The sequence below is a fragment of the Arachis stenosperma genome, chromosome 4, assembly GCF_014773155.1.
Source record: "Arachis stenosperma cultivar V10309 chromosome 4, arast.V10309.gnm1.PFL2, whole genome shotgun sequence".
NCBI classification, from domain to species: Eukaryota; Viridiplantae; Streptophyta; class Magnoliopsida; order Fabales; family Fabaceae; genus Arachis; species Arachis stenosperma.
Window position 1 is genome coordinate 42,316,549 of NC_080380.1, and position 72,089 is coordinate 42,388,637.

Here is a 72,089-nt window from a genome sequence, read left to right on the forward strand (position 1 = left end):
TCCTTGGTCGCCTCCAGCCCTTATTTCTCCCCCAAGCCTTGCTCGCCTCTATTAGGTACATGACTCTTTTTTTCAATTTTGAGTTTTGAGAACACATTTTGTCGATAATTTTCCAACTGCTGCATTGTAAAAATGCGGAAGGTTGTTCTTGTTTTGTTGTTTTATTTTTTTAATTTTATCTAATTGTTCAGTTTTGTTGTGTTCTTAGATTCTTTATTGTTATGAGTACTACGTCAACATAGTGAGTTTATGATCTGTATTTAAAGTGAATTAGTGAAATTTGATCAATTCTTATAATTTATTTTGGTGGAGTTTTGAAAAATTTTGATTTTGATGATTTGGCTGTGATATTTAATTTTGCAATTGAGTGAGTGTGCCAGTTATCAAGTTTGATACTTGTGTGCAGAATCAAAATGTAAGGCTTCTTGAAAAATTTGGTGGCATTGGTTGAGTTTCTTTAAATTTTTGTTACTTGAATTTGCTGTGTTAATTATCATATTAATAGTTTGGAATTTGAAAACTTTGTGGCATGATGCTAATGCATTCTTTGTACTATTTGCTATACTGAACTTTGATTTGTTACTTTGTTTTGTGTTGTGCTGACAAAAATTGTGCTAAAATTTTGATAATCCTGGTTAATCTTAAAAAATTTTATTACTCTTTATTAAAGATGTGCTAAAACCTTGTTAGATTGGTCAGTAAAGATTCAATATATGCTAATAGCTCATGAATTGGCCTCTTAAATCTCTTAAATCTCTTAGATCTTCTAGTTGCCATAAGAATTTTATGTTGTTTGAATTTGATTTGTTGATGTTCTTTCACTCTTTGGCCCTTGATTTATGTAATTAGCATTTAATATAATTTTGTAATTTTTGTTAATTTGTTGAATTTCTGCTGTGATATTGAACTGACTTGTTGAATATTTATTATTTTAAATCTTTTCCAAATAGAAACGGCATTGAGTCAAGTTAATGCAAGTGAAAATACGATTTCTGATAATGAATATAGTAATGCGGAAGCTTGTGAAATTCAAAAAGATTTTTCGATAAATGAAGAATAGGATGATTATTTAATAACTTATTTAGACTTTAGTTAATTAGTTGTTTGTTATAGTAGTTTAGCTGCTTTATTTACTACAATTTATTTTAATGTCGAATAAACTTGCCGGCTATAAATTTGTGTTTTGATTTGTGATTGAGCTGTGAATTTAAGTTTTGAGTTGTGACTTTTGATTTGTGAATTTGTGTCCTCAGAATCCTAAAAAAAATTTATTTTTAATATTTTACGAGTTATGTTTACGTTCTGTCTTACCTCCTAAGAAATTACTCAAACTTTGAATTTTGTTAGTTTAGAAATTATTAAATTTAAATATTTAAAATTATATAGTGAATTTACAAAGAAATTTAAAAAAAAATTAGAAGTTTAAGTTTACCGGTGGTAAATCCGCTGGTATCTATTAATTTAATTATTAAAAATAATTAACATATTACTATCGTATTTATCAGGAGAAAATCCGACAGTAACAACCTCCATAATTAAATTTATATCCGCCGCATTACCGGTGGATGAAAAAATCTGCCGGTAAATCCACCGCATTATCGTTGAATTTATTCTGCCACTAAATCCGAAAGTAAATCCGACAATATCCGCGACTTTTTTGTAGTGATATGCTGCATACTTGCTTCGTCAATGATCGGCATAATATCAAACTATATTAGACCACCAAATACTATAACGGATTCTAGTATAGAATATTGCTCACTCTCTTTAAAATATCATTCTCTATGCTTTGATAAAAACCATTCCGTAGCTCTACGAATGTCATGGTGCATGAAACCACAAACGAAAATGAATTCTCACATGCAAAGTTCACCCTCTCATGAATATTTCCTATAATTTCAATGTTGTGATACACCACTATATTTGCGGTACCTTCTATCACACTACCAACACACTCAAACAATTCTCTTCGCAATAAAATAGTATCGAATTTTGCCTTATATAGAAAGAGCACCCAACATGCAAGTCACATGTGCAACATGCTCCCTACGTATTGGCCAAAATGTCACTACATGTCTAACACATATCCCATATGCTGACTCAGTATGCGTCACTTACATGTTGCCCTTACCTTGACTGCAACATCCACCCATTTGCAATTATATTATATTTTTCTATTTCGAACAAAATACTAACATTTTTTTATATAGCAAAAAAAATCAGCCGTCTTTAGAAGAGCAACTAATTCACCTATATATACTAATCAAATCTGTAATCATGAAACGTTTGTCACCATTCATTAGGGGTGTGCATAGGTCGGGTGAAATTGAATTTGATGTGACCCAAACCCGACCTGAAAATATATACTAGGCCTATTTATTAGACCCGAACCCGGCTCTAGACCTGATGAAACCTATACACATTCGGGCCATGATTATACCGAGTGAAAATCGAACCGTTAACATTATATTACTTTGATATCTTCTTATAAGCTAGCATGTGAAAATATCCAAATTTTCAAGACTCCAACCATTATTTGACATGGTAAAATTCACTTAGAAAAATATAACAAGAACCAACTCTTCTCTAAAATTAAAGCATAACATAATCAATAATAATATTGTCTAATAACATCAAATATTTAAATCAATACAAATAACACAATATTATGCATTAGTCTAAAATCTTATACATTTTAAGCATAAAACATTAACTTATAGTCTTATAATAACTAATAATACAAAATATTAAGGTTTACAATATTTAAATTCTACATAAGAATAGCCATCATTGATTACTAATAACACAAAATATTAACTGTGTATAATGATTGAGCTACCGGACCGAATTCGGGTGACTCGAACCATAGTCCGGACCCGACCCAAAATAATAACCGGATTTATTTTTGAGACTTTTATCCGATTCTAAATCCAATGAAATCACACTAAAATAATCTCTAAAATATTCGAATTTTCGAGTCGGGGGCGGACCTGCACACCCCTACCGTACCATCCATTCCAAAGATAACCATCTTTCCGTGCAGTGAATTGTTATGACATATTTTTTAACAGTTATATGCTCAAATGTGACTAGATACAAAGTAATTAACTTGACTGATTCACTTTAGACGTTAATAAATTCATCTTTAGAATATGTTGTATTAAAAAACATGAATTATGTTTCGAAATTAATTTTAATATTTAAACTTTTTGGTGGACAATTAACTTTTTTTTTTCAATTTGATGGATTTTAATTGACAGTATAAATAAGTATCCATTTAGATTATCAATAACTTTAGATTACGAAAAATAATTATTTTTGTTGTTTATCTAATTTTTTTTTTACACAGATATGAAAATATAATTTTAGAGGAATTTTCCATTCATGTCAAATCGAACACTTTTTTAATTTTTGTTTTTCCTTTTTATTTATAAAACCTTGGAACATAATTTTTCAAGTTTTGAAATCGTTTCCTATTTACAGAAAAGAAATCAATTAATTTTCCCACTCTTTTGATCATATAACCATTCCAAATTTTTAACCACCACAGACAAAAATTTATTTTATTTTATATCTAGTAATTTAGATGTGTGTATTGATACCTCATCATTATTATTGTAGTGTACAACATACATTTCAGTATTTCACATCTCCCTTGAGTTTTAGCTATATGTATATATACTTATATTTTCCGCTTTCACATTCACTTTAGAACAAAAGAAGCAGCAACATGGAGCTTACTGGCATGATATCATGTTGCATTGATTACACTAGAATCCTCTCCACTAAGGTAATTAACTAATTAATTATACTCCTGTTATTCTCTCCGCCTGGCTCTTATCATCATGTGTGTTTATGAATCATAATCTTATAACCAACTAGAAGAGACTAGAATATGTAAGAAGGGTTAATGACATGGATGATGATATTGATTAAAGGATAATGTGAAGAAAGAAGAGAATTACATTCCTAGAAAGGTCAAGAATGGGGAAGTGAAGTTCTACAAGCTTAAGAGACTGGCTCCTCCAATTGTGGCTGCTCTTCTTGCCTTATCTCCTATCTCATCTCCCCAAGGTGACGTGTCAATCAATCCCACTGCCGCTCTTCTTATGCCTGGAATTACTGTAATGCCCCTGCTATATCTCTCTAAATTGCTGCTATATTGATAGATATTATTTTAAATAATTTTATTTAAATTTAAAAATTAAAAGATAATGAAAAAAATATATAATAATTTAATTATCTTTTATTTGTATTTACTTTTTTAATGATAAAATTTTTATATTAGTATTTTTAAGTGGAATAGTATTTTGAATTTGTTTTATTTAATAGTTTGTGGGTGGGTCTTGACGAAATGCCATGGACTATTCATTTTGTCACTTTTAATTCTGTATTATTAATTAAATATTATTTAAGTATTTTTTTATCAAATTTTGGAAAATTTTAAAATTATTTTTAATATTTAATTTGTTTTAATTTTGTTTCTAGTATTTTAAATAAATTTCAACATTGAAATTCATTTTTCAGTAATCATATGAAGTCAAACAGTGAGATTAAAAGTTGAGAGGTGAAAGTAGTTTAGTAACGTCAACGATGAAGAGTAGAGTAGTACGGTAGGGATGGAAAATAGTACACTAAAATTTGAATTTTTTAAATTTTAGATTATTTAATAGAATAAAGTATTATTTTTTTATTTTTTTATTTTTTGTCTTATTTATAAAATAAATAATAAAAAATTATATTTTATTTTATAAAATAAAATTTAAAATTTAAAAAATACAAATTTATATTGAAATGAAGAGTTGAAAAAGAAGTGTGACGATGATGATAATAATAAAGTTAAAGATGAGAGGGTTTAAAAATATATTTTTTAAGATAGTAAGTGAAAACATTACTTACTACTTAAATTGCCTATTATCTTCTATATATATATATATATTTTATATGAATGTGAGTGTGTGTTTGTATGTATGTGATAGATAAATTTTTGGTAAATTATTATTCAATCATCTTTTAAATAAAGAGTAAGTTATTTTTTATAATAAATTTAATAATTATTAGTTAAAATTAATTATATCATCAAAATGATTAATATTAATTTTTAATTTAATATAAGTTTCGATAACTAAATTAATTAATTACAATAAAACTATTTAAACTTTATAGTTATAAAATCATATAATTTTTATATCAATTTTATTAATAATTATAAAATTTATTATTATTCAATTAACATTTTATCAACTTTTTATTTTAAATTTGTAATTTGGTTTTTTTATTTTTTTTATTTGTTCTTTTTTATTTTTTACTTTTTTGTATTGTTAGATCTAATTAATATATATGTAGTAAAAAAATTATAAAATAAGATTTTTTTGTAATTCTTGTAATTTACAAAAAATATTTACTATATTTAATTAGTTTAATTAATTGTCAAAACTTGTGAACCAGCTTCATACTTTCAGATTTCACTCTCTTCTACTCACACTTCACACTCCTCTACATAACTAACTTGTTAACATATATAGAGTTAATTATTTAGACAGTTATTTTTCTGTTAGCAGTTGGATAATTAGTTAGTGGCATTCACACTATATATAACTAAACTTGTAACATCAACAATTTGAGATTTACTAATCAAGTTTTCAGTCTCTGCAATTCACATCAAGAATTCAGAGTTCAGAAGCTCTCTTCTCTTGTTCTTGAATGTTCGACATTCATCCCTTGTTACTCACAGCTCGAACCGATTTATCACACGGTGCGTGAGCATGGAGCAAGGTTGAAGAACTTGAACTGTTGGTGAAGAGTTAGTGAATCCATCTTTCATCGATCTCTAATTGATTTCTCTCTCCTTTTTCAATCACAGTAAATTTTGCTTTTCTTGATTCGATTTGATCATCCGTTCGATTTCTTGCACTCGAGAAATTCTTATCAAGAACTCTTTTCTCCTTCAATTTCTTTGTCTTGAAGAAGTCTCGATCAATGGCTAACCATCCTACAAATCCAATTCCCGAAGCAACAATTTCCGAAATCGATCTTCACACCCTAGCTAATCTTTTCAATCAAATAAATCATACTCAATCTCCAAGAACTCATGCCTCTTCTTCGATCGTAGATCCAATGAGTCCTTATTATCTACATCCTTGTGAGAGTCCTGGTTCACCGCTAATTTTCATGGTTTTAAGCTCAAACAACTATCATAGTTGGGAGAGGGCCATGCTATATGCACTAAGCTCAAAGAACAAGCTCAAGTTCGTGAATGGAAGCATCAGCAAACCATAGTCAACAGATCCTTTGTTTGATGTGTGGGAACGATGCAACGAATTCATCATCTTCTAGATCACTTTCTCACTTAGCTCAGATATAGCACAAAGCGTGATGTGGCACAATGTCGCCTCGGATCTGTAAAAAGATTTGAAACACGGGCATTTTTCAGGGTGATGTATTCATGGTAGCAGGATTAAGAAGAGATGTTCACTCTTAGGCAAGGTAATCTAAACATGACCGATTACTTCACAAGGCTGAAAAGAATTTGGGAAGAGCTAGAGAACTTTAGGCCTCTACTTGATTGCATACATTGCAAGAATGAAAACTGCGTTTGTGGAACTGTTATGAGAGGATACAGAGATGAGACCTACATAGTTTGTTTTCTCAGAGGCTTAAACGAACAATATGCAACAGTAAGGTCGCAAATAATGCTGATGCAACCTTTACCAAGCATTGAACAAGCCTTTTCACTGCTTTTGCAACAAGAAAGACAATTCCAGTGTAGTGAACCATTAATTGACAACAAGACCCTGATAAGTAGCGCTGCTCCATATCAACCCTCAACACAAGTAGAAAAGGGCCGAGGCAGGGGAGGAAAAACTACTGGTAGAGAAAGAGGACGAACAAAAGTTTGTACCTACTATGACAAAACTGGCCATCTAATCGATACATGTTATTAAAAGCATGGTTTACCTCCTCATCTCAAACAAGAAAGCAGTGCAATCAATAATGCTATCACTGATGATGAGAATTTTGCAAGAATCAGTGATGACCAGCTAGTAGAAGACAGTAGTACATAATTGGAATTCATAAGGGAACAGAAGCATGCTTTGCTAGCTCTCTTGAAGCAGCCATCTCTAGATACACACAAACCTCAAAATACCATAAACCAACTTGTCACATTTCCCTCTCATCAAGGTATTGCCTATGCCATGTCCATTTCAATTTTTAGACCCAGCTCCTAGGTCATTGACTTAGAAGCAACTGATCATGTAGCATACTGTTTAGAGCCTTTTCACTCATTACATAAAATAGAACCCATACTTGTTAGAATACCAAATGGAACCAACACTATAACTTCAACAGCTGGGACTATAATTTTCTCTAAAACCTTTTTTCTCACAAAGGTCTTGTACATTCCAAGTTTCAAGTTTAATCCCATATCAATTTCTAAAATGACTAACTTGCTCAAATGTGAATTTTTCTCTGATGAAAAATGTTGCAAGATCCAGGACTGTCTTTCATCAAAGATGATTGGTGTAGCTGAGTAAAGGAGGGAACTTTATGCATTTGAAGACCTAAAATCTATAAAGAACTTTCAACTAAAATCAGCAATTGCAGCAACATCTTTCATATCACAAACACAACATCTTAGCAATAGCAATAAGCTGCATGACAATAAGAATAGAAGTGCATCAAACTTGTGGCATCTTAGACTAGGGCACTTACCAAATGACAAAATTCTTGTATTGCAACAAAGCTACAACTTCATTAATAAATCTAATCTTTGTACTATTCATTGTGAGTTTTGTCATTATGCTAAGCAAAAGTGTTTTCCATTTCCAATAAACATGTCTATATTAGAAGAAATATTTGATCTAATACACATAGACATTTGGGGCCAATTAATATTAACTCTACTGCTGGACACAAATATTTTCTTACAATAATAGAAGACAAAAGTAGATTTTGTTGGCTATTTTTCATGAAACATAAATCAGAAGCTGCCACATTGCTAAACAATTTTGTTCAATTAGTTCAAACTCAGTTTAACAAAACTATTAAACAAGTTAGATCGGATAATGGAGCTGAGTTCAAACTTACTGAATTTTATGCAATAAAAGGTATTATACACCAAAATACATGTGTTGAAATCCCTCAACAAAATGGTATAGTTGAGAGAAAACACCAACACATTTTAACAGTGATTAGAGCAATTATGTTTCATGCAAACTTACTAAAGAAACTATGGCATTATGCAGTTGCTCATGCCATATATATCATCAATAGACTTCCCAGCAATGTTTTAAAAAATAAGTCCTTTTATGAAATTCTTCACAACAAACTACCTGACATACACAATTTCAAGATTTTTGGATGTTTAGCATATGCTGCAACCATTCATGCTAATAGAAAGAAGCTCGATCTGAGAGCTAAAAATGCATTTTCTTAGGCTACAAACAAGGAGTAAAAGGGTACATTTTATATGATTTAACTTCTAAAAAAAATTTTCAAGAAATGTAGTTTTTTATAAGAACACTTTCATGCATCACCTGCACAATTCTCAGACCCTTTCCTTTTTGATACCACATACACACAAAACACAAATAATTTGAATAACAACATTCCTTTCAATGCATCATCAACACAATCTGCATCTCAATATCACAACACCACAAATTTAGATATAGCACCACAAGGCCAAATGGTCAATTCACTACAAATTAGTGCATCAAACATACCATACAATCAACAAGATGTTGCTGCACCTCACATTCCTCAAAATGCTAGTCCGATTGTTGAAAGACCTCTCAGAGAAAGAAAATGTCCCTCCTATTTAAAGGATTGTTATTATTTTCTAACTACTAGCTTAACTACATCACCAACTTCATGTAGGTACCCTTTTTCTCATGTTCTATCCTATCATAGTCTATCAAAAAAAAAAGAAAATTCTCCATTGCCTTGATCACCAACACAGACCCCAAAACTTATGAAGAGGTTGTGATGTATCCCTGCTGGCAAAAGGTTATCAAAGCAGAACTTGCTGCTCTTGATGAAAACTGAACCTAGTCACTCACTACTTTACCAGCTAGCAAGCATGCAATTGGCTGCATGAGGATTCACCCAACTTTCAGGCCAAGACTATTTTGACACCTTTAGTCCAGTAGTAAAAATGAACACATTGAGGATTCTTTAAGCCATTACAGTCGCCAAAGACTGGTTCGTCCAGCAGTTGGATGTGAAAACAATATTTTTACATAGAGACCTTGAAGAGGAAGTCTACATTAAATCAACTCCTGTCTTGAACGTGTCTGATCCGAAGCTGGTATGCAAATTAGAGAAGTCACTCTACGGCTTAAAGCAAGCCAGCAGACAGTGAAACTCAAAATTAGCTTACACTTTGGTCAATTTTGGCTACACTCAATCAAAACATGGTTATAGTTTGTTCACAAAGGTTGCTGGTTCTGGATTCACAGCTGTGATAATCTATGTCGATGACGTGGTACTTGTTGAAAACTACATCAGAGAAATCATAGCTTTGAAGCAACATCTTCATGACCTCTTCAAAATTAAAGACATTGGAGAATTAAAGTTGTTTTTCGGCTTTGAATTTGCTCGAAGCAAGAGAGGAATAGCAATGTATCAAAAAAATATTGTCTAAACCTACTGGAAGAACATGGAAAAAATATAGATTACACTTCTCATCTCTCTAAAGAATCTGGAGACCCAATGCTAAATGCTAGTAAATACAGAAGACTGCTAGGAAGACTCTTATACCTAACCAATATAAGATCCGAAATTAGCTTTGCCATTGGAAAGCTAAGTCAGTTTCTTGAGTGCCCCACTAGTAAACACTTTCAAGCCACTCTAACAGTCCTGAAATATCTGAAATCATCTCCTGCCCAGGGTCTTTTATTCAAAACCGAATCAGATTTACAACTCACCAGCTTCTCAGATAGTAACTGGGCCACCTGCCTTGACACAATATCCGGCTATTATTTTTTTTGGGTACTACGCTAATTACTTGGAAGAGTAAGAAACTGGTTACCGGTGCTCGCTCTTCTGCAGAAGTCGAGTATAGAGCCTTGGCTGCCTCAACATGTGAAGCTCAACGGATCATCTTCATCCTTCAAGATCTCCAAATTCCAATCCTCAGACCAACAGCTATCTATTGTGATAGTCAATCTGCATTGCACATTGCGACTAATCCAATGTTCCACAAACGTACAAAACATATAGAAGCTGTCAGCTATATAGTACGCGATAAGGCTCAAGCACAAGTTATCAAGTTCCTTCCCATCTCCACATTACACCAAACTGCCGATATCTTCACTAAAGTCCTCTCCCCTACACCCCTCTCTTCTTCTCACTCTAAGCTTGGCTTATATGACCTTTATAAGCCCAACCTTGAGAGGAGGGGAGGTGTGAACTAGTTTCATGCCTTCAAATTTCATCCTCTTTTACTCACATTTCACACTGCTCTACATAACTAATTTGCTGACATATATAGAGTTAATTAAACAGTTATTTTTCTATTAGCAGTAGAATAGTTAGTTAGTGGCATTTACACTATATATAGCTAAACTTGTAACATCAACAATTTAAGATTCACTAATCAAGTCTTCAATCTCTACAATTTACGTCAAGAATTTAGAGTTTAAAAACTCTCTTCTCTTATTCTTGAATGTTCAGCATTCATCTCTTGTTGCTCATAGTTCGAATCGATTGATCACAAAACTCAAGTTAAATTAAGAATTATGTTAATCATAATAACATAATTTATTTTATTCAATAGTTATTAGACATGTCATAAAAGATAACTGATCCTTTATTTGAGAGAGAATTGAATTGAATTTACCTAAATTTTTTGGGTTTATATAAAATATATACAGCTTTTTGTGTTAATCCTGTAAAATTTATCTTTTGGTTTTAGTTTAATAAACTTTAAAATGTTTGCGTTTGATTTTACATTGTTAATTTATTCTGTTAAATATACTGACATAATAAATTAAAATATTGACTTAACAAAACGTGTTATATCAGTATTTAATCTATCAAGCCAACACTTAACACATCAAACCAGAGACAAATGAAAACTTATTATACTCTAAATAAAAAAGTTACTTAAATCAAGATTTCATGTTGATAATTTATTTTGTCAAATATTAATGTGACAAGTTAAATATTAACATAACAAATTGAAATATTAATATGATAAGACATAATCGTATTCCGTCAACATTTAACCCACCACGTCAGCACTTATCACATTAAACCGGAAACAAATGGAGACTTTTTAAATTTTAGACTATAACTATAAGTTTATTTAAGTCAACTTAAACATAAAATTTCTTAGCTAAAATATAAAATATTTATTATTTTTACTGATTTCACATTTATTATTATTATTAGATAAATATAATTTATAAAAAGATTAATTAACCCAGGTATTTATTAAGAGTAACTAATAAACTAGTTGATATATTTTTTTTACAGCTAGTATAATTATTAATAGTTATGTAAATGCTATTTTTAGATGCATTCTGATATAACTACTAACTGTATTGGTTGAAAAAAAAATATCAACTAATCTAATAACTACTTTTAATAGGATTACAAAAATATTTAATAACAAAATAATTAATAAATATTAAATAAGATAAATTCTGTGTATTTTTTTTCTAGTAGTATTAACGATAGTATTAATACAAATAAAAGAGAAAAGTTTACCATTGCAATAATTGGAGCTAGCTTGTCTGAGATTCTTTTGGTTGTACAGTTTCAAGTGCGCAAACCTTAGAAATTCAGAGAGGAGCCACATTGTTTCAACAATCTTGTATTGGATGCCATGATGCAGGTGGTAACGTAATACAACCAGTAAGCATAATCTTCTATCATATAATTAATTATGCATGACATCGCATCTTCTATGTCCTAGCTAAATTTTCTTCTTTTCATTTTCTTTTTCCCTTTCAGGGGGCAACTCTATTTACAAAGGATTTACAGAGGTAACCGCCACAACACAGCAACCTAAGTCCATGTAGAAAACTTGAGAATTTTGTTAAGTATGTTTGAAGTAATCCAAATATTAATGCTACCACAGGAATGGAGTTGATACAGAAGAAGCAATCTACCGTGTAACATATTATGGCAAAGGAAGAATGCCGGTAAGTTATCTCGGGTATGTAACATTTGAGTGATTCATTTTGTATTATTATATATTTATATTATCGTGTAGGGGTTTGGAAAAGAATGCAAGCCACGCGGGCAGTGCACATTTGGAGCTCGTTTGGAAGACCAAGATATCAAAGTATTGGCTCAGTTTGTTAAGTCACAGGCAGATCAAGGTTGGCCAACTATCCAAAAATAATCACTACATTTAGGCTTATTTTTGCCCTATGCAATGCTTACAAGATACATCAGAGGATTGGAGAATACTATATTGGATTTTGTTCGAGTCTAGTGTTTTTTTTTTTTTTCATTTTTTAATTACTGACATTTTTCTTTTAAGAATTTGATCTTCGATTTTCATATTTGAGTTTTGGTTTTATTTTTTTATTTTTTTTGACAAGACATTTCATTTTATTCAAGAAAAATCAAGATATAAGATAATAAGGCAAAGGTTAGGCCGCGGCCAAATAGGTGAAATAATATTTAGTAGATTGATTAATTCGAGTTTTTCCCCTTGTTTTTGTTGCATACAATATACGTTACGACTTAGCTGAGGCTCAAATCCAAGACCTTTATACCGGAAAGGGAGACAAATATCATCTGAGATAATTTATTTTTTTTCTCTTAAATGATTTGTCTTTTCGTTTTTGTTTTTTGGTATCAATGATCTGGTTTTATTAATTAACTTTTTCTTTTTCTTTGCATGGGCCTATTTCTTGGGTAAGTTGAATCACTATTAGGAGCGAAAAGTGCCATTTAATGACCCAAGAAAAAACAGAGTTGCCCATTATTGTACACACACAGTTTGCTCTATCTTCTTTGTAATATGTAATTTGAACATCATATCAGTTCCTAAGGTCCGCAAAAAACAAGAGGAATATATCAGTTCCTTAAAATAATTATACAAGTATCGAATTTTTTCGATCCATTTACATGCAACTTCCATTCTCTGTAAATATAACTAAATCCACCAAATTTTAAAGTTTTATAAGACATAAGAATATGTATATATATAAAATATAAAATATTTTTTAGATAAATCATAATGATATTTTAATATTTTATTGATATTAAAATATAAATTAATTTATTAATTATTTTAATGTCTTATTTTAATTATTTAAAATATTTTTTTAATAAATAAAAATATATACTATTATTAAATTTATTTTAATAATATATATTAAAAATAAAATTAGACACACTTATATGTGATAATATTTAGATATATCTAAATATGTTTAAAAAAATTTTTATTTTTTTATTAAGACATAATTTAATACAACAAATACATGTGTCAAACGAATATCGATAAATATCGTATCTAAAATATATCCGAACGCGAATACGACTAAAGTATTCGTGCTTCATAGACTAAATCATTTTTCTCTTCATAGTTCATACCATATAATGAATTCATACATACACTAATATCCATTAAGTAATGTATAAAAATATGGTACGATGAAATTAGTTTACATTTTTAGTGCATATTTATTATAACAATATTACATGATTAATAAAATATATTATTTTTAACTAATATTTGGCTCATTCTAAATACTAAAAATTATATTCTAAATTTTAAATTATAAATACTAAATTATAATAATATAAAAATAAAATATTAATTTAAAATATTAGCTAATATCACTGTTCTGAGAACCGGACCGGACCGGCCGGTTCAACCGGAAAAACCGGGAACCAGTCATCTGGCCGGTCCGGTTAAGCTATAAAACCGTCCTGCAAAAAACCGGACCAAAAACCGGTCGAATCGGTGGTTAACCGGTGAACCGATAGAACCGGACCGGTTTTTTATAATTTCGGTTCACTTCTCCAAATCAAAACGGCGCCGTTTACATCAAAAAAAAAAAAAAAAAAGAAAAATGAAAACCCAGCGCATAACACCTCCCACCCCACCCCTTTCTCTCTCTCACCCAGCGCATAACACCTCCCCCCACCCTACCCTCACCCAGCAGAAAACCCTAATCCTCTTTGAATTCGAAGAACCTCTCTTTGAATTCGAAGAACAGCCACCACCCATAATCCTCTCTTCTCCTTGAAGAATAGCCACTACCCACCATTCCACTTCAGAGCTAAAATTCATCGCCGCTTCTCTGCTAATCCAGGAAGCCTGCCCCCAAGCCTAGCCTCCACCACCACCTTGTGCCTCTATTGCCGCCGCGCCGTCCGTCGCACTGACCGCTGTTCGGTCTCAGACTCACCAGTCGCAAGCACGCTGTTTCTTCCTTGAGCGTCCGTCGTCTTCCTCTTCCCCTGGAGCTGCTGCATGCCTGCATACGAAGGAGGGACCTGAATCGAAACCGACGCCGGAGCTAGGGCCACTCACCGTTGCGGGTCACTCATCGTCGTGGGTCACTCACCGTCGCGGGTAAGTCGGTAAGTTCTGGGTTTCTAGCATTGTTTTCAACTTTTCATTTTTTTTTCTCTGGATTGTTTTCAACTTTTCATTTTTTTTTCTGGCCTTCTGTTCTTCAGACTTAAGTTCAGTTCCTCTGTTCGTCTTTTTTTTTTTAATTTTGTTTTGAATAAATTTGTTGTATGTTGAATAAATTTGTTGTTTGTTAAATTTGTTGTATGTTGAATTTGTCTGTTCAATTCTGCTATGTTCAATTTTTTGATTTTTTCAATTATGCTCTGTTGAATGTCTGAGGAATAAATTTGTTGTATGTTAAATTTGTATGTTCAATTCTGCTATGTTCAATTTTTTTATTTTTTTCAATTATGCTCTGTTGAATGCCTGAAGAATAAATTTGTTGTATGTTAAATTTGTTGTATGTTGAATTTGTATGTTCAATTCTGCTATGTTCAATTTTTTTTATTTTTTCAATTATGCTCTGTTGAATGCCTGAATGCTAAATGAATTGTATGAACTATGAACTATGAATTGATATTTGTTCTGGATTTTGGATTGGTGGCATTCTGAATTTAGATGGCACTCTGTCTTCGAGCCATCTCTCTCTTTTCAATTTGTTGTATGTTTAATTTTATAATGCTGAACAGAGTTGATATAATTTTAGATTTTGAATTGTAATTCTGAATTTTGCTATAATGGCTGAGGTTTTTATTTTGCTGTAATGGCTGAAACATGAAGTTGGGTTTTAAGGGGGCAGGGGATAGTTTGTTTTGTACATCTGAAATGTTGTAATTCTGAAATGTTGCTGTTGAGATTGGTCCATAGCTATTTCTAGTTAGTAATTTGGCATTAATTGAGTGAGTTTTGTCTAATTTAAGTAATTATTGATATTATTATTGATTGTTGGTGATTGTTGATTGAATATGGATATAGTATTTTATGCCATGATTTCTTTTAGTTATAAATTGTAATCTTTGAATTTGAATGTAGAATATTAATGATGAGATGAGATATAGTTTAGTTAGTAGGTGGGTTATGAAATTTTAAATTTTATTATTATATGAATGATTGAAAAAATTTAGAAGAAATTACCGAATATAGAATTCACATTGTGGAACTAAATATGATGTATTCTTAAATTTATGATTGTAGTATATTGTATTTTTAATACTTTTATTTTATATTTAACTAAACCGGTTCGACCACGGTTCGACCACGGTTGAACCATTAAACCATTAAACCAGTTACTCGACCGGTTTAATGACCGGTCCGGTTCTCGCAACCTTGGCTAATATTAATAAAAACATATTAGCTGTCTAACACTTTTCTATTTATTAAACTGATTTTATAATGGAGACCTAAACTAGATCTTTAATTTCTAAACTAAAACTAACCAAAAGTCAAAATATACACAGAGACAAAAAAACTGAATTTCACCAATTTATAAGTCTCATTCACTTCGCTGGTACACGCACCGAGGCAATGTCTCTTGACTTTTTAGCTTGAGAAGTGAAGCAACAAGCCAACAAGGAAAAGCAAGAGAAATAAAATGGTTAACAAGTACAATTCTCATTAAAAACGAGGTAAGATCATGCTTTGAACTAAATTAAACCATGCCCAACATTGTATTATTTAGTTCACGCACCATGTAGCTATATAGGATAGCTATGGCGGCTCCACAATCCTTTTTTAACTATTAACTAAGAAACAATTAAAACGAAAAGTTTATTTGAACTGACGATATTCTAAACAATGATTCTCGAGCCACATGCATGTTCTAATCTTGGGTGAACCCTGTTCTCTTCATGCCAAATTGGTGGAACCTAAAGAAATATTATTTTATTATTGGTCTAAATATAAAAGATTTGTTTGGATGAATTTTAAAAAAAAAGATTTTTTTATAATTATTTTATTTTAAAAAAATTTATAAAAAATAAAAATAATTTTATGTTAGATATTTTATATAAAATTTTTTTATTTATCAATTATATTTGGTATAATAATATAAAAATATTTTTTATTTATCTATTATATAAAATATATTTTTTTTAAAAAATCTTTTAAAAAAATATGTAAATCGTAATTTTTAAAATTTTTTTTTATTTTTTTTAATATTTTTACTTTTATTATTAAAAATTTATTAAATACGCGTTAAAAGATAAAAAAAATTATTAAAAAAATTTCTTTTTCTATCAACTTACCAACCCTCAAACAAATACAAAAGTCAAATATTTTGTGAAAATATTGAAATAAATAAACCTTTTTTCTTTTATTTTGTTTAAACAAATATATAATATATATATATATATATATATATATATATATATATATATATATTGTGGCTCCCTGGCATTTAAGGGAATATATTCCCCACTACACACCTTTTGCCGAAGCTGTTTCTTTGATAAACAGAAATACGGGTAGAAATAGATAGAATAGGATAGAATATAATTAAAGTGAAAATGTAAGTGCAGTCGACTTCACGTGAAGTTGATAGTCGAGAGTTGTTAGATGAAAATTTAATCAAATCAGTTAAATTATCTAATGACTCTCAGTTATAATTAAACTCCATCTTAATTTTATGTGCGGATTTAAAGTATTCAACCCAAATTTGATTTGTACACCAAATTTCTCAATCTAACTTCATTTAATCCGACTCGTGAAAAAAAATATTTTTATTTAAACCAATGTTCTGAAAATCGGTTCGAACCGGCCGGTCGAACCGTGAACCGGATACTAAAACGGTTCGGTCAACAAAAGAAACCGTAGAATTTGATAACCGGCTTTGAACTGACGAATCGGCCGGTTACCGGTCGGTCGAACCAAACCGGGACCCGGCCGGTTTTTTAAACTGACAGCAAAACGCCGTCGTTTTGCAATGTGGGAAGGCCGAAGCCCTAGTTCCCCTTTTCTCCTTCGTCTTCGACTCTTCGTGCTTCAGCCTTCACCACTCAATCTTCGTGTTTCTCAGTTTCTCCTTCACCCAAATTCCAGCGACGACCCAGCGACGACCCACCACGACCCACCGGCCACCACTGCGAGAGACAGAACGCCTGAACTGAAGCCCTCAACGCACTCACGTCCTTCGCCCTAATTCCAGCCTCAGCGTCCCACAGACCCACACCCACACTCCAACTCCGACAGAACAACACCGACGAGGCCACCCGGCCACGACCCACCACGACCCACCGGCCACCACTGTGAGAGACAGAACGCCCGAAGCCCTCAACGCAGTCACCTCCTTCGCGCCTTCAGCAGCGTCGCGACCTCAGCAGCTTCGCGGCCTCAGCAGCGTCGCGGCCTCAGCCTCCGTCGCGCCCTCAGCCACTTCGCCGTCAGCGTCTGCCTCATTTCCAGGTAAGTTTTATTTTTTAATTTAGCTATGATTTATGAACATGATTTTCTGATGAATTTTACTCTGAACTCTGAACATTGAACAAAGAATTTTGATGAAATTCTGAGTATCTGCAACTGATATAGTGAAATCAATTCTGTGAACTGACTGAACTAGTGAACTCTGATGAAGTCATGAAACTGTGATGAAATATGATTATGAAGTATGAACTGATTCTGTGATGAAATATGAATTGATTTTGTGAATTGATTTTGTGAATTGATTCTGGTTTTGACATTTTGTATACTCTGATTTTGAGAGATGATTCTGTGAATTGAATTCTGATTTTTTTGAACCTGAGATGTTGTTTGTAATCTTTGTATACTCTGATTCTGGTTTTGACGTTTTGTATACTCTGATTTTGAGAGTTGATTTTGTGAATTGAATTCTGAATTCTGGATTGATTCAATGTTCATTTGTTGTGATTATTGGGAGTTGAAATTATTGGGTTGGTTGGATTGATTCAATGTTCATTTTGATGCTGCTATGTTATGTTTGGTTGTTTGTTTGTTGACTTTTGAACTTTGAATTTGTATTTGAATGAGATTATAACATTTGGTTTATGTAGCACTTTTAATTTGAATGATATTTTCAAGTTTAGATTAGACTATAATTATATTTTTATGTGCTTATTTTTATTTTATTTATTATTTTATTATAAAACGGTTTTTACGGTTCAACCACGGTTGAACCGGTTGAACCTATGAACCAGTGAACCAGTATCTAGAACGGTTCGATGACCGGTTCGGTTTTCAGAACCTTGGTGAGATGTTTGATTGATAGCTGAAAATTTAAGTATAGTTAATTTTACGTGAAATTGATAGTTAAAATTTATTAAATAATTTAATTAATTTAATTGAATTTTTGTCTAATGTGACTTGAGTTTTCACCTTCATTAATAAGTACTTAAGTAGTGTAAGGGAAAAAAAAAATAAAAAGATAGAGAAGAATGTGAGAGTGCACACATGTCCAACATCAATTGGAAGGAAACAGAACCAACGGTTCCTGAAGCGGCTTCCTTATCCATCGCTGTGTGTTTGTTTGTGTTAGAGAACGATAATCAGCAGCCACAACATGGCTCTTCGAATTCCCTGTAACTGCTGCATTCCATTCTCAAACCACCAATCTTCCGCTTCTAACGCTTTCTACACCGCTGCTTTCACAAACCGCCGCAAGTCCACCTCGGCGGCGAGGGCGGAGCTCCGGACGCAGGTGGATGTGACCGCCCCAACTGCTTACTCGTCACCGTCCGGTGAGGTTCCTACTCACAAGGTCACCGTCCATGATACACAAAGAGGAATTGTTCACGAGTTCGTGGTTCCTGAGGTTTTTTTTCTCTTCCTTCCTCCGCCTCCAGCATAATTCTCAACTTTGCTGAATATTTTAGAAACAAATTCATATGTGGTTGGTTGATTATTGTGAAATGCAGGATCAGTATATATTACACACTGCTGAATCTCAGAACATTACCCTTCCGTTTGCCTGCAGGCATGGTACTGTTCCCTCCTTTCTTAATTCTTACTGATCGTATGAGCTTAATGTTGATGTAATGACAGCCTTAAACGTTTTTAAAACAGTGTCCAATCGCATCTTTTCTTTAGGATGACCATTCACACGGTGAATGTAAAGGCAGGTATATTGGCTGCGTTATGTGACTGGATGGTCGTGTTGAACTGCTTTGTGCTTCAAAACTAAATTTGATGAAATATATGTATATTAATTTGTGTTACCTTGTTTTGGAATGGTATGGTCTTAACTGAAGTGAGGATAATACCTTGGATAGAATTGAATCTTTTTGTGCCTTCTATTCGTCTAGATCTTAATCCAAAGATTTCACCATTTATCCATTTTGGGGCCACTGCCATTGGCATTGGAGATTACTCAATAGAATTTTATTATTATTTGGGGTTTGATGACAGGAAGAACCTACCTAAAGTTTATTGATCATACAAAAATCATAATGTCTGCATTAAAGATCATTTATAAGCTATATAGAACAAGACACACCAACTAAGCAAGATGTCATGTGTGAATGTCTGACATTCAAAGATACTCATACAACATGAGACATAACTATATCTATTGTTAATCAATTATACTTCAAACGTGAATTGCACAAAATGATAATAAGATCTAGAAACATCTATATTGGTAGTTTGACATTTATAAATACTTGAATACCGAATAAATCTTCAAAATTTATACACATACTGTTTCCATGTCATGCATTTTAAAAGTTTGGTTTGTCTACATGTCCGTATTGAGTATCCGTGTCAGTATACATGCTTCGTCGTTGATGAACCTATGACTCTACTGACTCCCTTGCTACTTATCTAATGTTCTGTTACATTATTTACAAGGTTCCTTACTGCTGATATAACTAGCATTGGCTGCTACATTTTGAATATCCTGTAACTATTTCTCATACAAACTATATAAATCATCTAATAAAGTCCTTCACTGGCCCTGCTTCAGGCTCCTTTGATCTATGCACCTACTTCCTTTGAGTTTTTAGTTGTATCATGATTCCCTTATATATCCATAAATCAATTAATTTAAATCTGCAGTTATCATCATTCATAACTAGTATGCATGGATGCTATATTTCCAAATTTGATATCTTTACCCTTTTAGCCTTTCAAGGGACTATGCTCTTCAGTTTTTATTATTTAAATTTTGAGGCTCCAACATTTCTTAACATTATTACTTTATTATGTTTTTGAAAGTAACGCAAAGTTTGTTGTGGTTTATAATTAACCCGTCGCACTTGGTTTTTCATTCTATTAAAATGACTTTTGCTGTTGGTAGATTCCATTTCTTCAAACAGGTAAAAGTTTAGAAACTTTTATCTCCTGTAAGAACAAAGACAATTATGACTATTCTATGTAGTTTTAGGGTTTCGTTTGATTCTTTATATTTATTACTAAATTACCATAGTCAAGATTGTATATATGGCGCAGTTCATCTGTGATACTTCATACTTGTCCTTTTTGCTGCTTCTATGACCATCTAGGTTGAAGTCAACTCATTTGATGCTACTACTAGCTTCCTGATACTCTTTGTTGAAACTTTGTGCTGGCAGGTTGTTGTACTAGCTGTGCTGTACGTATAAAGAACGGACAGATTAGACAGCCAGAGGCACTTGGGATATCTGCTGAATTGAAAGAAAAGGCATGCTTGACTTCTTTATTCTAATCTATTTTTCATTACACGGATGAACCAGTAATTTTGACTTAATCTCTTGTAGTTGTGATTTTATTATTAGATTCTTTTATGCAATTCTCTCATGAACTACTGGTTGATGCCAAAAGAAGAGAACAGGTCTTCCGCAATAAATCATTTTCTTGTAGTCATAATATTGAAAAAAAAGATGATATTGGACATGATAAAATACTCTAGAGCAAAAGAGAGGAGGAAGAAGTGGCAGTTTGGAACTGCATATTCATGAAGTATTGATATGATAATACTTGACGGGTGATTCTTAATCAGCATCTCTCCCCTGACGCCTAGGTACTCCATTCCATGCTAAATATCTGCAAGGTGATGTGACGCACAATTAAAAATCGCCAATTACCATGACTATGTATATGTGGAAACAGTTGAGTGAGGCACATGATACATGATTCGCAAGTGAACACTCCAGATGGATCCAGAGACTTATGAATGAGTTTACTATAGAAAAAAAGTTGGGGTAGAGAGATGGTATATCTTACTTTAGTTGATTTGAACATGTTTGGAGAAGACCCTTAGAGACCTTAGTTATGATAGTGTAGAGTAGATGGAGGGTAGACTGGTAGTCCAATAGTTAGAGGTAGAGGGTGACAGAAAAATCATTAGGGAAACTATCAAAGTAGATTCAATTGCTAATGACTTAGATGTAGTATGATTTAGACTCGAATATTATGAGATCCCTTAATGCATGTAGTTGTAGTCAAACAAGACTTGGATGCTGTACTATATCCCACTATTTTTCCTTGAATTTGTGTGAACTGTGACGGATGCTATCATGATTTTATTGTGGCATACTTTGATGCATTTCCCCCCCGAAATATATTGGATGGTTCCAAAGAGTAGAATGAGAGTCTTTTATTGTCATTATTAAATTTTGAAAGGTAAAAGGTCATATCAAGCATGATGCGGAAAAAAAAAAAAGGAAAAAAGAAGAGAAAGTTTAAGCAGTAACAGAGAAATAGCTTACTGGATTTTAACTTGTGAGCTCCAAGTCAGAAAACAGCAACTTCATTAGTGCTGAATCTCACTGTCTACCTTGCTCTTTATATTAACTGTGAATAGAGGAGATGAGAGGAGGAAGAAGTTGCAGTTGTTTCAGTGTAGAACTACCAGATAATCTAATAAATAAGACCTTAGTATTAGCATGTGCCATGTGTCTAACCCTGTTAAATTTTACCTTATTCTTCTGGCACCTAAGAGGATCGAAGGTGTTGTGTTTATGCCATAGTGCTCACATTGCACTGAAGTTGTAATTAATATGTTCCTTTAGTTATTTTAGTAACTTCAATTATAATATTAGAGAATCAAAATTTGTAAGAGTAATTATGAGCCTATTACTTCCATACTTCTACAGAACATTCAATTAATCGGTTCTGTTTCTCACACATTGTTCTAGACTGAAGATTTGTATTCTTCATTGTGTTTTTATTTTTATTTTGGGGTCTATTCCAATAATGAAACTGAAACATAGTCTGAAGGGGTTTATGTATATTTTTGTTACTATTACATGCATGTTTAACAGTTTGTTTTTTTGGTTACTATTCTGTATGTACAACTGAATAAAGATATAGTCCAGTTTATGGTTTGCTTTCCTTTATTTTTCTTTATCATTCTTTCCTTCATTCGTTAACAACTTTGAACAACATGCCATGCATGTTTTTGCAAATTCCACTGCCTTTTATTGCTGAGCTAGACAAGTGTATGGAATTTTTCTTCAGGGCTATGCACTTCTTTGTGTGGGGTTCCCATCCACGGACGTTGAAGTAGAAACGCAAGATGAAGATGAGGTAATGAGAAGGAACACCAATCACAGATTTCACTTTGTCATGACTGCTTTGTGATTTCCATTTCGATCTTTTAGGGTATGTTTGGTTGAGGGTTGGAAAATCAAACCCATCTAAAAAATTCCCATTCCATTTTTTAACCCCAACTATAAACATATTTTTCTCTTGTAAATTGAATTGGAGGCCTAATCAAATCATTATCATCGTTCTTATTATTTGTCATTGAATCATGAATACGACGATAAATCCATGGCATATACAGGTATATTGGCTTCAGTTCGGACGGTATTTCGCCCGAGGACCAGTGGTATGTTCTGTTGGTTCTTGAATTCTTAGAGTGTATTTGGTTTGCGTTTACATTTTCTATTTTTATTTTTAATGTTTTGTGTTTTCAGGATTTTTTGAAGAAAAAAGAGAATAACATGAAAACAATAAAATCTTGTTTTCTATTTTCACTTCTAATTTTTCTTTCCTTTACCAAATCTTTAAAACAGAAAACATTGAAAACAAAAACATAAGATGAAAATGCAAACCAAATGCACCCTTAATCTTTTTGGAAACTATTAGAGAAAAAAAGGGAAACTAGATAGCTTCCTCTCTACTTTTTCATTTATTTGGTTGTGTGACTTCTAATGCGTTACAGGAGAGAGATGACTATGCCTTGGAGTTGGCCATGGGCGACGAGTAAGTAAAACAATGTAAAATCTGAGAACCATTGGAGCACACAATGCGGAATTTTCTGTTTTCCCTCTCTTTTTACATGGTTCTAGCCTTGAATATTTGCACGTCAAGTAAAATCCCCAATCCTATGTAATCCTTATGTAATCTTCATCCTCTCTTAAAAGTAGTGGACTGTTGTCATTAGCATAGTATACAAATGTAGGTAATCTTCATGCATATCTCTGTCATCGTGGTTTGTGTAAATTAGTATTCTAATACTTGATTATATATCGCCGCGTATCAAATTTTAAAGGTCCTTTAGTCATAAATATGTTCACTTATTATAAAAGAGGTTTTGTTTTGTTAGGGAACTAATAAAGTAGTGGATGAAAAAAAAATTAAGGAGATAAAAAGATGAATTTAAAGAAGGGTAAAGTATTGTTTTGGTCTCAAATGAATCTTATCTTGGTTTTTAATGTAAAATAAAAAAATTAAATTAAGAAAAAATGATTAATTAAAACTGCATTAATTAGAATTAAGACGTTCGAAATATGTAAAATATATTAGAATCTGTAATTTAGAAATTTAATGAAAAAAAATTGAATTAAAAATATTAAATTGAGCGCGAATTGATAGTTATTTTGGGAAAAAACAAGTACCGATGTTAAAGTTTTTTTGTAGCGGTTTAAATTTGTCCAGTACTACCAGTGAAGAAAATTGAGAATGTAGAAATGATGAAAAAATATTTGGAATAGAAATTCGGACATTTATTTTAAAGATTTTAACCCAAGGTTAGACTAAATGAGTTAAAAATCACCAAACATTAAACAGGTTCATGTTGGGCCCAAAGCCCAAACCCACACATATATAAGTTGATAACTTAACAAGAAGAGAGAAAGGAGAAGAATAAACCCTAACTTCCATCATTTTCAAATCACCATAACTTTTGTTATAGAGCTCCGATTGTCGCACCGTTTACGGCCATGTGAAACTTGTCTCCTCCTTTTCAATTCTATCCAATTAGTTTGGTAAGTAATAAGAAGTTCCAGCTTTAGTTTCTCATTTGAATCTGAATTTGCATTTTAAGTTTGGGTATCGAGAATTTTTGGTGATTTAGATGTTATAGGAGTTCTCTAACTTGTGTTCTTAGTGGTTTTCATCATTAAATTCAGTGGTTAAAGATAAGGATCCCTTTTTTTTCTCTGGTTTTATCGATTTATATGAGTCATAGTTTTGATATTGTGCCAAATTGTTTAATATGGTGTTAGATTGAGTAATTGGAAACTTGATTTAGTGGAGTTGTGAAATTTGAGTTTGGACTTTGGTGTGAGTCAATTTGGAGGCTTGGAAATTTGGAAGGAAAGTTTGGAAGCTTGAATTTGCGACATTAAGGTATGGGTTTAAATTTCGAGTAAATACCATGTAATGTGACATGAAATCCTAGGCTAATGGACCTAGCTAGGATTATTGTTGAATTGTTGTGTTTGATTGTTTGGTTTAGTGAAAATTGTGATATATGTTGGTCGATGAGTGAGTATTGATGAAATTAAGTGTGAATTTGCAAAATGAGTATAATTTTGATTTAGTTTCAATAAAATTGTGATTGAATAAATGTTGTGATTTGATTGCGTATTAAGGCGTTGATATGAAAATTGGGCTGAAGGCCGTGATAGGGTGAGAAATTCCTATGTGGTTATTCTTCTATAACTTTTGTCTCCTTTTCTTGTGACTATGTTTTTTATTTTTTGGTATTTCTTTATGGTCCAGTTTTTAAGAATATTGGTGGTTTCCTTGTTTGTTTTCAGTTGTAGGATTCGATGTGCCTTATTTGGTGAATATGTTGATAAACTTAATCAATTTCTATCTTTTGAATATGCTAAATAACCAGTTGTCATTTTGCAGCTTGCCAAAGTTAAGATTTTTAGAGGTTCGTGTAATATACCTTGGTTTTTTTTGGGTGAATTATCTGATTGTTTTAGGTTTTAATGTTAGATTTGTGTAATCAATGTATATTATTTTTAGGTAGAGTTGGACTTCAGAATGTTATATTTGCATCAAAGTTTGGATTTAATATTGACATCGTAGAAGTGGTAGTTTTTTGAAAAAGGTATATAAGTTCACTTGTCTTATAGTCTTCATTTTTCTTTTTAGCCATTTCTTAGAGATTTAATTTGCTGTTCTATCTGTTAACAATTCTATTCTCCATGGAGCTAATACATCCCAACTCATTGGAATTGTTGGTTCTGAAAAAAATGTTGGAATCAAAGAGAACTTTATAAAGTTGACACTTAAATGTACTGTGTTAAGTCGCTTAATGATAACAATATGGTGGGAACTATGTTAATCCTTTTTTCTCTTTAGTTTTTAATAATTTTTGTGTTATTATTTTTTTTACTGTTTTATTTTTATTTCACAAATACTACTGTGTTTTAGAACTATGTTCATCCTTTTTTTCTCTATAGTCTTTGACTATTTTTTTATGTTATTATTCTTTTTACTGTCTTAGTTTTAATTTGCAAATACTATTTGTGCTTGGTCATAATATGGTTATTTTTTATTTTTATTTTTAGGATGGAACTTTTGTTGTGCTTGCAAAAATTGCTGAGATAGTTGATGATGATCTTTGATGGTATTCTACTTATATGTGTGGCAGAGCTATTCAGACAAAATCTGAGATTTATTTCTGTCAATTTTGTAACATCAATGTTATGAATATTACACCTGGGTATAATTATTTTACAATGTTGCCTTTGTACTTTGTTAATTTTTAGATTTTTTCTGTATAATAGTTAGCTTATACCAGTATTTTTGTGCCTTAAAAAATATAGATTAAGAGTGAAGATGTTGGCTGAAGATTTCACTGATGTGTTTATTTTTGTGCTCTTTGATTGTGAGAAAAGTTATCTATTGAATAGGCCTTGCGCTCAACTATTTGAGCAACATTTTAAGGATATGGATGTAAGATCTCTCAACAATATTTTCTTTATATGTGCTGAGTTTATGGTTATGGTATTTATTTATGTCTCAGTTTCTCTTTATATATTTTGATTTGTTACTTTTCTTTAATTTTTTTAGATTGTGTTTGGTACACAATCTCCTCTTATATTTCAAGAAATAGTTAGAAAGATTATGCTTTTCAAAGTTTGTAATAGACCCGTTGAAATGGAGAAGTTCAAAGGTACTTACTCGGTGAGTTGTGTTTATGAAGATAATGTAATAGTTGAAATGTTTGAGCTTTCAGGAACATATTTGAGTCCCACAAGGATATAAAATGAAATTCTATGATATTTTTTATTTTATTAAATTGATATCTAGTTTACCTCTTTTTTTATTGGTTCACTTTCAACCAGGGACGGATTTATTCCTATGGGTGTGGAGGCAAGTGTTCCCACTACAATTTGAAATTTTATTGAGTAGTATATAATAATAATATTTATTTGTCCCCACTAATTATTAAATTTGATCCGCAATAATTTTTTATTCAACTTTCGATACTAATACTATTGATAGTCAATTTGAGAACTTCATATTAGATGTCCATTATAATGATTAATTTTCAAATTTAAATAAGATTGGTATTCTTTCTTAAAAATCGACTTGAAAGAATATTATCTATATATTTGTATTTCTTCTTTTGAAATTATATTGTCAAGGTTTAAAAATATGAAATATAAAAACTTAAATTTAAAATTATATATTATTATTTAAATTAATATTTTAGTATTTTAATTTGTAATTAGATATTTTGAAACTTAATTATATTTTACAATAATAAAATATAATTATAACAATAACTATGCTACGTATACATAAAATAATCACTTGTATAGAATAAATTTTAAAATACAAATTTTGAAATACAAAATACACATTAAAAATAAGTTAAATAATATATGTATTTATACACAAATTTATAGTAGATAATTTGATAGCTAATTTTTTATGTAAACATAATATTTTTATTATAAAAATTATTATCATATTATATATATTTCACCCCTACTATCAAAATTTTCTAGATATCCTATATTGAATGTGTTTTGTATTGTCTAAGGCTGAGTTTGTTTCAACTGGGAAAAGATCATTTGACCCCTCTAAAGTTACCAAAACACCGGATGTGGTGTTGACTCTTTCTAGCTATTCTGAGCTTTTTGCTGTTTCACCTTAGTGTACTTAGAAGTAATCCAGTATTATTAACTTGGAAGCTGATGAATATGGAAAGGTTCTATGTTTTTCATTTTCTCTCTCACTATTATATTCCCTTTTTTTCCCTTTTTTTTTCTGATCCCGTGTAAATTCAAACTATTCTGTTTTGTGCTATAATAGTGTTCTCCTCTCAAAAGAAATCTATTGATGTTGTCATAGATATATTAAATGAAATAGATAATTCTAAAAATTCATGTGATGAAGTTGATGAAAGTAATGAAGTAAGTAACGTTGAATTATTTCTCTGACATGGTATTGACTTTAAATTTTTGGATTCTTTTGATTACAACTATTTGTATTTATCTCTCTAATTTGGTTTTAATTTTTATGTAAATTTTGAAATTAAGAGTATGTTGTTGGTCTTAAACAAGGCTATGTTGAGGCAGAAAAAGAGGAGAAGCCTCCTTTAAAGAGATTGAAAAGATCCTTAAGATTGAAATCTCATATCTTTGGAGATGAGTGCATCTAGACAGGGAGTTAAGTGAGATAGGTGTCCATGCGTGTTATCTAGGGCTACTTATTAGGATTAATAGGACATTAGACATGAAAAGTGCAAATAGTATATGCACTTTTTCGGTGAAGAACGTTAAGTTTTTTGGTTGTACCCATGTAATAGCATTTGATATTTTGGTTTGTGATGTAGAAAATGTGTGGATTAAAATATTTTGATCTTCTGTATGGAATGTTTTATGATTTTTTATTAGACTTATTTCTCATGTAATTGATTAAGTGCTAGGGTGTGAACACAATATCATTAGTCACTAGGCAAATTAATTATGTAGCCCCTTATCTTTGTAGTTTAGTTACTTTTTTTGAAATTTAATTAAATGCAGTAACTCTTTTATGATATGTTAGAATTTTTCATTCTATAGTTTAGGTTATTGCTTCACCTATTTATTTTTGGCAAGTGAATATTTTATAGGATTTAGATGAATGAATATTTAAGCGTGCTTAAATTGTTATGCAGCTTCTCTATATTGAACAATTTGAAACTGATTCTTTGGCCACTTTGTTTTTGACATAGGTGTCTCATATATATGTTGGCCAAATTAGTTAACTTAGCCTAAGTAACAAAATAGTAGATTCTGTTTTTTTAAACTTTTTTATATCGACACTTTCTTTTAATTTCATTAGAGTTTTGTAGAATATGTTTGAATCATGAAATGTTTATTTTGCTCTTGAGTCTAGAGATTATGGCCTTATTTTTCACATGTGCCACTTCATATTGCTTAATAGATAAAAGGTATTTTTTATTTAAAGTAATAGTGTGGATGTGTTGTTTAATTTTTTTAGTCTATAGATATTACAAATATTTCTTAAGCAAATAATAATGTATTATTTCGTGAGAGGTGCATTGAAGATAGAAATTTCAGTAATGTTGGACATCTTTTACCCATGCATTGCACGGATCTTTTGCTAGTATATATATATATAAGTAATAAATGATGTTCCAAATGACATTCCTAGAAGTAAGTGTATATGTGATGTAAATTAAAAAAGAATGCATAGTGAGTGTGAAAAATGAGTTATGGGTAGCTAGATTCATGAAGTAGGATCAAGTAGCTTGTTGTAGGTTAGGTGGAGGTTTAAGCTAATCAATGATTTAAATTTCTAGTCCACTTGACTATATACATCTCCACCTTTATCCTAGTCCCATTACAACCATTTAAAGTTCTCATGATATTTGTATGTATACATTGAATGTTTGTTAATTGTTAGAAGAAGAACAAGTCTTAGAAAGCAAGATTAAGAGAGAATTGAGTTAATCAACCCTTTATACTAGAGCAATAAGAGAGTAAATACATTCGATGAGGGTTTGATTACTCAACTCTATGTTCTCTTTTCTCATGAAAATCTTGCCTTGTAACTTTTTAAAATATTTTTTAGGACTCAAAAAATTGATGGAATTGAATTGATTGTTATATTGCTTTTGGCCCTCTATGCTTATATATGTTCTTGGTAGAATTAGGTAGAGTAGTTGAATGAGTGTTTGGTAACTTGTTGTTAATGAATGCATGAGAACATATTTTTGTTTAAGTGTGAAAAAATTGACAAACCCATATTTTATGATAATTCTTGAGTTGAAAAGGGTAAAATTTATCAACTTGCACTTGTTCATTGTAAATGCATAATTTTGTGAATTTTCTCCTACTTGTACTTATTAATTGATTAAAACGTGCTTTTTATGATTTAAAAGTATCAAACTAATTCTATTTTTGTATCATATTCTATGCCTTTTGTTCAAGTGGTTTAAGGTTTAGAAGGTAAGGATGGCTTGAAAGATGGAGAAAAAGTATGCAAAAATGGAGAATTTAATAAGAAATGAACATTTTGTAAAATTGCTAATTGTGCGTACGCATCATTCCTAAATCATGCGTTCGTATCATGCGTGCATATGCATCATTTTTAACGTGTGCCTCACCTAAAATAGCACATAAATCTCAATTTGAGGCCTATTCTTGGTCCAATCCAACACATTTTTGAAGCTATTGAAGCATGGAATAAAGGAGATAAAGACACACATCAACATACACACCTATTTTTTTAGGTTTTAAAACCTTGAATTTTAGAGAGAAGCACCAATTTCTCTCTAGAATTCAAGGATTTCTTAAGATTTTTTTCTAGTTTTAGGGTTTAATATTTTTTAATTGTAGTTTTTCGTTTGTAATTTCTTGTTTTGCTACTTTGCTTTTTTTAGAATCTTTTATTAGTTTCATTTATTTTGTCATTTTAATTTAAAAACCGTTGTTGAATTCTAAATTATTTCTTTAATGAATTTGATGCTTTTATGCTTTATTCTTGCTCTTTTGCATTGCTATTGCTCATTTTTTGTAATTGGTAGTTGTAGATTTTACTAATTTTTATAATTTATGATGCTTTATATTTATGCACACCAAGTGTTTGATAAATATTTGCATTAGTTATGAAATAGTTTTTCTCTCTCTTGACTTGGGGTTGAGAAATTAGGTGACCTTGATTCATTGATGTCCAATATTGACTGGTAATTTAGGGTTGTTAACTAATCGTGTTTTCATTGAGCTAATATTTTACTAGTTCAATTAGTAAGTTAGTTAAAACGTATTGATTATGATTAATTATGCCTACTTGACTTTCCTCAATGTGTAGAGGTTGATAAAGTGGGATTAACTATTCATAATTGCCATGTTTATAGTCAATGACAAGGATAATGATCCTTAACCCTAAACCCTTGCTAAGATCTTTTTTACATTTGAATTTACTTTTATTTTCTAGTAAATTACCCTAATTATTTTTAGTTTAATTTCTTTTATCATTTAGATATTGCTTGTTCTTTAAGTTTTTGCTATTTAAATTCTCGTTAATTATGATCCAAACTCTCAATTTTCCATAGCCAACGATAATGCACTTGTAAGACTCGGTATTTTTAGAAGTTAGATTAGGATATTTATTTATGATTTTAAAGAAAAATTTATTTGATTATCTCTAACTTTAAAATTAGAGTATTTATTTGAAAATCATTTGTAAATTGATGAATAAATAGTATTTTCTTTAAAGATAGTTTTGTTGGATTAAAATTGGTTTTCAATTACTACATTACTCTTATTTTTATTGAAAATTACCAATCTATCCTCACCCCTTTTTTCCAAATCAAAACCCAAATTCTAATCTAAGTGAGACACTCTCTCACCCTTCCTTCCCCCCTCAGTAGCTACCACACATAGAAATACCCACACAGTTGAGAGAAAAGAGAGAAAAAGAGAAAGAAGAAGAGAGAGAGAGGGAGAGTCATAGCGCCCTGCTGTCGTCAAGCCTGTCCCCCGCATTTAAATTGATTGCTTTTCAGCAAGTTTTTTGATTCCACGTCGATTTTTGACTCTGTGATAAACTCTAATTTGGTGGTTTATCTTGTGTTTATTTTAGGTGGTTTTATCACCTTTTACTCACATTCATCCAAAGGAATAGCATGGTTTCATGATTGTCTCCTGATTTGTGCTTAAGTGTGAAAACATGCTTTTTAGGCTTTAATTAGCTAAATTTAATTCACCTTTGATTCCACTAGATGCCTTGATGTGTTTGCTAGTAAATTCAGATTGAAAAGGCTAGGAATGGATCAAAGGGATGAAGAGGAAAAGCATGCAAGTGAAACAAGGATTTGGGATGCTGAGATCGACGCGCAAGCGCAGCAGACGCTCACGCGTGGATTGTGGAGTCGCATGGCGACGCGTACATGGCGCATACGCGTCGATGCTCGCACGTGACTCACTTAACGACAAAATGCTAGGGGCGAATTCTGGGCTTCCCAGGCCCAGATCCAACTCACTTCTGAGGCTATTTAAGGCAGAATTCAAGGGGGAGTCAACACATTAGAATCACTTCACACATTAGTTTAGTTTTAGTTGAGTTTTGGAGGGAAAGTTAGTTTCTAGAGAGAGAAGCTCTCTCTTCTCTCTAGAATTAGGATTAGGTTAGATCTAGATTAGGATTTCTTAGATCTAGGTTAATTTCATGCTTTGATTCACTTTTCCTTTTGTAATTCTTGTTCTTCTACATCTCCTCTCTCTAATTTAGCATTTAATTCTTGCAATTCTCTACTTTTATGTTGATGCACTTTTGTTTCTCCTATTTTCTTTCTAATGCAATTCATGTCTTGATTTCCTTTATTGCTTAATTGAATTGTTGTTGTTAATTTCCTTGCAATTGAGTAGTGTAGATTTACTTTTATTGCAATCTTATTATGCTTTCCTTTTATGCCTTCCAAGTGTTTGATAAAATGTTTGGAAGGATGTTAGAGTAGATTTTAGTGCTCTTGGCTTGGGAAGGTAACTTAGGAACTCTTGAGTCACTAATGTCCAAGTAATTGATGATTGGGAACCGTTGACTCTAGCCATCACTAATTGATTTAGTGGATAGCTAGGAATTATGGACTTGGATTGATATAGTTCATTTGACTTTCCTTTACTAGTTACAGGATGATTTAATGTGATTGATCCTTGCAAATTCTCATGCTGTGGTTAGTGATAGGGATAGAGATCCTTAACCACCAAACCTTGCCAAGACCTTTTTAGCTATTAGTTTACTTCCTTGCCATTTATGTTTCATGTCTCTTATCAAAACCCCAAACATAACTTATAACCAATAACAAGAACACTTTATTGAAATTCCTAGAGAGAATGACCCGAGGTTTGAATATTTCGGTTTATAATTTTAGGGGTTTGTTACTTGTGACAAACAAATTTTGTATAAAAAGATTATTGTTGGTTTAGAAACTATACTTGCAACAAGATTTCATTTGTGAAATTCTATACCATCAATTTTCCGTTCATCACTCTGCTAATTTTTTTATGGACCGAATCGATTAGTGACCGATTTTTAATTTGACCAATCCGATTAACTGGTTTAGTCCGATTTTCAGAAGATTGCTAACAACTCTTTTTAATCTTTAAAGATTTTCCTTAATGTGTTAATAGGCTTTTTTTTGTATTAAATGGGCCCTTAGTACGCTTTTTTATTTCTCGGATCTTCTACGTAAATTTCTTTTTTTGGTATTAAAAACGTACTACTTTATTTTGGGCCTTACGTCCTATTTTTTAGTCATGGGGCCTTTTCAATTTAAACCTTCTTTTATGTTTTAGTATGTTCTGTTAAAAAATATTTCTATCAGTTAGTTTTTAGTGATGGGCTTCTTCTTTGTTTAATAGTTTTAGTTTTAATCGTATGAACAAGTCAAAAAAATATTATGAGAAAAAAGCTCTGAAAAGGAAAATCCAAGCTAAGAAGTTAGTCAAATTACAAAAAAAAAGAAATAAAAGCTCATGCAAAATAAGAAAAAGAAATTGGATATATAGGTCCAAAAAATATAGTTATCAATGTGAATTGGGGGTATTAAACTACTTTCTCACCTTAATCCATGACAACAATAAAAAAGTGTCGTGACCTACAAATTCAGTCCAACAGAATACATAAATTCAGTTACAATTTTAGTCTTTATTATTTTATCTTATCTGATATTTATCTTATATTTATTTGTTCTTATCTTTTCTTTATTTGTTTTTATCTTTCATAGTCCAATGCTCTGTATAAATTTAGTTTTACCTTCATAATTTACAATTCAATTCAATTCAATCAATCAAAAAATACAAAGTACAATATTCTTCATCTTTTCTTATCTCATTCTTTCATAGTTGTTTTTTTTAGCATTTAATTTTATAAAAGGTTCAATGTAGATCGTTGAAAGTTCTTGACTTCTTACAAAGATTATTTGTATACAATGTTTTTGAAACCTAAATCTAGGTTAGCCTCTAAGCATTGCCATTAAGATCCTAATGAAAGAACGAAATAGCCTAACAATCCTTATACTATAGTATTTACCCAAGCTCTATTTACCTTTTTTATCCCTAATTTCATTAAAATACTTATATTACCCTTCCTTTTTAAACCCGAAAACTAACCGCTAAGTCTTGATTTCATTGCAAGGCTCGAAAGGTTCAGAGCCTACTTGATAGAGAAGAAAATAAAACTTATTGGCGACATCATTGAAGCACCAAATGTTGAGAAGATTATCTTTCTTAAGATGATTCCTCCTAGCAATGTCGCACCAAGAAGAACTCACTAGATTATAAGTTGATGCAGAGATCATACTCTACTTCTTCAGAACCTGATCATGGCACACTTTACTCGATGGTTCTATGATCCCTACTTCCATCCCAATCAGCTGCCCCTTCCCATCCCGAGCCTCAAGAATCCTCAAGAATTTGCACTGTTCGTTTATTTGCTTCTCTGGCATCGCTAACTGATTGTTATTAGGCTCCAAGTCTGTCTTTGTTAACTTCCTCTGTATCACAAAAGTTACATCAAATCCTTTCAATGAAGCGATAATCGCCTTGAAATTTTCCGGAAGCTCTGATACCATATTAAACTACTCTTCTACCTTAACTCATGACAACAATAAAGAAGTCTCGTGACCCACAAATTTAGTCTAACAGAATACATAAATTCAGTTACAATTTTAGTCTTTATTATTTTATTATATCTTATCTTTGTCTTATATTTATTTGTTCTTATCTTATCTTTATTTGCTTTTATCTTTCATAGGCCAATGTTCTATATATATATATATATATATATATATATATATATATATATATATATATATATATATATATATATATATTACCTTCATAATTTACAATTCAATTCAATTCAATCAATCAAGAAATACAAAGTACAATATTCTTCATCTTTTCTGATCTCATTCTTTCATAGTTTTATTATGGTATCAGAGTTTTGGTATCCTCCTTAAAAAGGATACATAAGCTATTATCTTTCTAGTGAGAAATCATTCTGTTTCTTTTTCAACCTCCTTCCACAATGAATAATCAATCTTCAAATTTAGCTCAAAATCCAACCAATCTCTGTTACATCCATCCAAGTAAAAATCTAACATCAGTCTTGGTTACCCCTGTTCTAACAAGGAAACAACTATCATTTATGGAATAGTCACTATGGCCTGTTGTGGCCTTCTTCCAACAATTCCATCTGTGCCTTCTTCTGGCAGTTCCATCCGCATTCTGTGTTTAACCGTTATTTCTGCATTCTGTTTCAGCAGTTCAATCAACACTCTATTTTAGCAATTCCATCTGCACTCTTATCGCGCTCTACGCGCTCTCTTTCTTTATCGCACTCTACGCGCCCTCTTTTCTAACCGCGCTCTACACACCCTCTCTTATTGTGCTCTACGTGTCCTCTGAAGACCACTTTTATTGCGCCATATGCCCCCTCTAAAGATCAATCTTATCGTGCTCTACGCGCTTTTTTAAGATTGCTGCTTGCTCTATCTCTCAAGCACAACATCTCCTTTTATAAAGTTATTATGTGATAATTAATTACTTTTGTTGAATCTTAAATATTTCGAACCTATTCTTTTATTATTTATAATTTTTAAAATTATTTTTGGTCAGTATCTGTGTCAATTTTTTTGTACTTTGGATAATTTACTATATAACTAGAAACAAAAGAAAAGTTTATCATTTTTTTTTTTTACATTACGAGGAACAATAATTTGCTCTAGCATTTATCCTTATGGATGATGTCTTCATCAATCATGTTATGGTTATTATTATTGACTAACACGGTTTTAAGGTTTTGGTCATTACTCATCGTTACCCTATAAAACGAAACACCTACCAAAGTGGAATTGTCTAAAGTGTAAGATAAATTCAGATACTCCCTTGTTTTTCATGAACAAAACGATTAGACATGTCAACTTCCGAACTTTTGCAGATTACAATATTATTATTACTATTACTCCACAAACTCGTGTTCCGTTTATATACTTTTTAAATAATGCGTTTGAAAATAGTTCTTTGTACTCATGTAATGATATGTAATTAATTATATGTATATAATATTATTTTATACTATTCTTTTTTTTTACAATATTTTTTAATTTGATAGGTTAAAGAATAAATCGTAACGAATCAGAGTTCTATTAAGAATTTGTTTTAGATTAATAGATTGTTGTATTTATAAGATGAGATTTAAATCACCAACACTTATTTAAACAAATAAATAAATAAATTACTAGACCAACTCAATTTAATTTATTTTTATATTACTTTTGATTTTAAATTTTCTTACTAACTTTGCATTATTATATATAAAAATATTAGATGTCCAATTATTTTTTAATCAAATCATACCAATTAAGTCCTTATACGTATATATTATTCTTTTTTTTACGTGTCTTTTTTATGTGTCTTCTTCCTTTTTGTTTGTGTCATCATCGTTGTCTTCTTTTTTTTTTGCAATTTCTTTTTCTCCTTCCATTTTTGCATTATATTTCTATTTTTTGTGTTTCTCTTTCTCAAAACAAAAGAGCATAACCAGAAAAAACCAAAAACACAAAATAAAAAAAACAAAAGGCAAGAGGAACAAAAAAAAAAAACTAAAAAAAATTCAACAGTAAAATAAGAAATTAATTTCTACATTTCGTAGTTTAAAATTTTCGTATTATTCATTTATTATAGAATTTTGCAATCTTTTGTTTTATTTTTTTTCTTCTCTTTGATAATAAACACAACCATTTTTAATGAAAAACACATAACCCTAAAAAATAACATAAAAAAGATTACTGTTTTTTTCTGCTTATCCCTTTCCTCTTTCACTTCTTTTTTTTTTCTCTTTTTTTTTTTGTTTATACAATTATTTTATGTTCAACCTCAGAAATTCTAGTGTCCAACCTTATAAATTTCTGTATTTTACATCTTTAACAAAATTGTACAACTTTTTGTTTTTTTTTTGTTTTATTTTCTTATGTATATGTCTATGTAGTTTATTTTATATTCAATTTTATAAACTTTTGTGTCCACCTTCATGAATTTTTGTGTTTTTCATTTTTAATGATATTCTGCAACTTTTTATTTTTCGTTTTTGTCAATAAATACATAAACTTTTGAATAAAAATATATTACTTTATGAATAATGACATAGAAAATATTTTTTTCTTTTCTTATTTTTTTTTGTTTTTTTTCTTAAAAAAATAAAAATTAAGAAAAAATAATAAAAAAGTGAAATAATAAAGAAGAAGAAAAAGAAAAAGCTACAGAAAAAGATATAAGGAAAGAAAAAAGATTGAAAATATTAAAAAGTCAAAAGTAAAAAAAAAAAATAGTAGCAAAAACATCAAAAGAAAAAAATAAGATAAAATTTCACTGTTTTTTTGAGAAATGCTAAAATGATATTTTCTTCTCTTTTATTTGTAAAATGTACCTTCTCTTTTCTTATAATTTCTAAAAATCTTTTTCTTTAATTCATTTTAAATTTTTTGTGTTAACTAATGTTAACTTTATCCATTTTTTAAGAAAAATAAATTATTTTTTATAAAAGTATCTTTTAACAAAAATTTATTTTTTGTCATTAAATTTTGCTTACTAAAATATTCTTTAATAAATTATTTTTTTATTAATTAAATTAAATTTTTATCAAAATATTATTTTAAAAAATTAATAATTAAATTTTTTCTAAACTACTCTTCAATAATTATTTAATTATTATATTGTGATTTTAACAAATTTTGCATTAACAATTATAGTTATATTTTATTATTAATTTTTAACATTAAAAAGAATCTTAGTATGATTATTTTTTGATATTAATATGTATTAATTATTATACATATTAACAGTGATAAAATTATTTATTTAATTTTAAAATAATATATATTGATATTAAAAAATAATAATAAATTATAAAAATAATTGTTAACAAAAATTTTGGTAAAATTATATTTTAATAATTAAAAAATTATTAAAAAATATCTTAAAAAAATAATTTAATTATTAAATTTTTTTAAAAAATATTTTGATGAAAATACAATTTAATCAATAAAAAATAATTTATTAAAAAATATTTTAGTAAATAAAATTTAATGATAAAAAAATAAAATTTTTGTTAAAGAATATTTTTTAAAAAAAATAGATAAAATTAACATTAATTAACACAAAAAATTTAAAATAAATTAATTTTTTTTAAATTTTAAAAGAAAAAAATTTATATTTTACAAAGAAAAAATATTATTTAATCATCTCTCAAAAGAAAAAAATAAAATTTTCTCAAAAAATAATTGTAATTCACTAATTCACGTGCGTTTTGTATGGACAATTTTTATTGGACTGATAAACAATTAAACTAATTTGGTTAGATTTGATAACTCTTTTATTCGTACGTATATAGCGGTATCGTATTATATATTCAAAGACAAACAGAGTGATAGATAAAAGAAAAGGCCAATGCTACCGTGCTGAAGTGAAAAAATTTCAACATGTATTAAAATGAGGTGGATACCTCTTATGAAGGACGCGTGGTCGTGTTGATATGATAGGAGATACGGACTGACTAGCATTAATAAGACGCAGAAATTTGTCCAGTGTTATGAGGCAATTAGATGAAAAAGTATGTTTAAATTAACTGCTTAATCATTCTCTTAATTTTGGAAAGAGTTGGGTTGGTATTTATTTATGCAGTTGGACTTTTTTTGCTAAATCCATGAATTGGACTGATATTGTATGGGAATGATCCAAATTAACCCATAGTCATATATATAATAAATAACTTAGCTGTTCGAAAAAAAAAAGAGAAAAAGTTAGCTCATAAATTGTAGAGGGAAAAAACGACTTAGTTGAAAAATTATTGTTTAATAATCAGTGGTTGCATTACATTGAAATAAATTAAATAATTTATTCTTCAAAATATTAATCTGTTAACAATGATTTATTTCAGTTAACCAAATAGTAACATTGTCAGTCATTTAATCAAATAGGGACAAATTTATTTTATTTTTAAATCACAAAATCAATTTTTTTTACAGTGATAAATTTTAAATAATTTAATTTATAGTCAATATTTTCAATATAACATTAATATTTACCAATTTAATAAAGCAAAATTTTTTTTGATAATCAAATACACATCACTAACAATATTAGCATATTACATGCTATCCCATCCCAGCAAGCAATGGAGACATAGGCTGTAGAGTCAGAGGATATGCAGTCCGTGTTAGAGAAGGGAATTTATGTGGTTAGAGTTATTCATCCCTAATGATGATGATTATGATGTTGGGGTTTTTGGTGTAGATCCAGCATATGGATTTTGTTATGATGTGGGATGGGCTTTTTGGTTCAATTTTTTGGTAGTTAAAATCTTGAGTTAAAGTTTTTGCGAGTTGGATAGAGAAGAAAAGTTTTGGTAAAAAAGATTGATAATTATAAAAGTAAAAAACAAAAATATAATGGTAGTTGCTAGTAATTGGTTAATTTAGAAAGAAAAATATATAAGCGAACTCGAAAAAGTAAAATAAAAAAGAAAATATGTAACAAAAAAAACTTAGTCAGAAAAATTATGATTAGAATTTAGAATATTGTTCAGAGTCAGTGTAATTTTAATAATTTGAAAATTGATCAGATTTAAGGATTGAAAAAATTAGAAAATGAGAACTTTGGTTTGAAGAAAGAATTGTTTCAACTAAAATATAAGTAGATGTTTATTAAACCAACTAGGAATGATAAAAAAGTATCTACGTATTTTTAGAGACGATAACAATAGTTGTCATTGTTAATTATGAGTTAATATTTTTTTAATTTATAATTAAAAAATTCTTGAAGAACTCATGGTTGTTGTCCGTGTATTTTTGTGTATTCTTATATACTGTTTATATATTTATATATTAATTGGAGATGGTGATAATGCATTAAAAAGCGGAATTGAAAAAACTTATAAACGAGTTTGCCGCGGAGTTAGCCGAACTATATAAAATTTATAGAGTTTGCCCGAGATATGGCGAAGTTGCCAAATTTTATAGAGTTTGTTGGCGGTTCGGCGAACTTACTTAAATGCCAGGAAAAAAGAAAATCGTATTTAGGGAATTAAAGTTCATAAATCATGTTGGGAAAAATTATACCCTTTTTTCATTTGAAAAAAATCCCTTAGGATATGCATTTGATTAAGCAAAATGTAACGCTCAACACAAGACACACCTCAAAAGTGATTTGTGATCATATTCCGCAAAGGCCGTTTCTACCGTGCTGTAGCCGTTATATTTCAGCAGGCGATAAAATGTCTGGCAGCATCTTCTAGTAGTGCGTATTGATAAACTCCGCAGGTACGCCGTTTTCCTTTCCGGGCTAATTATGCATGAGACTGCATGTGGTGCTTCACGCTCCTCGCTGTGCTTGACGCCGTCAAACTGAGCACAGACAGGAGGGATGCTTGGTGCAGCTAGAGATTGTACTGGAGCGACAAATAGAGGCTAAAGAAGCTCCAGAAGGAAAGTCCGAAGAGGATGGGAGGCAGAACGACCGACAGGCACACTTTAAGCGGACCTACGGAGGTTACCATCATAGGAAGTAGCTGATCGGTTAAGAGAAGTGTGTTCTCGTAAGCCATGTCGAAGGGGCAGCTGACCTCTGTGTACGAAGTACAAGAACGACGGACAAAGTACATGAAGGTGGAGAAGGTTGGCCGGCTAAGAGAGCCTATCTAAAAACACCTTATGCCGGTCTTCTGGACGGAGCAGACATTTTTTGGTGCAAAGAAGTTACGCCAGTTAATTTGGTTAGATGTGTTGTGTAAGAATTACCTTTATGTAACCTTCAATTCTAATATACGGTTTACTTCTGTCTAATTTGTATTTACTTGCAGTGATCAATTATGTGTGTTAAGATAATTATATTTTGATTTCACAATAGTTGCAATATTTACTCAGGTGTCTCTAAGTTTCAATATTCTCCAAAATTAGTAAGAGTCTTTCTCGTTCAGATGATTGGCCCATGAAAAAGGAGTCGAGCCCACTATTCTCCAATCACCCATCGTAAGAAGATATATAGTCTCATTATGTTCGGTATGGATAATTACATTACATCACCTGCAGTAGTGGTATTTTCCAACATATACTTATACTATTTAATAGTGAATCGGATGTAAAATAGTTAAGAAATTATTGAAATTTAACAATGATAGTTATTTCATTATAAAAACAAATTAAGAATACGTATTCCAGCCTAAATATAGCAAAATATATTTTATTCTTGAACCATATTATTTAATATGCAGTCTGATATTCTTAAAATATTATGGAAAAATCGTATTTCGAAGTTAACTTTTAAACCGGTTATTATTTTTGTTTTGTAGTTTCATAGGCAGTAGTATAAGCTGATGGCGCTAAAAACCAAACCGGACCGGGTGGTTCAATCCGGTTAACGGAGAACTGGTCAGCGAAGCGATCCGAGTAAGCGTAAAGACTGTATGGCAAAAAACCGGTTATAGTACCAGTCAAACTGACGGTTAACCGGTAAATAGATAAAATAAGTAGGTTTTTTTTATGGTTTTTAAAGGTGTAAAAAAAAAAAACAAACCCCCCATAAGACAGCCCAACTGTCCCCTTTCTGTCAGAAGAAATTCCTAAAACCCTTTTGTATCTCCGTCGCCATAGAAAATATGGTGCTGCTTCATTTGTTTTTCGTGTTTTTTTGGTTAATGTTGGAGTATTTTTCTTAATGGTTGCTGGTACGGTGTTGAATTTCTTAGAATTATTGTGTTGATTTTAAGAGATTACACTATACAATGACGTCAATAAGTACGACACGAAATTTAATTTATTTGACAATATGTACCTGATAAGATTTTTTAAAGGATTTAAATTTAAATTTTTGATGATCGAAGTTATAATTTTTTAGATAGTTTATTTAGTTAAAAATTTATTAAATGTACAAAATTAAAAAGGACTTCTTCATTTTTTACTATTATTATTATTATTATTATTATTATTATTATTGTTGTTGTTGTTGTTGTTGGGACTAAGTTCAGAGAGGGATATAGCATCCCAATCTATTTTTCTTCAACGAATAACACACCTTCAAAAAAAATTTTTGGGTTTCAAATCAAATTGGCCCAAACATTTAACCACATTAATTAATATAATCTACTACCTAACTTATTAATCACTTTGACAACTTAAAGCCTGTTGTCTCTCTGCTTCCGTCAGATATGTTTTGTCTTGGGAAACATCTTTACACGCGTCCAATATCCATGCATTCCACCTTGTTTCAGCATGAAAATAAAATTCTTCATTTCATCACCGTAGCACTGCCCAAAAGAAAAAGGTATCGCGATACCTAGTCACACATATATATTACATAAATTAAAGTTGCTTCTTCTCTCTCATGGTAATTGGTAAAATCTAACATATTAAACAATATTCATCATGACTTAGATTTGTTACTACTTGTACCATTTTCATTTGATATAATTCATAAACCAAAAGCAGATCCGTACAAAGTAGCAATTAATTAACGGGATGGTACACATCTATGTAACCATGTAATTAAGTTGGTCCAACACAAAAAAAATCCAATACCATTAAATAAAACGTGAAATACATGCGCCCAACACACACGAAATCGCTCTTACTCAACACTTCTTCTCTCCCACGCTTCTTCTTCTTCTTCTTCTTCTTCTTCTTTTCATGCTCGTTTACGCACGGAGCGTCTTCTTCTTCTTCGTCTTCTTCTTCGCGTTCCTCCTTCTCCTCCTTTTTTGCGTTCCTTATTCTTCACGTGTTTTCTCTTTATCGTCATTCTTTTGTTGTTGTTGCTGTTGTATTTTTTTTGTCTTTTTCTCCTTCTCTCTCTGGTGAAGAAGCAGTAGAAGGTAAGGAAGAAGAGTTTTGAATAGTGCAGAATGAACCGAACACAGTACTCATGGTGAACCGAACACAATACAATTGTATAGTACTGAGTGAACGAAACATAATTCATTATATAAAATCAAATTCAAACAGTTTTCTGCAGAATGAACCGAACACAGTACTCATGGTGAACCGAACACAGTACTCATGGTGAAACAATTGTATAGTACTGAGTGAACGAAACATAATCCATTATATAAAATCAAATTCAAATAACTCTGCCTACAATTTACATATTATCAATTCAATTCAATTCAAAACACTGGACCCCTAAAAACTGAACCCTAAACCCTAAACCCTAAACAATAAAACCAGAACCCTGAACACTGAACACTGAACCCTGAATCCATAAACCCTAAATCCCTAAAACCTTAAAACCTAAATCCTAAACCCTACACCCTAAAACCTAAACCCTAAACTCTAAACCCTTAACCCAAATCCTGAACTCTGAACCCTGAACGCTAAATCCTAAACCCTAAACCCTAAACCCTGAACCCGAACCCTGAACACTGAATTCTGAACCCTGAATGCTAAACCCTAAATCCTGAACCCTACCGTAAATCCTAAACCCCTAAAACCCTGAACCCTGAACCCTAAACCCTAGACCCCTAAACCCTAAACCCTCAACAATGAACCGAAATAAATACACGAGGCGAACCGAAAGTTTGAAACACACTGAACCCCTGTACATTGGACCCTGAACCCATAAACCTTAAACCCTAAACCCTGAAACCCTATTGTCGTTCTTTTGTTGTTGTTGCTGCTGTAATTTTTTGTCTTTTCCTCATTCTCTCTCTGATTGAAGAAGCAGTAGAAGGTGAGGAAAAAGGGTTTTGAATAGTGTAGAATGAACCGAACACAGTGCTCATGGTGAACCGAACACAATACTCATGGTGAACCGAAGACAATACAATTGTATAGTACTGAGTGAACGAAACATAATCTATTATCACTACAAGAAAACCAGCAGATAGCGAAATGTACCCGTTTTGCAGCGGTTCTTGTGGCGGTTTTAAGGGACACTACCAAATAATCTCATTTTGCAGCGGTTTTTCTGTAATCGCCGCAAAATGTACAGTTGTTGAAAATATTGATACTCATTTTGCAGCGATTTTTTCTAACCGCTGCAAAATTATTTTTAACTTGAATTTTTTTTGTATAAACATTATTGCCTTCTTAAAACTATTCTAGTCCTCGCTATTTTTTTACTGAAAAAACATGTTTCAAATACTGCAACTTAATGCATTAAATAAATTTTCATTTTTGTGTTACATAAAAAATAATTCATTAATTAAAAAATATTTATAAATGAATAAGTAAAAATAAATTAAAGAACCAGGTTTTCTCTTGTACTATCAGCCATTTTGAGTTTGTATTCAACTATAAATGATAACATAAGAATCAAGTGAACGTCCGAATTCATAAACTCAAAACAAAGTTCAATGGAGCATAAAAATCAGAATTACTAAAGTAGGCAAACAAGTTTTGAGTCAAAATTTCTCATCAACATCGTATTGACGTGGCCAGAAATACTCTGTCAGAAATTCGCTGCAGTGACGTGATAACGGATCTGATAAGTCATCTCCAAACCATGGCAACTTGTTCAGATTAAAACCCCTTTTTGCAGCACGTACGACATCTTCTCTATGTTGGGTGTTTAAAGTTTCATTGTCTTCTGGAACCTTATTGAGCTCAACATCCCTGGAGATGTCATATCCACCAGAGAAGGTAGCATCTAAATTGTCTTCTGAATCAGTGTCTGCTCCATCTAGAGTGTCAGCAACTATTTCGCTTGAATATTCAGCTGACACTGAATATATGAACATGCAACCAACAACATATAAATCTACTTAAAAGATAATGATAACTTCCAGGTCATTACCTAGTTATTAAGGAAAAAAATTGCGGAATCATGGAAAGAGGACTTTCAAAATTAACAAATACAAAATTAACTATTACCATCTCCTTCATCGGTAGTTTGGACAGATTTCTTGAAAAGAAGCTCTCTAATAGCATGTTCTATATACTTCAATTCTTCTGTTGAAGCAATCTCCAACTCAACACCATGCGAGTTATTAAAGCACATCTGCACCATAATAAAATGTATAGTTGATGGTCTTTTTTGTAAAGCATATTGTGTCTCTGTAATTCACTTTCTATGCTAGAAATTTATTTCTAACTTTTAATTTAGCAAGTATGTCTTCAGATGTCCTACCAGCTACAAATGTTACAAAACATAGCCAAATTTCTCCTCGTACCTTAATCCCTATTCATGAAGTTCCTACAAATTTTAGCATGAACGTAACAACTATCATTGGTTAAATGTTGTGCGCATATATCAAAGTAAAATACTTATTAATCAAATAATGTTTAACTCAAGTGTTTAAGGGTACGGCTAATGAACAGACCTGCACAGTAGCTTCGTTCGCCGTTTCCAAGTATTCATTAGAACAAGATCGTCTTGATATAGCCTCCAACAAAGACCTAACATTCAACTTACGGTACCATGTGTCTCTGACAACCGTAATTGCATGTTCCAATGAATAGAATGGAGCGGCCATAGCCATTTCGTTAGTGAATGTTGTGCCTGCACAGCATGATGAGAAATTCTCCATTTTCATTACTCCTGTTACAACACCATTTTATATTAAATATATTTGTCAATGATAATAATATCGTAATTCAAGATGATTTACTCGATATCATAATTTTCTTTATTAGAGGTTAAGAACAATAACAATGATAATGAGAACAACAAAGCCTTGAAAACTAACTTTTAAAAGCAAAAATCGTTGGAAAAAATGAGGAACTGGTGGTATTCATGAAAATTAACTTAAAATTAAAAATTAATTCAAATACGAAAACACAGATAGTAATGTAACCAGCAAACTGCGTACATCATAAACACTGTTAAACTTATCAAACACACACAGATGCTCTAAAAATGATGTACATGTTTTGCCATATTTTCACTATGCCAGATAATCGATGTTATCAGAAACATCTGCTACTGGGTCTTCTATATCATCATCCCTTGTCAACTGTAAATCACTGATGTCACCTGCTGCTGACATGTTCAACTCGGGCTGAGGAGAAAAAGCAGCTTCAAAATCTTCATTCTCTCCTCCCATGTCATACAAGTCTCATGGTTTTACATGAACCACTACACTCCATTCTTGATCTACTTCATCACGTACATAGTACACGAGATGAGCTTCTGATGCCAATATGTATGGTTCATCCTCTTCTCGATCACTGGTGTGAATTGGACGAGCGAAATTAACGCTGGTAAGGCCTAGATGGTCTTGTTTGATTCCTCTGCTCGTAGTTGTATCAGCCCAAATCATTTGAACAAAACCACTGTGAAATGGTAGCTGTAGTTCAGTTCGATTATGTCCACAATTTTTCCATAATATGGAACACTCCCAACAGCCACTCTGTTGTCACGAATGCTGGCATAACTTCTTGTATTGGATGAGACATAAACTCCACTATTTTATATTTTCAACCCGTCTTCCTTTGTGATAGTTCTAAACTTGTACCCATTGACGTTGTATGCCCCAAAACATTTTGCCTGAAGCATGGGACCACATGCCAGCAACTTCATTTCTTTTGAATGTACAGTACTGTCCATTGGAACCTAGCACCATAAATTAGAGTTTATTCGTATAAAAAATTGGAATTTATAATTTATAATTCCAGGGCACAAATAAGTTGGTCAGGTTAAATTTCTACGAACCTCACGCTTGAACCGGCGAGAAAATTCTGCATGCACAACACGGTCTATCTTAGATTGCAATTGATCCTGTAATTTTTGCTTGGTTTCTGCCCTAAATGTACTTTACGACATAACAAAAAATTATTCCAACGACTGAGTGTTTGAAATTAATTATAATCGTGCTTAATGATTACATGTGCATACTTACTGAATAAATGGAGCGACGGCCTCGCAATTGACTAGCACATGACGATGTGCTTGATATCTTTCCATTGTGGTCAGTACAAAATGTGATACAGCCCCTGAACCTTTTCCAATTTCTGGGAACATAGTACATCTTGTATTGTTTGTAATATCAACAGGTCGATCGTTAACTCGCGCTGGTCGATTGATTCTAGTCTCAATATTATCCAAATATCTGGAGCAGAATATGAAAATCTCCTCGGATAAATAGCCCTCCGCAATTGAGCCTTCTGCTTGTGCCCTGTTACGCACATATTGCTTCAATCATCCTAAGTACCTTTTACATAAATACAACATAACACTTAGTATATACGTAACGAAATTTAAAAAAAAATGTCTTAAATGTGTTTAGTAGCAAGCTAAGCTTTCTATTGGATACATTCACCGATAATGTGCCGGGCCACCAAGTTTTAATTCATCAACGAGGTGCACTGTAAGGTGAACCATGACAGTAAAGAAAGATGGAGGAAAAATCATTTTCATCTAACACAGATTTTGCACAACATGATTCTAAAGGGCACCAAGTTGCATAGGATTTATAGCTTTTCCACAGAGTTCTTGGAAAAATGAAGACAGATTTGCAATCACATTCGATACCGGACTTGGCAATGCATTCTTCACCAAAATTGGAAGTAATTGTTCCATTAGAATGTGGCAGTCGTGAATCTTCAACCCATACAACTTGCCCTGCCGGATGTCAACATAACGAGCAATATTTCTCGAGTAACCATCTGGAAAGACCACGTTCTGTAGAGTCTTCAGGAATACATTCTTTTGTGGATTCGACATTGTGAAGATTGTTGAAGGATATTTACCACCTTCGTCCGACCACAATTAAGGCCTTATGCCCATGCTTTGTAAATCTTTGCGAGCTTTAAGATTATCTTTTGATTTGACGCTATTGTTTAAGATAGTGAAGACCACATTATCACAAATGTTCTTCTCTGTATGCATCACATCAAGGTTATGACGCAACATGTGATCCTTCCAGTACATGAGTTCAAAGAGCACACTCCTCTTTTTCCAATACGAGTCATCTTGATCTGCATCTTCACCAATGCGTCTTCTTTTGGCTGTCAGAGTTGAGTTCTTCCTAAACGATACTTGCATGTTACACTGCTGCCTTAAGACATCTGTTCCAAAATACTTCTTCGGTGGATCTCTACTTTCAACTTGTTCGTCAAATCTAATCTGGTCTACTCCATATTTATGGCCCTGATTCAAGAAGCAGCGATGGCCCGTGTAACACCATTTTGACTGAATGTTAGTCCCTGAGCCTTAGCGTCCACGTTACACGTGGGACAAGCTAACCCACTATACGTGTTCCACTCAGATAAATTTCCCATCCCTGAAAAATCGCTAATAGTCCACATTAGCGCCGCACACATCTTGATAGTGGTCCTCTTTATTAGCATCATAAGTTTCAACGCCATCCCAGAGTTGCTTCAACTCATCCACCAGGGGCTCCAAATAAACATCGATGTCGTTACCCAATATTTTAGGACCGGGAATAATCATAGATAGTATAAAAGATGCCTGTTTCATGCATAACCAGGGAGGAAGATTGTACGGAATAAGAATCACAGGCCAAATGGAATACGTGGTACTCATATTTCTTAAAGGATTAAAACCGTCACTTGCTAAAGCTAAGCGAACACTGCGAGCATCGTTAGAGAAAAAAGGATACTTTGCATCAAAGTCTTTCCATGCTTCAGCGTCCCTTGGATGCCTCAAGTACCCATCATTATTAGCTGCCTCTTTATGCCATAACATGTCAGATGAAGTTTTGCTACACATGAATAACCGTTGCAGTCGTGGTATAAGAGGAAAGTAACAGAGAGTCTTCGCTAGGAGAGGCTTTCCGTTTTTGCTGACAGGTATTTTGAGTTTCGTAACGGAACCTTTTCGCATCTTCTGCTTCCATCGTGAAGTCCCACACTGCTTGCATTTGGTCGCGTCCTCATCCTCACCCCGATACAACATGCAATCATTCGGGCATGTATCTACCTTTTTGTACTCAATCCCCAACTTTCGGATAGTTTTATTGGCTTCATACAAAGTGGACGGGAATTTGACTTGCTCAAATGCATCCTGCAATAAGTCCAAAATCATCGACATAGCCTTGTCACTCACACCACACATACACTTAATGTGATAAAGCTTCACTAGGAAAGAAAATTTTGAGTATTTCGAGCAGCCGGGATATAATTCCTCTGCTCCATCTGCAAGAAGATCGGCAAAATCATGTGCCTTGCGACTTAGACCATCGTACAAGTACGTCAATTCTATATCATCGTCTTTTATAGGATCCGCTGTTGTGGTCTCCTCACTTCCAGGAGGCATTGTGAAGTTAAATGCCTCGTGCACCATTTGAAGATATGGATTCACCTCGGGTGTAGGTTTCTCAACTATCAGTGTGCAAGTAGAGCTCTTCTCAGCTGGTTTCTCACCATGACGCAACCACAAAGTATAGCCAGCGGGAAAGGGCTTTATCAACAGGTGGTCGTACGCATCCTCTCTTATTTGCATAAATTGAAACCCACATTGAGGGCATGGACACTTTATCATGTTATCCGACGATGCATTCACAAATGCAAACTCTAGGAAGTTATTAAGTCCTCGTCTATATTCTATGCTATCTCGTGGCTTAAGAATTCAGGTTTTGTCCATATCTATTATACACCAAATATATGGTTTAATAATTAATGTGATACAACTTTTCATCACTAAAATAATGTTAAGTATCTTATTGTATTCATTTCGCATGATATAAGAAATACCATTCTAAAAACATAACGTATGGTAAAATACGTGTGCAACTATATTTAATATTTATATTATTATATTCAAAATGACTTACATAATTATATTTTTGTAATCACATTATGTACTTTAGATATTATTTTTCTTGTAAAAAATACTAATTTTTCTTCTAAATTTACGTTCTTAAAAGAAAAATTAATATAAAGATATCTTATATCTTGTATCTATAAAAGTACTGTGTCTTTCAAATAGTTATTAATTTTTAATTTATTTTCAAATTTTTTAAAATTTTTGAAAGAATTAATTTTTTAGTAATAAGATATGTGATAATTTTTAAAAGAAACCCGCTATAAATTATTGGTTTTTTATAATTTTATAATGTACTGTTGATATTGTTATATTTCTTTTATGTAATTACCATATTAAAAATAAAATTGTGAAAAAAATTATATATATATATATATATATATATATATATATATATATATATATATATATGATAAATCTTTTCAAAAACCAACTCTAATAACTATATGTAACTATTTTTATGGAATGAAAAAGTTATCTAAAATTTGGCCCTGCATATTAAAATTTTTGGATCCGTTCCTGTATATGGTATTGACTAATTAAAGAGAACATAAAAAGAGATTAAAAATATGAAGTAACTTCTATAATAATAAATTCTTTAATAATATGTATAATAATAACAATTCTTTAAAATGATGTAACTCACCAGAAATTTTTTCTTGTATAAATTACAAATCATCAATAGAATGACTACTAATTAGTACTCAGCGGAAGAACACATCAAAGCCATAAAAAATGAGTCAAACTATTTTAATTAAGTCTTACAATTTTTATAATCTAGGATTAATATTTATAATTAGAAAATGAATAAGCTAAATATTAATTCAATATGTCAAATAATGACGATATTCATTAATAAATGACCATTTCTTAAAAATAAATAATCAAGACACACATTGAGAATATTATTATGACAAACCAATAAGGGAACTAATAAATCCAAGATACTACAAATAGTACAACATATACACATAATTCATTATGCACCTTATGTTTGTAGGTCAAAGATGCCAAAAAAAATAGTCTAAAATGTATATCAAATAGAAGTAAAAGAGTTAGTAAACAAAAAATTACGTCCAAAAAATTATTCTCTTTATCCAAACATTTCCAAAAAGTTTTATCATAAAAAATAATATAAGATGATTATATTCTAAACCAATAATTAAGGAATAGTTTATCTTAAATAACATATTTCACGTACAACACACTTAAAAATAGAAAAAAAAAAGATCAACAATATAAAAGGTACACAAAACCAATTTATTGTTTTTCCTTATATAGAACATGATTAATCGAAAAAATATATATTGAAACCATTATTAAAATTTTTAGTATAACATATTTCTAAACATTAGCTAATTAACCAAAAATTACTTTCGGCATATTCAAACAGACTTATTTTCTTTTTTATTGTTTTCTTAAATATACTCGGTTGATTAAGCAAAAATTGGATATTTTAAAAACCGAAATTAAGCCAATGAACCGGCCGAGATTCGATTCGGGCAAACCGAACTGTGACCTGGTCGGCTTTTTGAAGCAACATCACAATGTTGCCGTTTCAGCCCACATGTAACCCTAATTAGAGCCCACTCCAAGAGAAATGAAGAGATCCAGCTTCTAAAGTTCAGAGCGCCGCCCTCACGCGAAGGTCTCTGCCGAATCTCCTCCAATGCGTCGCCCTTCACCTGTGGCCAGCTATATCCGCGTGCCGCCACCGTTGGTCCTCAGGTCGCTCCCTTTCCTTCCGTCGCAACCCTCCTTCCCTTCCATTAAGCAACCATTGTGGTCATCGCGAAGCCTCCCTCACGCACCCAAGCTGTCGCAAGCTCTGTTCGTTTCTCGGTCTGAAGGTGCTCTAATACTGCTACTTGCCTTGGTCATTCGGTGGCTCTGTCTCCCCTCCATCAACGTTGACATTTGGTCGAGCTTCCAAGTATTTTTTTCTATTTATGCATGCTTTTTTAATTGATTTTTGTTTGTTTATTTAACTCAATATTCATGCTTTTTTATTTTTAGTTTTAATGTTTATATAACTCTATTTTAGTGATACGTTAAGTCTGGTTCCTTGTTATACCATGTTTGTAATTTGGTTTCAATTAAACAAAAGAAATAAAGCCGTTAGGCTTGTGCAGTCAAGAATTCTTTATTGATATCTAAATGGATAATATTAGATAAATTAGTCCATAATAAATAAATTAGTTCAATGTCACTTAAAATTATTATTATGTTTTGGATGAACGACATATGAAAGTTTAATCGGTGGCTTTAAGTTTAATAATGCTAGAAGCTATGTACAAAGATAAATCATATGATGATGATGATTATGGTATCTGTAATTGATGATTATAAATTTTGATAATACTTCAAAAATCAGCTTAAAATCAAAGTTATAATTTTATATTATGTAAAACTATTTTGATATGTGAAAATCATTTTGAGTCCCCTACTTAATTTATTGTGTTTTATTTGAGTATATTTTATAATAATGCCTCACCTTAATTAAAGAAATTTGGAAGACTTATTGTTACTATTGTTGTTACTTGTTAGTATTATTTAAAATTGCAAGTAATTTAATATGAATGTAATTAATTTATAAATTGAAACAAATTTCTTTTGTAAATTATTGCATATTTAAAATATAAATTTGAATTTATAGAAAAAAGTTACACTATTAGGTACACCGTTAGTACTGCAGCCGGACCTGTAGCTGTCCCTAATAGTCAAACACACGCTACTCCGGTGAGTTATTTAATGCACAACTTAGATCAAATGTTCATTTGCCTTTTAGGATAGACTTTTATTCAATATAATTTGTGGAAATGCTGAAAAAAATTGGTTGATGTACTAACTATTTTTTTTAGCACACGGATGGAACACATGATACGGGTGCAAATACTTCTAGTGCACAGCGACGTGCTAGAGCACCTCCACCTCCGCATTCCGGCAATGGTGCTTGACAATCCCGTGTTAATGCTATACCGTTTAGACCACCACGCAATAAAGCACGGCTGGCTCCGTCAAGTGACATTGGGGACGCTCGAGCTCCTGCGATAAATAAAAAGCATCCGGATTTACATGAAGTTGTAGATGACCATTCAGAAGATGAAAACTATGACCCGGGAGCGGATGAGGTCAAGTCGTTCGATGACCCTGTAGACGACTTATTTGCTGCACATGAAGTTGAACGCCAAGGCAATGCCAACGGCAAAAAAGGACACCGATTATTGGGTTGTTGATGTCATAGGTATTCTTTTGATGCTTGTTTCTTAGAAAGTGTAATTACTCTTCTCCGTACATTCTAATTCGCTTAGTAAACTAACGTTCAAAGTTTGTTCCCTCTGTTAGAGAATGGTGTGACTTATTGTATGGAGCTAACTGTTAAGGAGGCATTAGCACTTCCTCCTGGAAAGAAGATCCTGCTAAACCATAACAGAGAATTGCAACAAGTTGGTCAGGCAGCGGCCCTATTGAGCGAGTTCTTGGGGACATTGGCGTCTGATTTTCAACAGTTACCAATTTATGAAAAAAGTTGGAAGACAATGAGCAAGGCTTCCAAGGAGCATGCCTTTGACCAGTTTAAGGTAATGTTTAGTTTTTTTTTTATAAAGTAAGGTGTTACCAATGCTTAGTGTAAGATGCTTTTTTTTTATCTACTAAATGAACAATACAAGGAAAGATTAAGATGCACACACATGATATCGACCATACAGACTTTTTATAGAATATCGATAAATTTTTAATGACTTTTTTGTATGGTGTAAATTGCAGTACATTATTATATAACTTAATCCCCAATTAATTCGGTCCTTCATGTATAGCAATGTAACTAATAGTGGTAGTAATAATAATAACAATAATAATGAAAAAACTTATAAACCTCATGAGAATGTTAAAGCTGCTCCTATTGTAAACAATTAGAGAGTGAGTAGCTATAGGTTATGATTTCCGGTTAAATGAAAATGTCAGGGGAAAATAAATATGGAACACATTTGCTCGTAGTTGATTCTGTTACCTTTCTAACTTTGAAATTTTGAATGTTTTGTGGTTTTAATTATTTGTTGAGAGATTATTTAACTATTTTCTAGCTATGGGGTTATGATAAACCTCATTTGTAGGGTTTATCTTGTGCTTGATTTAGGGGATTTTATAACCTTTTACCCACATTTATCCATTGAAATAGCATGGTTTTATAACTTTTCCTTTAATTGTGCTTAAGAGTGAAAACATGCTTTTTAAGTCTTAAAATAGCTAAATTTAATTCACCTTGATTCCATTAGATGCCTTGATATGTTTGTTAAGTGATTTTAGATTTAGGAGGTAAAGATTGGATCAAGGGAATGAAGGAAAATCATGTAAAAATGGAGAACTCATGAAGAAATGTATGAATCACAAAAGCTGTCAAGCCGACCTCTTCGCACTTAATCGCTCATAACTTGAGCTACAGAGATCCAAATGATGCGGTTCTAGTTGGGTTGGAAAGCTAACATCTGGAGCTTCGAAACAATATAAGATTTGCCATAGTTGCATCGCGCATAGGGGCGCGCACGCGCACGGTATGCGGACGCGCCGATGGTGGCACATGATCCACTTAATGCAACTCGTGGCCAGCGATTTTAGAAGCCTTGTGGGCCCAATCCGACTCATTTCTGATGCTATTTAAGCCAAGGATTGAAAAGGGATGAGACATCTAGTTACCATTAGTTTAGTTTAGCTTAGTTTAGTAGTTAGAGTTAGTTTTTAGAGAGAGAAGCTCTCACTTCTCTCTAGGATGAGGATTAGAATTAGGTTTAGTTCTTAGATATAGGTTTTTATTCACTCTTTCTTCTACTTCTACTCTTCAATTCTTTGTTGTTACATTCATTCTTCCTCTATTCTTTTGTTGTAATCTCTTTTATGTTGTTCTTGTGTTTTGTTGTAGATCTACTTTTGTTTCTTCTACTCTCTTTCAATTCAATCAAGGTAATTCATAATAAATGTGTTTCTTTTTATTATTGTTGTTAATTCTTTTCAATAATTATTGTTAGATTCTATTCTTGTTATCAATTTACTATGCTTTTCTTTTGTACCTTCCAAGTGTTTGATGAAATGCTTGGTTGGGTTTTAGTGTAGATTTTGTTCCTCTTGGCCTTGGTTGAGTAATTAGTGACTCTTGAGTTATTTAATTCCTTTGTTGATTGATAATTAGAAGTTGTTGATTGATTTGAATGCCTCTAAAGCTAGTCTTTCCTTTAGGAATTGATTCGGACTTGAGGAATCAAATTGATTCATCCACTTGACTTTCCTCCATGGTTAGAGGTTAACTAAGTGGGAGTAATGGACAATTTGTTATCACAATTGAGGAGGATAACTAGGATAGGACTTCTAGTTCTTATATCTTGCCAAGAGCTTTGTTAGTTGTTAGTTTATTTTCTTTGCCATTTTTATTTCTTGTCTAAAATCTCAAAAAATCCCAAAATAACTCGCAACCAATAACAAGATACTTTATTATAATTCCTAGGGAGAACGACCCGAGGTTCCAATACTTCGGTTTATAAATTTAGGAGTTTATTTTAGTGACAAACAACTTTTTGTATGAAAAGATTATTGTTTGGTTTAGGAACTATACTTGCAACGAGAATTTATTTGTGAAATTCTAAACTATCAAAAATCTAATCATCAAAATGGCACCATTGCCGGGGAGTTGCAATTGGTTATTGTATATATGTGAATATTGTGAATAGCTTGATTTTTACTTTTTGTTAGTATTTTCTAGTCTTTGGATTTGGTTTTCCTTGTTCTTCATTTGATTTGATTTTCATTTTCTCTTGCTATCATGAATTCTCACTTTGGCTATGAGTTTGGTTCTAATTATGTTGTAGGAAATGAGAGCTACAATGAAGATGTATATCAAGGATGGGATAACCAAAGGTGGGAGGAGCCATATGCCTATGACCAATCCTCATGGCAACAACCTCCACCAATGTACTATGAAGAAGAGCCATTCTACGATGCATACTAATCCAATGGCTATGGTAAATCTCCTTGTGACTTTCAAGAACCACCACCATATGCCTATGAGTCATGTCCTCAACATAGCCCTCAACCATACTCACAAGCCTCTTTTCACCTACCACCTTCATATGACCCTAATCCATATCCAACCTACCAACAACTATATGAGCCATATGAACCACACATAGAGCCACCACCACTCCAACATCAACATTTTCAAGAGCCACCCTCCTCCATATTATTGCCAAGATGAACCACCTCCAATATATGAAAATTTTCAACCACAAGATGAATACTACTTTCCACCACAACCTCCCATGAAAGAATACTCATATCCATTGATCCAAGAGCCATATGATCCTACTCATGATATCCAAGAGGAACAAGAGTCGAGGGATCGTCTCAAGGAAGCATTAGATCAATTTCAAGCAACCATGGAGTGTGTTGTGCAACAAGTGGAAAGAGTGGAAAATATTGAGCCACCACAACTCTACCAAGAAGAACCACTGAAGAACTGAAGATTGATGGTTTAGAAGTTATAATAAATTCTCGTTGCAAGTATAGTTTCTAAACCAAGCAATCAACCTTTCTTACAAACGTTTTGGTTGTCACAAGTAACAAACCCTTTAAAATTGATAACCGAGTATTTAAACCTCGGGTCGTCTTCTCAAGGAATTACAGGGAGGTATGTTCTTATTATTGGTTATGCAAAGGTATATTTTGGGGTTTTTAAAAGGGTTGAACAAGTAATTTAATTGACAAGAAAAATAAATAAATGACTATAAAATAAACTCTTGGCAAGATATGAGAAATTAGAAGTCCTATCCTAGTTATCCTTATCAGGTGTGATGAGAATTGGGTTTTAATCCCACTTAGTTAACCTTTACTAAAGCAAAGGAAAGTCAAGTGGACTAATTAGTTTGATCCTTAAGTCCTAGTCAATCCCTGTGGGAAGACTAACTTTAGAGCGATCTAGATCAATTAGAATCTGCCAATTTCAACCACTGTTGAGTTTGACAACTCAAGAGTTACCAATTAATCAACCAAAGCCAAAAGGGAATAAAATCTACTTGAATGAAAATAATTTGGATAGAGCCCAAGCATCAATAACATAAATTAGAGAAAACAATCATAAGTCTGAAAAACCTCAAATTATATTAATTAAGAAAATCATAACATGAATGTCATTAAGCCAAATTGGCAACATATATAATTAAAAATAAGAGAAGTCAAAATAAAGGAATATTGAACCTGATATGAAGATGAGATAAATCCTTATCCTAATATAAATTCTAATCCTAATGCTAATCCTAAGAGAGAGGAGAGAACCTCTCTCACTAAAAAACTACATCTAAATTATGAAAAGTGAATTATGAATAAATGATTATGACTGGATGCATTTCCCCACTTTATAGCCTCTAATTTGTGCTTTCTGGGCCGAAAACTGGGTCAGAAACAACCCAAAAATCGCTAATTTCAAAATTTGGTACGTATAGGTCGCGGGAAAGTGACGCGGAAGCGTCGTCCACGCGTTTGCGTGGGTTGAGATTCGCAGATGCGATGCGGACGCGTCATTCACACGACTGCATCGCTTAACTTCAGAACAGCTATGGCAAATTATATATCGTTGCGAAGCGCTGGATGTTAGCTTTCCAACGCAATTAGAACTGCATCATTTGGACTTTTGTAGCTCAAGTTATGGTCGTTTTAGTGCGAGAGGGTCAGGCTGACAGCTTTGCAATTTCTTCAACTTCTTGTATTCTTTCCACTTTTGCATGCTTCCTTTCCATCCTTTGAGCCATTCATGCCCTGTAATCCCTGAAATCACTTAACACACATATCACGGCATCTAATGGTAATAAGAGAGGATTAATATTAGCAAATATAAGGCTAAAGAAGCATGTTTTCAATCATAGCACAAAATCAGGAAGGAGAATGTAAACCCATGCATTTAGTATGAATAAGTGTATGAAAGATCGATAAAATCCACTCAATTAAGCACAAGATAAACCATAAAATAGTGGTTTATCAACCTCCCCGCACTTAAACATTAGCATGTCCTCATGCTAAGCTCAAGAGAAGCTATAAAGGAGTGAAGAGGAATGATAGAATGTATGAAATGCAACCTATCTATATGAATGCAACTACATGCAAAGATGATTCTACCTACTTGGTGAAAAAGTAAATAAATCTTTCAAGAACAAATATGAACTGGATTTCACTAATTCAAATCACAAAATACAATACAAATAACTTGCAAGAAGAAGATAGCTCATGAAAGCAGGGAACATAGAATTAAGCACTGAACCCTTACTGGTAGTGTATATCATTCTAACTCTCAAGTGTCTAGGGTCAATTCTCTCAATTCTCTACTAATCTTACTTTCTATAGCTTGTTCTTCATCTAACAATCAACAAAAATTTAATGCACCAATACACAAATCAAGAGGTCTTTTAAGGGTTGTAATGGGGTTAGGGTCAAGGTAGGATTGTATTTGGCCAAGTGGACTAAAATCTGAATCCTTAATTAACATAAACTTTCCACCTAACTTAAGACAATCCATTCAATTAAAATGCAAAATCTAACTTCCCATTAACTGTGTTTTCCACATATTCATGCATCCTAAATTTGAGTTCAGAACATAAGCATTGATACCAACATTTACTTTGGGGCATTTTGTCCCCTTTTATTATTCGCTCTTTTTCTTTTCTTTTTCACTTTTTTTTTCTTTCTATTTTTCTCTTCTTTATTTTTTTTATTTTATTTCTTTTATTTTTCTCAATGCATATGATTAAAGTATTGAATGCAATGATATGTGCTCAACTATTATTTTGCACATTTTCGCTAAAATATACAACACCCAATTACTCAAACCAAATATTTTCAAATCCAACTTCCCCACACTTAAATCATGAGCACGTTTACTAGTCTAAGCTAATCAAGGATTCAAATTAAGGACATTATTATTTTCTTCTTAGAGTTAGTAATGAGCTAAAGTAAAGAACAAATGGGTAAAATAGGCTCAAATTGGTTTGCAAAGGATAATGGAAGGGTAAGGCCATATGAGTATGTAAGCTTAGTGAAACAAGGCCTCAATCATATAAGTGCATGCATACATCAAACAATGGAAATATAGAATTAAGCAAGATAAAGATTACAATTTTAGAGAGAATAACACACAAAATAAAATATATTGGTTGATAAAATGCAACCAATCAAATAGGCTCAAAATCTCACTGGTTTTGTGTGTTCGAGCTCTAAACTATGTTCCAAAATAATATTTCTTCATACAAGTTTTTTCAAAAAGTTTTTAATTTAAATTAGTGAAATACTATAAAAAGTTTCTTGAAAAAGAAAATATTACTTCAATCAAGTGGTAAAATATGCACAAAATCAAACAAACATACAATCAAACATGCAAATGCAACAATGAAAAACAAAAATTGGTGTTGAGAAGGGACTAACTAACCCCTGGAGATCGGTATCGACCTCCCCACACTTAAAGATTGCACCGTCTTCGGTGCATGAAAAGATGTGCAGGTGGGCGAGGGTTGTGGTTTCTCAGCCGGTGCTCGTTGTAGAGTCTTTCTTTTTACCCTTCCTGGTGGCCATCCTGAAAAGGGAGAAGAGAAAGGGACATGAAGTCAAAGGGATAGAGCAGAGAGGAGGGCAGTACGAGTGATAATCATGCCAAGGTAAAGAAGAATGTCGTTAACACATGGGCGCGACTCCATGAAATCAGGACAACAATGGAAACATGGCATGATAAACTGAGGCAGTTAGATGCAAGATGTTTATTGGCATGTTGGCAAAGGCATGAGTAGCATAAATCAAGCATTAAAAGCCATAATGTATTATTAGTCGTGAGAAACTAACAATAGCGTTTGTGTTGACAATTATATTCAATTAACAAAATATTGGAAAGGTTTTGTGAAAAGCAGGCATTAGAGTACAAGGATAGAATAATTAAGAATGCACAATGCCATATGGGCTTTTTCACAAACACAAAGCATGCATATTAAATAAGGTATGGAAAGTATTAAATTGAACATGCAAGCACCCCTTAAAAAATGATATATAATTGTCAAACAATTTCTTAACAATCCACAAGCAAAATAATGACCCAAATAAATTTCCAACACCAATTAAAGGAAGAAAAGAAAGAAAAATAAAGGAAGGAAGAAAGCAATAAGAAGGGAAAGAAAAGATTTAGATTTGGGGAAGAAAAGATAAGATATTTGGCTGATTTGGATAATTTGTGCGGCGCTTGTGACGCGGACGCGTGAGTGATGCGTTCGCGCGGATAGCGCTTCTATGAAATGACGTGGACGCGTGGATCGATTTGTGCCATTAGCATAAGGGCAGCCTCGCCGCTGCGCAACTCTCTGTTTGAAACTCATTGCCAAATTTTTTGGGTGACGCGGTCGCGTGGGTGACGCGGTCGCGTGGGTGACGCGATCCCGTGGATGGCCTATTTTGTAATACGACGTGGACGCGTGGGGCACGCATTCGGGGGGGAAGGGCTTGTGCTTCTTGCATGAGGCCAGCTCAATTCTAGCTCAACTTTCGGCCATACACCCTTTTTACGTCGATATTGAGGCACACGTTCGCGTGGGTGACGCGGATGTGTGGGAGGCGTTTTTCCCACATGACGCGGACGCGTCAGTGACGCGGTCACGTGGACCAATTTGTGCCAAAGGCACGCCTCCATCCACGCTTTCGCGTGACTCTCTGTTCATGTTATTTTCTTCCCAACGCACTTGTGACGCGGACGCGTCAGCGACGCTTACGCGTCGCGTGCATGTTTTTTTTAATAATAATGCAGTAGACAGAATGCAATGCGTAATATGAATGCTATGCATGATTCCAGGTTTAATAAAAATTCAAAAACAGACAAAACAAACTAGAATTAAAACTGAAAAAGGAACGATCATACCATGGTGAGTTGCCTCCCACCCAGCACTTTTAGTTAAAGTCCTTAAGTTGGACATTTGATGAGCTTCCTGCTATGGTGGCTTGTGCTTGAATTCGTCCAGAAATCTCCACCAGTGTTTGGAATGCCAACATCCTCCGGGGTCCCAAACAAGGTACGTAAAGCCCTTAGATAAGTTCAAACAGGCTTCAAGGCTCCCGGGGTGTTGAATATCAGAATAGATTTCAGGATCCCAAACTCTACTTTTACACCCATTTTTATCTTGATCAGCATTTTTCCAGTCGGGTGGTGAATAATCTGAATTCTCACTACAGTGACCAAACAGCTTCCGAGATCATTCCAATTGAGCTTGACACCAATTCCTGCACCTCAAATTGAAGTGCAAAATCTCATTGAATCTTGCATACCAGTGCTGAGTGCGAGTCATTTCTCTTTTTCTCTTAAAGCCACAAAGAGCTCTAAGCTAGCCATCTGTCTCAAGCAAACCATATTCAAGTAGAAAATTGAAGGTAAAGGTCAAGGATTCTACCCACTTGAAGTTTTTGTTGGATGGTTGATGAGCGGATAATTTATACGCTTTTTGGCATTGTTTTTAGGTAGTTTTTAGTATGATCTAGTTACTTTTAGGGATGTTTTCATTAGTTTTTATGTTAAATTCACATTTCTGGACTTTACAATGAGTTTGTGTATTTTTCTGTGATTTCAGGTAATTTCTGGCTGAAATTGAGGGACCTGAGCAAAACTCTGATAAAAGGCTGACAAAGGACTGCTGATGCTGTTGGATTCTGACCTCCCTGCACTAAAAATAGATTTTCTAGAGCTACAGAACTCCAAATGGCGCGCTCTCAACAGCGTTGGAAAGTAGACATCCAGAGCTTTCTAGCAATATAATAGTCCATACTTTATTCGTAATTAGACAACGTGAACTGGCGCTTAACACCAGTTCCATGCTGCATTCTAGAGTCAAACGCCAGAAACACGTCACGAACTAGAGTTGAACGCCCAAAACATGTTACAACTTGGAGTTCAACTCCAAGAGAAGCCTCAGCTCGTGGATAGATCAAGCTCAGCCCAAGCACACACCAAATGGGTCCCGGAAGTGGATTTCTGCATCAATTACTTACTTCTGTAAACCCTAGTAGCTAGTCTAGTATAAATAGGACGTTTTACTATTGTATTAGACATCTTTGGTCTCAGTTTTATTGTATTATTCATCTTAGGAGTCTATTGATCACGTTTTGGGGGCTGGCCATTCGGCCATGCCTGGACCTTCATCACTTATGTATTTTTAACGGTGGAGTTTCTACATACCATAGATTAAGGGTGTGGAGCTCTGCTGTACCTCGAGTTTTAATGCAATTACTTCTATTTTTTATTCAATTCAACTTATTCTTGTTCTAAGATATTCGTTGCACTTCAACTTGATGAATGTGATGATCCGTGACACTCATCATCATTCTCAAATATGAACGCGCGTGACTGACAACCACTTCCGTTCTACTTTAGACCGGGCGCATATCTCTTGGATTCTTTAATTAGAATCTTCGTGGTATAAGTTAGAATTGATGGCGGCATTCATGGGAATCCGGAAAGTCTAACCTTGTCTGTGGTATTCCGAGTAGGATTCCGGGATTGAATGACTATGACGAGCTTCAAACTCGCGATTGCTGGGCGTGAGGACAAACGCAAAAGAATCAAGGGATTCTATTCCAACATGATCGAGAACCGACAGATGATTAGCCGTGCTGTGACAGAGCCTTTGGACCATTTTCACTGAGAGGATGGGATGTAGCCATTGACAACGGTGATGCCCTACATACAGCTTGCCATGGAAATGAGTAAGAAGGATTGGATGAAAACAGTAGGAAAGCAGAGATTCAGAAGGAACACAGCACCTTCATACACCTATCTGAAATTCCCACCATTGGATTACATGAGTAACTTTATCTTTATTTTCTATTTAATTTATTATTATTATTCGAAAAACCAATAATCTCTTAAATTAGTTAAATCCGCCTGACTGGGATTTACAAGATGACCATAGCTTGCTTCATACCAACAATCTCTGTGGGATCGACCCTTACTCACGTAAGGTATTACTTGGACGACCCAGTACACTTGCTGGTTTATTGTGCGGAGTTGCAACAAAGTGTGATTTATGTTTGAGAGCACCAAGTCTTTGGAGCCATTGTTGATGATCACAATTTCGTCCACCAAGTTTTTGGCGCCGTTGCCGGGGATTGTTCGAGTATGGACAACTGACGGTTCATCTTGTTGCTTAGATTAGGTAATTTTCTTTTTGTTTTATTTTCAAAAAATTTTTCAAAAAAAAATCCTTCAAAAATTTCTTCTCTTTTTCGTTTTTCTAAAGAATATTTTCGAAAAAAATAAAAGAAAATACAAAAAAATCATAAAATCATAAAAACAAAAAATATTTTGTGTTTCTTGTTTGAATTTTTAGTCAATTTTTAAGATTGGTGTCAACTGCATGTTTTAAAAATTTTATGCATTTTTCGAAAATTCATGCATTCATGGTGTTCTTCATGATCTTCAAGTTGTTCTTGGTAAGTCTTCTTGTTTGATCTTGATGTTTTCTTGTTTTGTGTCTTTTGTTGTTTTTCATGTGCATCTTTGCATTCATATTTTTTAAGCATTAAAGATTTCTAAGTTTGATGTCTTGCATGTTTTCTTTGCATAAAAATTTTTTCAAAAATATGTTCTTGATGTTCATCATAATCTTCAAAGTGTTCTTGGTGTTCGTCTTGACATTCATAGTGTTCTTGCATGCATCATGTGTTTTGATTCATAATTTTCATGTTGTGAGTCATTTTTATGTTTTTCTCTCTCATAATTAAAAATTCAAAAAATAAAATATTGTTTCCTTAATTTTCTCATAATTTTCGAAAATTTGAGTTGACTTAGTCAAAAATTTTTAAAACTAGTTGTTTCTTACAAGTCAAGTCAAATTTTCAATTTTAAAAATCTTATCTTTTCAAAATGTTTTTCAAAAATCATATCTTTTTCATTTTTTTACTATTTTTCGAAAATTCTTTAAAATATTTTTTCAAAAAATCTTTTTCTTAATTTTATCTTTATTTTCGAAAATTATGCTAACAATTAATGTGATTGGTTCAAAAATTTGAAGTTTGTTACTTTCTTGTTAAGAAAGGTTCAATCTTTAAATTCTAGAATCTTATCTTTTAGTTTTTTGTTAGTCAAGTAATTAATTTTAATTTTAAAAATTAAATCTATCTTATCTTATCTTTTATATCATATCTTTTTCAAAATTTTATCTTTTTCAAAAATTTGATTTTAAAATATATCTTTTCTAACTTCTTATCTTCTTATCTTTTCAAATTTGATTTTCAAATTTTTTTCAACTAACTATTTGACTTTTTGTTTGTTTCTTATCTTTTTCAAAACCACCTAACAACTTCTCTCTCTAATTTTCGAAAATACCTCCCTCTTTTTCAAAAAAATTCTTTTTAATTAACTAATTGTTTTAAATTTTAGTTTTAATTCTATCTCATCTTTAATTTTTGAAAACCATTAACTCCTTTTCAAAATTAATTTTCGAATTCTCTCTCTCATCTTCTTCTATTTATTTATTCATTTACTAACACTTCTTTTCACCTCTCTTCATCTTCAATCACTGCCTCTATCCTTACCCTTGTGTTTGGATTCTCCTTTCTTTATTCTTTTCTTCTTCTACTAATAATAAGGATCCTCTTTACTGTGACATAGAGGATTCCTCTTTCTTTTCTTTTTCTCTTCTCTTTCATATGAGCAGGAACAAGGAAAAAGACACTCTTGTTGAAGCTGATCCTGAACATGAAAGGACTCTGAAAAGGAAACTAAGAGAAGTTAAATTACAACAATCCAGAGGCAACCTTTCTGAAATTTTCGAGCAAGAGATGGAGATGGCAGCCGAACCCAACAACAATAATGCAAGGAGGATGCTTGGTGATTTTACTAAACCCACATCCAAGTTTGATGGAAGAAGCATCTCAATTCCTGCCATTGGAGCAAACAATTTTGAGCTAAAACCTCAATTAGTTGCTTTAATGCAACAGAAGTGTAAGTTTCATGGACTTCCATCTGAAGATACTTACCAGTTTTTAACTGAGTTCTTGCAGATTTGTGAGACTGTTAAGACGAATGGAGTATATCATGAAGTCTATAGGCTCATGCTTTTCCCTTTTGCTGTAAGAGACAGAGCTAGAACATGGTTGGACTCACAACCTAAAGATAGCCTGGACTCCTGGGATAAGCTGGTCACGGCCTTCTTGGATAAATTCTTTCCTCCTCAAAAGCTGAGCAAGCTTAGAGTGGATGTTCAGACCTTCAAGTAAAAAGATGGTGAATCCCTCTATGAAACTTGGGAAAGATACAAGCAGATGACCAAAAAGTGTCCTTCTGACATGTTTTCAGAGTGGACCATATTAGATATATTCTATTATGGTCTATCTGAGTTTTCCAAAATGTCATTGGACCACTCTACAGGTGGATCCATTCACCTAAAGAAAACGCCTGTAGAAGCTCAAGAACTCATTGACATGGTTGCAAATAACCAATTCATGTACACTTCTGAGAGGAATTTCGTGAATAATGGGACGCCTCAGAGGAAGGGAGTTCTTGAAATTGATGCTCTGAATGCCATATTGGCTCAGAACAAAGTGTTGACTCAGCAAGTCAACATGATTTCTCAAAGTCTGAATGGATGGCAAAATGCATCCAACAGTACTAAAGAGGCATATTCTGAAGAAGAATCTTATGATCCTGAAAACCCTGCAATGGCAAAGGTAAATTACATTGGTGAACCTTATGAAAACACCTATAATTCATCATGGAGAAATCATCCGAATTTCTCATGGAAGGATCAACAAAAGCCTCAACAAGGCTTTAATAATGGTGGAAGAAATAGGCTCAGCAATATCAAGCCTTATCCATCATCTTCTCAGCAACAGACAGAGAATTATGAAATGAATACCTCTAACTTAGCAAACTTAGTCTCTGATCTGTCTAAGGCCACTTTAAGTTTTATGAATGAAACAAGGTCCTCCATCAGAAATCTGGAGGCACAAGTGGGTCAGCTGAGTAAAAAAATCACTGAAACCCCTCCTAGTACTCTCCCAAGCAATACTGAAGAAAATCCAAAAAGAGAGTGCAAGGCCATTGATATAATCAATATGGCCGAATGCAAGGAGGAGGGAGAGGACGCGAATCCCAATGAGGAAGATCTCATGGGACGTCTCTCAAGTAGGAAGGAGTTTCCTATTGAGGATTCGAAGGAATCCGAGGCTCATATAGAGACCGTAGAGATTCCATTAAATCTCCTTCTACCATTCATGAGCTCTGAAGATTATCCTTCCTCTGAAGAGGATAAAGATGTAACTGGAGAGCAAGTTGCTCAATATCTAGGAGCCATCATGAAGCTGAATGCCAAGTTGTTTGGTAATGAGACTTGGGAAGGTGAACCTCCCTTGCTCATTAGTGAACTAGATACATGGGTTCAGCAAACCTTACCTTAAAAGAGACAAGATCCTGGCAAATTCTTAATACCCTGTACCATAGGCACCATGACCTTTGAGAAAGCTCTATGTTACCTAGGGTCAGGCATAAATCTTATGCCACTCTCTGTAATGGAGAAGCTGGGGATCATTGAGGTACAGCCTGTCTTATTCTCATTACAATTGGCAGACAAGTCAGTAAGACAAGCTTATGGATTAGTAGAGGACGTGTTAGTAAAGGTTAAAGGCCTTTACATCCCTGCTGATTTCATAATCTTAGACACTAGAAAGGAGGAGGATGAATGCATCATCCTTGGAAGACCTTTCCTAGCCACAGCAAAAGCTGTGATAGATGTTAACAGAGGAGAATTAGTCCTTCAATTGAATGGGGACTACCTTGTGTTTAAGGCACACGGCCATCCTTCTGTAACAAGGGAGAGTAAGCATGCAGAGCTTCTCTCAGTACAGAGTCAAACAGAGCTCCCACAATCAAACTCTAAGTTTGGTGTTGGGAGGCCACAACCAAACTCTATGTTTGGTGTTGAATCCCCACAACCAAACTCTAAGTTTGGTGTTGGGACTATACAACATTGACCTGATCACCTATGAGGCTCCATGAGAGCCCACTGTCAAGCTATTGACATTAAAGAAGCGCTTATTGGGAGGTAACCCAATTTTTATTTATCTAATTTTATTTTATTTTATTCTTCTTTTATGTTTTATTAGGTTCATGATCATGTGGAGTCATGAAAAAAATATTAAAATTAAAAACAGAATCAAAAACAGCAGAAGAAAAATCACACCCTAGAGGAAGGACTTACTGGCGTTTAAACGCCAGTAAGGAGCATCTGGCTAGCGTTCAACCCCAGAACAGAGCATGGATCTGGCGCTGAACGCCAGAAACAAGCAACATCCCGGCGTTCAAACGCCAGGAATGCACCCTGAGGAGAGCTGGCACTGAACACCAGAAATAAGCATGGAACTGGCATTGAACGCCAGAAACATGCTACACATGGGCGTTGAACGCCCAGAACATGCATCACTTCGGCGTTTAAACGCCAGAATTGCATAGAAAGGCATTTTACATGCCTAATTGGTGCAGGGATGTAAATCCTTGACACCTCAGGATCTGTGGACCCCACAGGATCATCTCAGGATCTGTGGATCCCACAGGATCCCCACCTACCATATTCTCACCCTACCTCCTAATAATGCTATAACACACTTTTCCAAAAACCCTTCACCAATCACCTCAATCTCTCTTCCCAATTACCCCCTTCACCACTCACATCCATCCACTCTTCCCCAAAAACCCCACCTACCTTCAAAATTCAAATTTCTTTCCCACCCAAACCCACCCTAAATGGCCGAGCCTACCCCCTCTCCTCTCCCTATATAAACCCATCCATTCTCCTTAATTTTCACGCAACACAAACCTCTCTTCTCCTTCTTGGCCGAATACACCTCTCCTCCATATTTTCTTCTTCTTCTTCTTCTTCTCTTTTTTCATCTCTTGCTCGAGGGCGAGCAATATTTTAAGTTTGGTGTGGTAAAAGCATAAGCTTTTTGTTTTTCCATTACCATTGATGGCACCTAAGGCTGGAGAAACCTCTAGAAAAGGGAAACGGAAGACAAAAGCTTCCACCTCCGAGTCATGGGAGATGGAAAGATTCATCTCCAAAGCCCATCAAGACCACTTCTATGATGTTGTGGCCAAGAAGAAGGTGATCCCCGAGGTCCCTTTCAAGCTCAAGAAAAATGAGTATCCGGAGATCCGACATGAGATCCAAAGAAAAGGTTGGGAAGTTCTAACCAACCACATCCAACAAGTCAGAATCTTAATGGTTCAAGAGTTCTATGCCAATGCATGGATCACTAGGAACCATGATCAAAGTAAGAACCCGAACCCAAAGAATTATCTTACAATGGTTCGGGGGAAATACTTAGATTTTAGTCCGAAAAATGTGAGGTTGGCGTTCAACTTGCCCATGATGCAAGGAGATGCATGCCCCTACACTAGAAGGGTCAACTTTAATCAAAGGTTGGACCAAGTCCTTATGGACATATGTGTGGAAGGAGCTCAATTGAAAAGAGACTCCAAAGGCAAGCCGGTTCAACTAAGAAGACTGGACCTCAAGCCTGTGGCTAGAGGATGGTTGGAGTTCATCCAACGCTCCCTCATCCCCACTAGCAACCGATCTGAAGTTACTGTGGATCGGGCCATCATGATTCATAGCATCATGAATGGAGAGAAAATAGAAGTTCATGAAGTCATCTCCCATGAATTCTACAAAATAGCCGATAAGTCCTCTACTTTGGCAAGGCTAGCTTTTCCTCATCTTATTTGCCATCTATGTTACTCAGCTGGAGTTATCATAGAAGGAGACATCCTCATTCAGGAGGACAAGCCCATCACTAAGAAAAGGATGGAGCAAACAAGAGAGCCCACTCATGGAACCTAAGAGACGCATAAGGAAGCTCATCACCAAGAAATTCCGGAGATGCCTTAAGGGATGCACTTTCCTCCCAACAACTATTGGGAACAACTCAACACTTCCTTAGAAGATTTGAGTTACAATGTGGATCAAATAAGGGTGGAACATCAAGAGCACTCCATCATTCTCCATGAAATTAGAGAAGATCAAAGAGCAATGAGGGAGGAGCAACAAAGGCAAGGAAGGGACATAGAAGAGCTTAAGGACATCATTGGTCCTTCAAGAAGAAGACGCTACTAAGGTGGATTCATTCCTTGTTCTTATTTTTTTCTGTTTTTCGTTTTTATCTATGTTTTGTGTCTCTACTTCATGATCATTAGTATGTAGTAACTATGTCTTAAAGCTATGAATAAATTCCATAAATCCTTCACCTCTCTTAAATGAAAAATGTTTTTAATTCAAAAGAACAAGAAGTACATAAATTTCGAAAATTATCCTTGAATTTAGTTCAATTATATTGATGTGGTGACAATACTTTTTGTTTTCTGAATGAATGCTTGAACAGTGCATAATTTTGATATTGTTGTTTATGAATGTTAAAATTGTTGGCTCTTGAAAGAATGGTGAATAAAGAGAAATGCTATTGATAATCTGAAAAATCATGAAAATTGATTCTTGAAGCAAGAAAAAGTAGTGAAAAAGCAAAAGCTTGTGAAAAAAATGGCAAAAAGAAAATTTTAAAAGAAAAAAAGAGCAAGCAGAAAAAGCCAATAGCCCTTAAAACCAAAAGGCAAGCGTAAAAAGGATCCAAGGCTTTGAGCATCAATGGATAGGAGGGCCCAAGGAAATAAATCCAGGCCTAAGCGGCTAAATCAAGCTGTCCCTAACCATGTGCTTGTGGCATGCAGGTCCAAGTGAAAAGCTTGAGACTGAGTGGTTAAAGTCGTGATCCAAAGCAAAAAAAAAGGGTGTGCTTAAGAGCTCTGGACACCTCTAACTGGGGACTCTAGCAAATCTGAGTCACAATCTGAAAAGGTTCACCCAGTCATGTGTCTGTGGTATTTATGTATCCGGTGGTAATACTGGAAAACAAAGTGCTTAGGGCCACGGCCAAGACTCATAATAGTAGCTGTGTTCAAGAATCAACAAACTTAACTAGGAGAATCAATAACACTATCTGAAATTCTAAGTTCCTATAGATGCCAATCATTCTAAACTTCAAAGGAAAAAGTGAGATGCCAAAACTGTTCAGAAGCAAAAAGCTACAAGTCCCGCTCATCTAATTAGAATTAATATTCATTGATATTTTAGAATTTATAGTATATTCTCTTCTTTTTATCCTAATTGATTTTCAGTTGCTTGGGGACAAGCAACAATTTAAGTTTGGTGTTGTGATGAGCGGATAATTTATACGCTTTTTGGCATTGTTTTTAGGTAGTTTTTAGTATGACCTAGTTACTTTTAGGGATGTTTTCATTAGTTATTATGTTAAATTCATATTTCTGGACTTTACTATGAGTTTGTGTATTTTTCTGTGATTTCAGGTAATTTCTGGCTGAAATTGAGGGACCTGAGCAAAACTCTGATAAAAGGCTGACAAAGGACGGTTGATGCTGTTGGATTCTGACCTCCCTGCACTCGAAATAAATTTTCTGAAGCTACAGAACTCTAAATGGCCCGCTCTCAACGGCGTTGGAAATTAGACATTCAGAGATTTCCAAAAATATATAATAGTTTATACTTTATTCGTAATTAGACGATGTAAACTGGCACTCAACGCCAGTTCCATGCTGCATTCTGGAGTCAAACGCCAGAAACACGTCACGAACCAGAGTTGAACGCCCAAAACATGTTACAACTTGGCGTTCAACTCCAAGAGAAGCCTCAGCTCGTGGATAGATCAAACTCAGCCCAAGCACACATCAAATGGGCCCTGGAAGTGGATTTCTGCATCAATTACTAACTTTTGTAAACCCTAGTAGCTAGTCTAGTATAAATAGGACGTTTTACTATTGTATTAGACAACTTTGGTCTCAGTTTCATTTTATTATTCATCTTAGGAGACTATTGATCACGTTTTGGGGGCTGGCCATTCGGCCATGCCTGGACCTTCATCACTTATGTATTTTCAATGGTGGAGTTTCTACACACCATAGATTAAAGGTGTGGAGCTCTACTGTACCTCGAGTTTTAATGCAAGTACTTCTATTTTTTATTCAATTCGACTTATTCTTGTTCTAAGATATTCGTTGCACTTTAACTTGATAAATGTGATGATCCGTGACACTCATCATCATTCTCCACTATGGATCATGATGGCCCGGTCTAGAGTAACTTCAGACCGGTTGCTAGTGGGAATGATTGAGCGTTGGATAAACTCCAACCATCCCCTAGCCACGGGCTTGAGGTCATGCCTTCTCAGTTGAACCGGCTTCCCTCTTGAATCTCTCTTCCGTTGAGCGCCCTCTTCACAGATGTCTATGAGGACTTGGTCCAACCTTTGATCAAAGTTGACCCTTCTAGTGTAAGGGTGTTCATCTCCTTGCATCATGGGCAAGTTGAATGCCAACCTTACATTTTCCGGACTAAAATCTAAGTATTTCCCCCGGACCATTGTAAGCCAATTCTTTGGGTCCGGGTTCACACTTTGATCATGGTTCTTGGTGATCCATGCATTGGCATAGAACTCTTGAACCATTAAGATTCCGACTTGTTGAATGGGGTTGGTAAGAACTTCCCAACCTCTTCTTCGGATCTCATGTCGGATCTCCAGATATTCACTCTTTTTGAGTTTGAAAGGGACCTCGGGGATTGATGAGTGGATAATTTATACGCTTTTTGGCATTGTTTTTAGTATGTTTTTAGTATGTTTTAGTTAGTTTTTAGTATATTTTTATTAGTTTTTAGTTAAAATTCACTTTTCTAGACTTTACTATGAGTTTGTGTGTTTCTCTGTGATTTCAAGTATTTTCTGCCTGAAATTGAGGGACCTGAGCAAAAATCTGATTCAGAGGCTGAAAAGGACTGCAGATGTTGTTGGATTCTGACCTCCCTGGACTTGAAGTGGATTTTCTGGAGCTACAGAAGCCCAATTGGCGCGGTCTCAACGGTGTTAGAAAGTAGACATCCTGGGCTTTCCAGCAATGTATAATAATCCATACTTTGCCCGAGATTTGATGGCCCAAACTGGTGTTATAAATCAGCTCAAAACTGCCCGGCGTTAAACGCCGGAACTGGCACAAGAATGGGAGTTAAACACCCAAACTGGCACAAAAGCTGGCGTTTAACTCCAAGAAGAGTCTCTACACGAAAAGGATTCAATGCTCAGCCCAAGCACACACCAAGTGGGCCCGGAAGTGGATTTTTCTGTCATTTACTCAT

The 72,089-nt window shown here is 33.1% G+C and overlaps 2 protein-coding genes across 2 annotated transcripts; both read left to right on the forward strand.

Annotated features, from left to right (window-relative positions):
- Positions 1-3,482: 3,482 nt before the first annotated feature.
- LOC130976800 (cytochrome c6, chloroplastic) lies at positions 3,483-12,655 on the forward strand. Its single transcript, XM_057901726.1, has 6 exons — positions 3,483-3,790; positions 3,939-4,074; positions 11,765-11,862; positions 11,962-11,993; positions 12,089-12,152; positions 12,224-12,655. Exons 1-6 carry the CDS (start codon positions 3,731-3,733, stop codon positions 12,353-12,355), a joined length of 522 nt encoding a protein of 173 aa, XP_057757709.1. The 5' UTR covers positions 3,483-3,730; the 3' UTR covers positions 12,356-12,655.
- Positions 12,656-17,459: 4,804 nt separating this feature from the next.
- Positions 17,460-23,914, forward strand: LOC130973916 (ferredoxin C 2, chloroplastic-like). Its single transcript, XM_057898607.1, has 7 exons — positions 17,460-17,890; positions 18,978-19,253; positions 19,357-19,420; positions 21,010-21,098; positions 22,877-22,945; positions 23,205-23,249; positions 23,586-23,914. Exons 2-7 carry the CDS (start codon positions 19,002-19,004, stop codon positions 23,628-23,630), a joined length of 564 nt encoding a protein of 187 aa, XP_057754590.1. The 5' UTR covers positions 17,460-17,890; positions 18,978-19,001; the 3' UTR covers positions 23,631-23,914.
- The last annotated feature ends 48,175 nt before the right edge of the window (positions 23,915-72,089 follow it).

Bases quoted from the DNA above. Each gene is read 5' to 3' on its own strand.
- LOC130976800 (XM_057901726.1), top strand. From the start codon at position 3,731: ATGGAGCTTACTGGCATGATATCATGTTGCATTGATTACACTAGAATC. The intron at 4,075-11,764 runs GTGACGTGTCAA...TTGGTTGTACAG, and splicing joins TCCTATCTCATCTCCCCAAG to TTTCAAGTGCGCAAACCTTA. The intron at 12,153-12,223 runs GTAAGTTATCTC...ATTATCGTGTAG, and splicing joins ATGGCAAAGGAAGAATGCCG to GGGTTTGGAAAAGAATGCAA.
- LOC130973916 (XM_057898607.1), top strand. From the start codon at position 19,002: ATGGCTCTTCGAATTCCCTGTAACTGCTGCATTCCATTCTCAAACCAC. The intron at 22,946-23,204 runs GTAATGAGAAGG...TGGCATATACAG, and splicing joins AAACGCAAGATGAAGATGAG to GTATATTGGCTTCAGTTCGG. The intron at 23,250-23,585 runs GTATGTTCTGTT...AATGCGTTACAG, and splicing joins ATTTCGCCCGAGGACCAGTG to GAGAGAGATGACTATGCCTT.